Below are 72,089 nucleotides of genomic sequence, written 5' to 3' on the forward strand. Positions count from 1 at the left end.
AAATAGTGATAGTAAGGTCAAGTTCATTAGACGAAGAACGGATGACATTCGAAAACTAACTAATACCGAATGGAACCATGTGAAGTCTGAAGAAAATCCTGCAGATTTATTATCTAGAGGAATTAGTTCTAGCGAACTGACCACCTGTGATTTATGGTGGAAAGGTCCGAAATGGCTATCTGAGCCAAAGCAGCATTGGCCTCGACAGCAATCCAAAGAAGATCTGGTTTTAGTAAATTCTATTCTAAATAACAAAACCGATGACCCCATTTACAAATTGTTAGATAAGTTTTCCAGCATTGAAAAAATTATACGAATAATAGTGTATTTAAATAGATTCATTCGATCAAAAATTAAGAAAGAATCTTTTCCTTCCTTTCTATCGGTAAAGGAGCTGAATCGAGCTGAAAAGATCGTTATTAAAAAACAGCAAGAATATCAATTCAGTCTAGAGATAAAATGCCTGGAAACAAAAAAAGAAATTAAGACAAGTAATAGGATATTGTCGTTGAATCCATTTTTAGATAAGAATGGTATACTTCGAGTGGGAGGGAGACTGCAAAACTCCAATTCAGAATTTGAAGTAAAGCATCCAATTATTTTAAACAAGTGCCATTTAACAAATTTATTGATCCAAAAGGCTCATAAAGAAACTTTGCATGGAGGGATAAACTTAATGCGGAATTATATCCAAAGGAAATATTGGATTTTCGGGCTAAAGAATTCGTATTGAGAGAATGTGTCAAGTGTGCTAGGTACAGACAAAATACTGCTCAACAAATAATGGGCAATCTGCCTAAATACAGAGTTACGATGTCCTACCCATTCTTAAATACTGGAATAGATTACGCAGGTCCTTATTTTGTTAAATGTTCCAAGAATCTTGGGCTAAAAACATATAAGGGGTACATTGCCGTATTTGTGTGTATGGCCATCAAGGCCATTCATCTAGAAATCTATAAATCATCTAGAAATGGTAAGTGATTTAACCTCGGATGCATTTCTAGCAGCCCTCAGAAGATTTGTTGCTAGAAGAGGTAAAGTTGCCAATATCTATTCAGATAACGGAACAAATTTCGTAGGAGCTTCAAGAAAGTTGGATCAAGAGTTAGTTAAAGCAATCAAAGAAAACACAATGATTGCCGCACAGCTTGAAAAAGATAGAATTGATTGGCATTTTATCCCCCGGCAGGACCTCACTTCGAAGGTATTTGGGAATCTGAAGTTAAATCCATGAAGCACCATTTGAAACGGGTAATAGGGGAAAATAGTTTGACATACGAAGAAGATGTCAACACTTTTATGTCAAATGGAAGCATGCCTGAATTCGAGACCATTGTATACTGCTGAGAATGAAATGGATCAACATGAAGTATTAACTCCAGGTCATTTCTTGATTGGTAGACCACCGTTAGAGATTGTTGAACCAATTGAAAATGAGAAAATTGGTAATTTAGATTAAGATTATTTAAGAGACTTCTGGGTTAAATGGAAAGAGGAGTATTTGCATACTCTACAACAGAGAAACAAGTGGAAGAAGGAAAGTCCAAATATAAAGAAAGGACAAATTGTCTTGTTGAAGGATGAAAACAGTCATCCAGCCAGGTGGCCAATGGGAAAGGTGGAAAAAGTCCATAAGGGTAAAGACGGAAAGGTTAGAGTGGTAGAAGTAAAATTACAAGATGGATTTATCACCAGACCAATAAGCAAGATTTGTCCTTTAGACGGAATAAAAAAAGACGTACATCAAAGATCTCAAAACAAAAATATATGAATAATAATAATCTAAGAGCAAGTCTTGAAATAGACTTAATCTTATACTATTATTAACAAATCTACGTTAAAAGGGGCAGAGCGGCAAAAAATGAATTACGCTAAAAATTTGCAAATGTGAAAAATATGAATAATAATAATTTAAGAGTAAGTCTTGAAAAAGACTTAATCTTATCTTGTGCTAAGTAAGATAAAATTAATGATTTTAGGCTTGGCAAAGAGTCGGTAGTAGAAATAATGTGGTATAGTTTATTATAGTCGTTACACAGTACTCTAAACGGTTCATGCATATCAAAGTTAGATCTACAAATATTTAATAAGTTTATAGATAAAAGTTGTGCCAAGCATCGTTCTACGGTTTACTCAGGATGGTAGATTAATTTGGAGAAGTCTACTAGAGTAGGATGGTAAAAAAAGGCTTGCATTCCAGTTAAGGCCCCGTAGAGAAAATAATAAAAAGTTCTTTTGCACAGACTCTATCCGGTCTAAATGTACACCATACTGAGGACTCCAAACTGCAGAACAGTACTCCAGGATTGGACGGACTAGTGAAATGAAGAGAGTCTTTGTAACATAGGTATCATCGAATTCCTTTGACCACCTTTTAATAAATCCAAGTACTCCCCTGGCTTTATTCACCATAGAAGTAATATGGTCACAAAACTTAAGTTTAGGGTCAAGGAGGACGCCAAGGTCATCAACATGCGTAATTCTAGACAACGCGCAACCACCCAGCGTATACGTTGCATATTGTGGGTTCACCCGAAAAAATGTCATTACTTTGCACTTAGCGTTATTTAAATCCAAAAGATTTTCACAACACCATGTTTGTCAACCATTTTGACCACACCATTTTTTCAAAAGAAGTGGGCCAAGGTGGCTTCCTTGTGGGACGCCTGAAGTAACTCGGATCAAATCAGAGATCGAGTTTTTAAAGAGGACTCGTTGAGTCCTACCACTCAGATAACTTGAGATCCATGTTAGAAGATCACATGGAAACCCTAATAAGTCTAGCTTTAATACAAGTAGAGAGTAATTTACTGAATCAAACGCTTTACTAAAGTCAGTGTAAACTACGTCAGTCTGCATGTTCTTTCTAAAGCCATTTATTACAAAAGACGTTAGCTCCAAGAGGTTTGTCGTCGTAGATCTTCGCCTTATAAATCCATGTTGACATGGAGATATAATCGATCTACAAAGATGTTGCAAATGGGGTGTAATAGTGTTTTCGAAAAGCTTTGGGATGGCGGATAATTTGGATATGCCTCTGTAATTACTTGTATTGCATTTATTTCCTTTCTTATGAAGGGGAATGACAAATGACTCCTTCCAAATAAGTGGGAAATGAGATGTTTTTAAAGACAAGGTAAACAATTTGTACAAAGGTCTACACAGAGTTTCAGCACAGTACCTCATCACGCAGCCTGGAACTCCGTCCGGACCCGGTGAATAGACAGGCTTAACTTTATGAAGATCCAAAAGAAGGGAGCTTTCGCTTAACCTCGGACAAAAAATCAAGTTCGACTTGGGTATGGCATTTGAATAAGACGGATTTGGACGGGATGAAACAGAATATGTTGTCTGGAAAAACTGGGCAAATAGATCGGCAATTGCCTGATCAGAATTTGCCGTAGAGTTTTCGAATGATAGTGATGCAGGGTAACAGGCTGATTTACGCTTAGTGTTAACAAAATTATAAAACTGTTTTGGATCTTGTGAAAATTGGACCCTACAACGAGTCAAATAGCTTTTATAACACCGGGCGTTAAGCACGATAAAATTTGACCGAGCCCTTAGGTACCGAGAGAAGGCAGATTGTGAACCGCACATTTTAAATTTATTGAAAAGTCTGGACTTAATATTTTTTAGGTGTGACAACTCTTTATTAAACCATGGAGGTTTATTTGAAATTGACGGATAGTATAACGGAACACACAGATAAAAGAAGGAATTCAATGCATTATAAAAGATATTAACGGCCTTAGCCACGTTAGTGCATGAATAAAATTCGGACCAGTCATAGCCGGATATAAAAGTATTTAAAAGATGAAAGTTTGCCTTACGAAAGCAGCGGATTCGTTTAACCGACTTTTCGGATTTTTTATTCAGCTCTGTTCTTGCGTCTACAGTCAGCTCTAGAGTTGGATTATAAGGATCTTCCGGTTGTGTAAGTGGTGACGTTCTTGATAGGCAAACGCCTTCTGAATTTGAAACAAAACACAAGTCCAGTAAACGTCCTAAGGAGTTCTTAACATGGTTCACTTGGGATAGCGCAATGTCAAGCAAGCCGTCAATAAAGTCATGCTGCGCTAAAGGAAGTAAAATGTTAGAGTTTTCGTCAGGGGACCATGTCGCACTAGGTATATTAAAATCACCTAATACAATTAACTGATTATTGGGTAAATTTTAAGGAAAATGTATTACTTTTAGAAGAGATTCGAATTCCAAGATGGATTAGTTCAAAAAATGGTTCAATAATACAGCTACATGGTAGCTAAACATAGTAGCCAGCAAAAGTAGAATTAATCCAATTAAAAATAGAAAAACTATTCCCAAGCTAGAGTTATGTGCAACTCACTTGCTTAGTGAATTGATCAAGCGAATAATTGAATCCATTGATACCAAGGTAGAAATCTATGCTTGGAGTGATTCCACTATAACTTTAGCATGGATTAAAAATAGTGATAGTAAGGTCAAGTTCATTAGACGAAGAACGGATGACATTCGAAAACTAACTAATACCGAATGGAACCATGTGAAGTCTGAAGAAAATCCTGCAGATTTATTATCTAGAGGAATTAGTTCTAGCGAACTGACCACCTGTGATTTATGGTGGAAAGGTCCGAAATGGCTATCTGAGCCAAAGCAGCATTGGCCTCGACAGCAATCCAAAGAAGATCTGGTTTTAGTAAATTCTATTCTAAATAACAAAACCGATGACCCCATTTACAAATTGTTAGATAAGTTTTCCAGCATTGAAAAAATTATACGAATAATAGTATATTTAAATAGATTCATTCGATCAAAAATTAAGAAAGAATCTTTTCCTTCCTTTCTATCGGTAAAGGAGCTGAATCGAGCTGAAAAGATCGTTATTAAAAAACAGCAAGAATATCAATTCAGTCTAGAGATAAAATGCCTGGAAACAAAAAAAGAAATTAAGACAAGTAATAGGATATTGTCGTTGAATCCATTTTTAGATAAGAATGGTATACTTCGAGTGGTAGGGAGACTGCAAAACTCCAATTCAGAATTTGAAGTAAAGCATCCAATTATTTTAAACAAGTGCCATTTAACAAATTTATTGATCCAAAAGGCTCATAAAGAAACTTTGCATGGAGGGATAAACTTAATGCGGAATTATATCCAAAGGAAATATTGGATTTTCGGGCTAAAGAATTCGTATTGAGAGAATGTGTCAAGTGTGCTAGGTACAGACAAAATACTGCTCAACAAATAATGGGCAATCTGCCTAAATACAGAGTTACGATGTCCTACCCATTCTTAAATACTGGAATAGATTACGCAGGTCCTTATTTTGTTAAATGTTCCAAGAATCTTGGGCTAAAAACATATAAGGGGTACATTGCCGTATTTGTGTGTATGGCCATCAAGGCCATTCATCTAGAAATCTATAAATCATCTAGAAATGGTAAGTGATTTAACCTCGGATGCATTTCTAGCAGCCCTCAGAAGATTTGTTGCTAGAAGAGGTAAAGTTGCCAATATCTATTCAGATAACGGAACAAATTTCGTAGGAGCTAAAAGAAAGTTGGATTAAGAGTTAGTTAAAGCAATCAAAGAAAACACAATGATTGCCGCACCGCTTGAAAAAGATAGAATTGATTGGCATTTTATCCCCCCGGCAGGACCTCACTGCGGAGGTATTTGGGAATCTGGAGTTAAATCCATGAAGCACCATTTGAAACGGGTAATAGGGGAAAATAGTCTGACATACGAAGAGATTTCAACACTTTTATGTCAAATAGAAGCATGCATGCATTCGAGACCATTGCATACTGCTGAGAATGAAATGGATCAACATGAAGTATTAACTCCAGGTCATTTCTTGATTGGTAGACCACCGTTAGAGATTGTTGAACCAATTGAAAATGAGAAAATTGGTAATTTAGATTAAGATTATTTAAGAGACTTCTGGGTTAAATGGAAAGAGGAGTATTTGCATACTCTACAACAGAGAAACAAGTGGAAGAAGGAAAGTCCAAATATAAAGAAAGGACAAATTGTCTTGTTGAAGGATGAAAACAGTCATCCAGCCAGGTGGCCAATGGGAAAGGTGGAAAAAGTCCATAAGGGTAAAGACGGAAAGGTTAGAGTGGTAGAAGTAAAATTACAAGATGGATTTATCACCAGACCAATAAGCAAGATTTGTCCTTTAGACGGAATAAAAAAAGACGTACATCAAAGATCTCAAAACTTGGTTTTGTAATGGCTATGTTATTATTTATATTCTGCCAATTTGCTAACGCATCAGCCAAAGTTGATCAGCCAAGGTATGCAATAGAGAAGATAAATAAGACCTTGGCAATATATTTAGACTCAATGGGGGATGTTATATAATATGGACGTTTACTTCGAAATGCTTAAAAAAGGTAAAGAATTAATACCAAAAATGAGGGTCATTTGCGAACGGCTTCATAGTTTTGAGGATCAATGTCTTTTAGTTCTGAGTAACACAGAAAGGCAGATCTCAGAAATAGAAGAAAATAATAAACTTTTTATGGCTCAGGGAAAATCAAGAAGTAAACGTGCTCCATTTGGTTTTATGGGATCGCTTTATCACATTCTGTTTGGAATAATGGATGAAGACGACAGGATACAAATGGAAGATAAAACAAGAGAGAACGCTATAGTCGAGTGCCTCGACTATTAGATACCCGTTACTCAGCTAAACAACTTAATATAAATATGCCTTCTTGTATGTTTTTCGCCGCTCGAATTAGCTCCCGATTTTTATGTTAAAATCGGTACCCAGGGAACACCACGTGGAGGCCGTTGATTTGCAACGGGGTCTTTCAAACCAAAATAAAATTTGGGGACCTACGAGTCGACTTGAGTTGCCAAATTTTATTCAAGTTTGGCATCTCCATGCTCCCCAAAATTTTGTTTATAACTTTTGTATTTACTACTAATACTACTAATACTTATTTGACTTTACTAATTTTTTTTTTTTTGGGGGTTTTTGCGTTTTTTTTTAATAAAAAAAAAATTTAGTTTAATTTAAGTATATACATACTATAAAAAAATGTTGCATGCAACTATTTAATTTTTTTTTAGGGTTTTTTGTTTTATTTAATTTACTATAAAATTTAATTTAGTTACTATATAAAAAATTTAGCATGCAACTATTTAATTTTTTTTGTTTTTTGATTTTTTGTTTATTTTAAATATATACATACTATAAAAAAAATTGTGCATGCAACTATTTAATTTTTTTGGGTTTTTTGTTTAATTTAAATATATACATACTATAAAAAAAATTGTGCATGCAACTATTTAATTTTTTTGGGTTTTTTGTTTTTTGTGTAATTTAAATATATACATACTATAAATATATAATATATACAATTATCCCTACCTATTCAGCCTCCCTAACGCTAATTAATATACCACTGTGGTAGCTATATGTAGTCTCAAATGTGCGCGCAGTGGCCCTATTATCGAAAATATTTGAAAACGCCCAATCAATATGCGTATTGCAATTTGTTGTCGACGAGTCCAAATCTAGCAACGAACTAAACCCTTTTACATCTGCTAGAAAATCGAAAACTCTCCTACAGCAGCCAGATATGGAGTGAAGGCATAAATTGAAATCTCCTAACACTAAACTATTACTATTTAAAAATGTGTGCCGCTGAAATAACTCCTTAAACTCTGTTTCAAACTTTAACAACGGATAGGTCGGACTTTTATAAATAACTACAATCCCTAAAGACCGGTACCTAAAGATGGCAAACTCGAACACTGGAGAGGCTAAATTTGAGGAATTAGCCAGAAAGCGAACACTTGAACAAAGACTGACATTCTCAAAGAGTTCGTTTCGAACGAATACGAGAATGCCTCTTTTTGGTCGAGCTCCGTTAGCTACTGACTGGCAATCTAGTCGCACTGCTGTGGCGAAGCCAGGAATGTCGTATGCTTCATTTGAGTATGTGGAAGCCTCAACGAAGCACAGAATGGAAGACTTAAGCATTAGCTGATCGGAACACACATCGCTAATGTGGCAGTGCAAGCTTTCCGTATTATGGAAAAAGTCATGAAGGTTCGGACTATTGAGTAAACAATCGAAATGGGTACTCAGTAACTTAGCGGAACGCAGTTCTCGGAGCTCTTCCTCGGAAGGCGATCCCTGGGCGCATCTTGGGGGGACGAAAGGTCCAATAATATAGAGACCTGCTGCACTTGTGGCTCTGCTACAGGCTACGTACAGCGCAGCTCTCTGCATGCTAGGACTAGTGTGAACCACCACTTTGCTGTACGTAGCGCCTTGACTTTTGTGAACAGTTATTGCTTCTGCAGGTACCACTGGAAACTGCTTTCGGTCAATGGTTGTGGCCTGGTTAGAATTAATCTGAAAGCTTTTTATGATCTTAACTACTGGGGTCCATTATGCCTCTTGGCGATGACTGCACTTTGATCGTGCAGCTACTCTTATACTGTCATCTAAAAATTGTACCCAAAGAATGTTTGGAGAGTTGGACGTGTTGAAACCTATCTCCCTAAGGACACCAGTGGCTCCGTTTACGAGACCATCTGATGTGTCTACATTAACCGTCATCATGTATTTAGCAGTGGTTTTTAAAATGAGCGAGGTACACAAACCTTGTGTCTCAGATGTTTTTAATGCCCTAGCTTGTTCCAGACATCTGTTCTTCTGCTCTGAGCTAATCTCTGTGAGCTCGAAAAACCTAAAAGGACTCCAGAGGTGGGATCCAAATATAGCGCTGTATGGATCATGCGACGGCGGCTGGAAAATCCAACGATCACAAACTGGACGCAATTGCCTAAGATCGCCGAACACGATGACCGAAATGCCTCCGAAGGGAGTATCAACGTTGGAGAAAATTGCTTAAGGCGAGAGTCCAGATGGGAAAACATGGTTGCGCCGACCATAGAAATTTCGTCTATTATAAGAACTTTGAGATCAATAAATCTTGAACGCAGGGTATTTAACAGATCAGGGCTTAAACTCCTAAATGCAGACCCAGCCTGATTTAAAGGGAGAGAGAACATGGAATGGAGAGTGGAGCCTCCGATTCCAAAAGCAGCTTTGCCTGTGGGAGCACACAGCAGTATTTTAACAGAAGTTGGGTCGCATCCTACTCTACCATTATACTCCTTGGAAAGGGACTGGAATAAGGTGGAAATAAGACTACTCTTGCCGACACCTGCTCCGCCTCCTACGAACTCATGGAAACTAGCATTTCTCCTTGCATTGTGCAAGACATGCGTAAGGAAAGTTTTTTGCTTTAAATTAAGAGACCTAACTAAGGTGGCTAAATTTTCAGGGGAAATAATTGGCGGGAGCTTTATTATGCGGGCTCTACCACGGGTTTTAGAATACTCGTAGTTTGCAGCAAAATCGGCTAAACATGGGAATCTGGTCTTTGTTCGTATCTGTCCAGCAAACCTTTCTGAAAGATGTCAGTGGAATCCTGAGGCATATTTTGCAGGACGCTTGTAGGTCTAAGCATACGAACTCGTTGTTCTGGAGGGAAGGTGTTTATGAACACGCATTTATTGCTTGTTTCTGACAACGCCAATCCCATACAACAATATACGGCCTCCTGAGCAGAGATCTCAGTGCCCGAAATAAACTTGTGACCGAGATACTGTAGCTTTTGACGAATGCTTGAGTTGCCTCTTCGAATGTCATTAGCTGCTTCGCGCATTAACTTCGAAATACCCCTTTGGGACTTGTTAATGTAATTAATTATGTAGCTACAGCACGCAAAAGGGTCCAAAATTAACTGGATATCCATATTTGCCCTTTGCATTGAAAGAATGTGTTTATTATAGGCGTTAACTTGAATTTCTGCAAATGTTCTCTTCAGAAAAATCTGTGTTTTTTTCAAACTAGGCCTAATAGCATATATATAGTCCTCGTAACTGAGGCTCACCTCATCGTGAAAAAGAAAATTTTCGAATATGCTAAGATGGCGAATCAAATCCTCGGATTGATCGCGAAGTAAAAGACTGGGAATTTTCTGATAGTTTTCGTGATGAAGAGACAAATTGGGAGTTTCTTCGGGAAGTGGCTTCATTATTTCCGTGCGGGGCATTGGGGGTATGGAATACCGCATCGACAAACGGATTCGCGCACCTTTTTAAGGCACGAATGCCCGTGCTTATGCTTTTGGTATTCAATGTACGGAGCCAAATCTGTGTTTGTAACATCCACAGTTACAAACTGATCAATGAAGGCTACTACACTAGCAATAGATTCTTCACTGTTGAAATCCACTTCCGGGGCGTCTTTCAGCCAAAACATGCCGTGAATGTGAGGGGAACCTCTCTGTTGAAACTCAACTCGCCCATAATAGGTAGTAACAAAGTTACTTCCAAAGACTCCCCCCGGCTTCTTCATGAGCTTTAGAACTTCCCTATACCTATAATCGAAATACCTAGCACACGTCACTGGGTCAGTTCTGATCAGCCGCGCCTTTTCTCTAAACTGTAAGTTCAAAGCTTCCTCCTCACTAATGTCAATCCTATCTACATTGCGCTTGAGCAATACTAGCAGCTTTGGCCACCTAGTTTCTGCGGCCGACAGAGTTATGAAGAAAGTTGGCAAACCAAATTGGCGAATTATAGCCATGACTTTCTTCTTCTCATCTTCCCAGTGAGCAGGAGACGTGCGAATGTCCTTAAGAATTCGATATCCGTCATCATGGGTAATTAAGTTTCCCATGAAAGCTTCATCAAGTACGTTGGCGGCAGTTATCGCGCTAGAAGCGCTCCGCTTACGTAGGCAAGTTGAAATATTGTTTCGAATTTTCCCCAATTCCAACTTCTTATAATTGAAGAACAACTTGTCAGTTCTACAACCTCTTCTATCTACGTTCCTGAGCTCTGATCTAACTATGGTTGTATAACTTTCCGAAGATGGTCTCCTGACGCCAGCATAAATGCTTGGGAACGCCAATTCTTCGGAGTCGACATCGAGAATCACGTCGAGAGGCTTTTGGCCCTCACCTGGAGCCATTGTGATTCTCGGAATTCCTACATTGTGTGCCTGGTTATTCTCAAGTAGAGTTTCCTGTCCTCCAGGATTTAGCTCTTCGGCTTCTTCATTCTCTTCGGATTTTCCCGCCTCCAAGTTTACATCCTCCTGCTGGATGGCTAGTTGTCCCTCTACAAAGGCTAAGTATGCTTGAGAAGCTACGAATGGAACCGTTTCGGATGTGAAATCAGAGATCCACTGGTCGTTCACTGACACATTGTGCTTTCTGTAAAGCTCTGTACTAACTAAGTACCTGATGGCGTCAGCAATTTTGGAAGGCCTAATGGTCTCTGCCATGAAATCATGTCCGTACTCTATTCTTCGCTTGAGGTGGAGCTGTACAAGGGACGTCACGATGTTGCTAACCGGAATGGGGACATTTACAACAGCTCCTTTTATTGCACTCTGACGCTCATGACCTATCGACTTAATTATCATAAATGGAAGGCGAGGTGAAATCAGTCGCTCCTCCAAGGGAGTAAGCCCCCTCAAGGAATGAGGAATTTCTGGGAAGTCTAGGCCCTTGGAAATGGCACCTTTGGGCTTTCTTCCGGCTTTTATATTGCCGTGGCATGTGCCACAGAACTTAAAGGATTCCCCAGTGAAAGCAAGCTGGCTTGCATTCTGGTAAATCTCTTCCTTAAACTCGCAATTTTCTTCCAAATAGGCTCTAGAAAGCTTACGTATTTTCTTGGGGAACCACAATCCCTTGCAGCAGAAGCAAATCTGATCGGGGCCAAGTTTTACTAACCTATTGAATTTAACTATGTGAATGGGGACATTTACAACAGCTCCTTTTATTGCACTCTGACGCTCATGACCTATCGACTTAATTATCATAAATGGAAGGCGAGGTGAAATCAGTCGCTCCTCCAAGGGAGTAAGCCCCCTCAAGGAATGAGGAATTTCTGGGAAGTCTAGGCCGTTGGAAATGGCACCTTTGGGCTTTCTTCCGGCTTTTATATTGCCGTGGCATGTGCCACAGAACTTAAAGGATTCCCCAGTGAAAGCAAGCTGGCTTGCATTCTGGTAAATCTCTTCCTTAAACTCGCAATTTTCTTCCAAATAGGCTCTAGAAAGCTTACGTATTTGCTTAGGGAACCACAATCCCTTGCAGCAGAAGCAAATCTGATCGGGGCCAAGTTTTACTAACCTATTGAATTTAACTATGTGAGCATCCAATCCAATAGGTATATTTCTAGGAGTCCTATTTCCCTGGGATAAATCAAGTCGAATCTCCTGACTTCGGTTTGCGTTCCGAAGGTTTTCCGCATCCCTATTGCCACTGAGGCTTCTATATTGACTAACTCTCTGACTAATATTTCGAATGGCATCGATAGTTGCTTGTCGAGCAGCTATACGAGCACTTCGTCGAGCCAGTGTATTTCTCGCCTGCTCGACGGCCCTACGTTCCCTAAAACTCCTAGCCGTAGCTCTCCTAAACCTATCCTGCGCTCTTTGCAATAAGCGATCCTGAGTTGATCTTGCCCGCGCTCGTTGCAGGGTATTTGCTTCTTGCTCACCCGCACGATACGTAGCATCCAACCGCCTCAGAGAACACCGCCGAGCATCGGCTGCTTGTTCACCCGCACGGAAATCAGGATCCAAGCGCCTTTCCGAACGGTCAGCAGTATTTCGGACCTGCTCTGTAGTTCGGACTTGCCTAACTTGTCGCCTTATAGCGCGACGCCGAGTATCGGCTGCCTGCTGACTCGCACGGAAAGCGGGATCCAAGCGCCTTAACCGATGGTCAGCGGTATAACCAACTTGCTCGGTAGATCGGACTTCTCTAACTTGTCGCCTTATAGCGCGACGCCGAGTATCGGCTGCTTGCTGACTCGCACGCAGAACGGGATCCAAGCGCCTTAACCGATGGTCAGCGGTATTACCAATTTGCTCGATAGCTCGGACTTCTCTTAATTGTCGCTTTATAGCGCGATGCCGAGTATCGGCTGCTCGTTCATCCGCACGAAGAACGGGGTTCGAGCGAGTTTCCCTACGTCTTTCAGCATCTGCTTCTTGTTCACCCGCACGAAAAACGGGATCCAAGCGCCTTAACCGATGGTCAGCGGTATTAACAACCTGCTCTGTAGCTCTTTCATCGGTGTTTCTTCGCCTATTAAAGCGACGCCGAGTGTCGGCTGCTTGCTCTCCGGCACGAAGAACGGGATCCAAGCGAATTTCCCTACGTCTTGCAGTATCTGCTCCCTGGTCACCCGCACGAGTGTTCGGATTCAACCGTCTTGACCTACGGGACGCTGTATTTACACCCTGCTCTGAATTCCTGGCGACTGCATTTTCCCTTCTCCTACGCTGAGATTCAGAATTTTCTACCCTCTCCATCTCTGCATACTCTGGATTTTCCCTATTGGCCCTATTTCTCAACAATTGGTTCCTAGCCCGCTGAGATGCAGTGGGTCTATTCAAACGAGGCATTTTTTTAAATCTTAAATTTCCATGACTACTACGATACGCTGATTAGGTATATTAATAGAAATATAAGAATAAAGCTTTAAAAAAGCTAAATTCTTATATTTATTTAATATAAATTTTATAATATAATATAGTTAATATAAATTATATAAATAATAGAATTATAAGTGTAGGTCTTAAAAAAGACTTAGACTTATAGTACTATTACTAAGATAAATACGTAAATGTATAGAAATATAAGCATAAGCCTTAAAAATGGCTGAATTCTTTTATTTATATACGGGTAAAGGGGCAGAGCGATTGAAAATGAATTACGTTAATAATTTGCAAAAGTTAAATATATGAATAATAATAATCTAAGAGCAAGTCTTGAAAAAGACTTAATCTTATATTATTATTAACAAAAATCTACGTTAAAAGGGGTACTTAGCAGCGAGCGCAGGAACCAGCCCAGCAGCAAACAACGGCAGCGACGTCGGCAGCAAATCGGCAGAGGCAGCAACCACTCGCGACCGCGTAACAATTTGCTTACAAAATTTACGTTAGTTTTAAGCACAGAAAAATTAGTTTAATGAGTTTACAAAAATGCAAGTAAAAATGGATAGTTTACGACAAAAATCGCAATCGCAGACGAGAAGAGAGATCACATACGATGGTTAGTCTTAGACTAAAGCGAGAGCAGAATAGTTTGCAGCTCTGCAAAGTTCATAACCGCCAATTTACTTGCACGGTTTCCCGCCCTTTTTGCTAACAGCGAACCGTGCCTTCTAGAACTCTGCTTTCTGCCTAGCACATCTTCCGTCTCTCTCTAGCGCAGGTGAATGCACTTGTGAGAAACGAATAGGAGCAAAAAGAGACAAAATGCGCGCCCCATTTCAAATGATTTAGATTTTGCATAATGTGAATTAGAGTGACCACAGGAAAAAAGGACAAAAAGTTAAAATTATCAATTTGAATTCGGCGATCTCTTAGTACTGGCAGCTTTACAGCACGAGCATCAGCACCAGCGCTGCTTTAGCGCAGGCAGCTGTTGTCCTGCACCAGCAGCTGTGTTTATGTTTATGTTTTTGAGTGCAATAAATTGACTAGAAATATTAAACATACATACTTATATTGGCTAAACACATACATTCTTAAATAGTATTATGTATATTAAAGTCTAAATGTTTGCACAACACGAGTAACGGGTATAGCGAATAGCTTTCTTTGAAAGGAGTTATCTTTGCCGGGCAATATCAACTGTGTACAATGCTATACATACATATAATTAAATGTTTGCACCATAAGTTTTACATAAAAAAAAAACTTTATTTAATTTTTTTTATTTATCAACTAGTACAATGGTTATTTGGAAGAACACCGTCCTAACTGTTTTAAGACTCAAACTGAACTCGTTCTCTAACTCCTACTTCTTCTACGATCAAACCTCGGTTCTGAGCTTTGGAGCTTTCTAATGAGTGGCTTTAGTGTTTATTGAGTGACATTCATAATTGTACTTTGGACCGTTCTTTGTTCTCATCTTGTTTATGACTTCGGTCCCGAAATCTGAGTATCCTGAGTCGTGGGAAAGGGCCGATAGTCAGATCAGCGGCTCATTTAAATTGTTTAGTCTATTGGTCTGGAGTTTTTAATAACATGGAAATTTTCCATGGTTTGTTGACAATTAGGTTTCGATTTTTCTGAGGGTGTCTTAAAGTAATGTGTGGGTGTGTATGTATGTGTGGGTGTGTAGACATGTACATAGAGGTTTGTGGTGCTATGGATATGTCACTCCCCCAACCTTTGAATTTGGCCTGTCCTCAGGACGATAAATTTGGATATAATGAAATATTTTCCTCTATGTTTACAGTAGGTTGTTCGTTTACATTTTCTGGTTTTTTCGGTGTTTCTTCCTTTGGTTTTACATATTTTACAATTAATTTTCTTGGTATACTTTTGAACTTATAGAATAGATACAATAAAATGCTTATAATTGTAATTACAAATGTGGTTGCAGTTATTATTTGGAATACCTTATTATATTTTGTGTGCGTTTCTATAATTTGTTTTGTTTGAATATATGATAGCGGTTCTAATTTAGTTACATTGTTGCTTACATAAATGCTCTGTGTATATTCTAGCATAGTATTTGAAAGTATGAATTCATCTAGTTGTACTGAACAATTAAGAATTTTAGTAAAATTATTACCAAAGATAGAAATTTCTTTATTAATACAATTTTGATTTAAAAGTGTTTTAGGGATATTCCTCGTCAATAATATATTTGGTTCAACGTAATTAATTTGGAAATTTTTATGTGTTTTAGTATATTTGCAACTTGTGGATTCTTGTTTTATTATGCCATTTATACATTCGTCAAATACTACTTTTCCTGTTTCTTTATTAAATACTTTTTCTTCGTGAAGGTAATATTTTTCAAATATGTTTTCTGTCAGAATGGTATTATTATCATCTGGATATGGAATTATTTCAAAAATTGGTGCCTTAATGATATCCGTAGGAATGTGGGAAATTATTAAAATTTCATTTGTGTCTGTCTTAAGCCAAGTGGAAGTTTTAATTATCAACAATTTCTCAGAACTTATTTTAGTTAAATCATCATGTTTTAATAATTTCGGATTAAATATACCAAGTCGTGTCAACTGCATTCCTAGCTCAATATCTTCTATATATTCTGTAAAGTGTTGTAAATTAAATATTACTACACTAGCTTGTTCTTCTCTTTCGTCATCTTCTTTTAACTTATTAATTACTTCGATACCATTATTTATTACATCAATAATCATGTTTAAATCTGTATTTTGTATACTATTTTCTGATAAGTTATCTATTGTAGTATGCGCATATATTGAATATCTACTGTAAACACACTGTAACACTTTGTTGCAGTGCATTCATAAAGGCCCGGTCAAAAAACCCAAGTGGCCGAACACGAGTCGATCGGCGCGCTCACAGAAAGTGCAAGTGTCAGCATTCTGTTACACGCGCCGACCGAACTCAAGTGCATGCATATACCCTCGCGCTCCAGCTTAAGAGAGCATAATTTAATACATATAATATATAGGTACATAGCCGTCTCTCTGCCGCCGCCTGCGAGCAGCGCAGCTACGGGACTTAGCCTTAATTAGACTTAAAGAATATTGTAAAAGAACAGAGACATTTTGATCGTTGGAGCGGCACCTTTGCTGCTCCTACTAAATAAAAAACACAAATTGGAACCAAACAGAATAAACTTATTTCATGGCGACCGTGACAGGACCACAAGGAGCAGCGAATCGGGAAGATTAATAATACAATGAGGATACAAGGAGGATATACACAAAAACACGTCTGAGTGAGTTGAGTGTGCGTGATGGTACGTGGAGGTCAGAAGAATAAAATTAATAAAAGAATAGCCCGCATAAAGTGGCTGCTATTTGCTCAATCAACACCGCCCGCGTGGACGACGGCGCAAAAACTTTATAATGAGCTTGAATTTTTAAAGGAAACCCTCCAAAATAGAGTACCACAAGGCACAACTCACTCAGCAACCCAAATACAAATAATAAATGAAAAACTAATAACGAAACCAAATATTCCCAAGCCACTGCCGAAACGACCACAAGTCTGCCCGACCGACTGCCCCGGACCTCTCAACTCTGCGGCATGCAATTCCGCATGCATGAAGCCGAAGACCAGTGCGAAGACCAGCACCGGTACCGCCTGAGCCCATAGGCCCAGGACAGCAGCAGCAGATATCAAGCGTGGGAGGCACGACCGCCACCTGCGCCTTCGAAGGAGCGTCAGCGTAGCCAAACCGGCGACGACCAGTTGACGTAGAAGGAAGAAAGAGAAATCAACCAAGCTGGAAGCAAAAATTTTTTTCTACCCATGCACTGCGTTGTCATCAACAAGGTAGAATCTAGCAACATCAATCTATATTGGGTACATATACTCTTGATAATCATTGTTGTTATCATGTGCGTCACTCTCTTTTACAAAATTTACAAGCTGCATATTAATTGTATGAAAAAAAGGTATATGAGCCGGGGAAATGACCTGGATAAAATATAAGCAGCAAAATAAATAAATAAAAAAAAAATAAAATAAAATAAAAACAGCACAAACAACAGTGATTACACATAAATATATTTCATAAATGTTAACACCTAAAATATAAGAAAATGGAATACAATAAAAATGAATAAATAAAAATAAAAAATATATATTAAATAAAAATGGCTACACTAATGGCAATTAGAGACACGTATGATAGGGACATTCACTTTAAAGAAAGAATTCTGCAATTAGTTTCAGCAACTTCAGTGAGCATTTATGGTTTAGAAAATTTATATATTGAAACATTTAATTTAGATACTTCTCCACTAATACATTGCACAAGCACCCAAAAGGGAATTGTATTATCCACTATTCCAGGCGTACAAGTTAGATCGGTAGTAGACGAGCACCCAATACTAGGTATAGCAATAGTAATGACAGTTTTCAAGAAATAATTCATATCCATAATATAATGGAATGGAATTATAGACGAATGAATTATACAAGCTAATAAATAACAAAAAAAAAAAAATATAAAAATATAAAAATATATTCTTCTTACAAAGTATGGCTAAACTAAAGGCATGGAATGGAACAAATTGTACGGGGAATTATCAAACATTAAAACTAATTTTGACAGATCATACAAGTCACTAACCCAGAATAGACCTATCCAAAAGAACACGGTTAAGAAGCATGTTGAATTATTAGTAGAGTGCTTTAATGAAGCGCGAATGCTAATACATGATCACAGGGAAAGATTAAATCAAGATCATTGGTCACAGATATCGAAACTTTTGATACGACTACGATCTAATTTAATATTTGTTAAACAAAAGTTCAGTTTAGAAATATCGGTACCAACCGTTTTAAACACTCCAATAGCAGTTGACACTGCACCTGACCCAGAATCAACAGAAACGAACGAATCGGAGTCAGAAGAGCTTCCCGAAGTAAACCTCAAAATAGGAGATGACGATTTGAATAATCTTACTATTCCGGCTATATACACTAATCTGGACAATTCAACAGATTCAGATACTTCGAGTGTAATAGAAAACAAAATAAGTAACTCCATCACAACGGCACAATCAAATATTGATTTTATTAATACAGCATCCAAGCTTATACCAGTTTTTGATGGTAAGGCTGAAAATTTAACAAGCTTCATTGATGCTTTACAAATAATAGAATCAATAAAAGGCGAGCACGAAGAATTAGCTGTTTCCATAATTAAAACAAAGCTAAAAGGTGTCGCCAGAAATCTAATCGGTAATGAAACAACAATTACTGAAGTGATTTCCAGACTAAGAGGCAACGTCAAAGGCGAAACTGTAGAAGTATTATCAGCGAAGCTGATGAACCTACAGCAGCGCAATAAAACTGCTAACCAAATACACACAAGAAATTGAGCAGATGACGAAAGCCTTAGAAGGTGCATATATAACAGATGGTTTACCTTTAGAGCTAGCCAGAAGTTATTCCACGCAACATGCAGTCAAGGCAATGACTAAAAATTGCTCAATTGATAAGGTAAAACTTATCATGCAAGCTGGCACCTTTAGTACTATGAACGATGCCGTTTACAAATTTGTCAATAGTTGCACTGAAGCAACTGGACAGTCAAACACCGTCCTATATTTCAAGAACTATCCACAGCGCGGCTCAAATCGCGGACGTGGAAATTATAGAGGTAATTTTCGTGGTAATCACAATAACTACAACAACAATAACTACAACAACAATAACTACAACAACAATAACTACAACAACAATAACTATAACAACAATTACCAAAATAACAATGGAGGACGAGGCCATTATAGTGGAAACTATAGAGGTGGTAGTAACTCGAACCGAGGCCACAATGGCAATAACCAAAGCAATGTCAGAATAACCCAAAATACTAACCAAAACACATCGGAAAACTCCCAAAGCCCTTTAAATACTCAACAATAAAAGAAGTCAGAGTTCACACCATTAATCGCAGCCAAAATATATTCGTTTCATTTTTCAATGTAGCTACTGGAAAAGAACTTATCTTTTTAATAGACACAGGTGCAGACATTTCCATTTTAAAAGAAACTTCGGATAACTTCCAAAACATCCAAGATGATTACATCATAGACATAAAAGGCATAAGTAAAGAAATAACCAAATCCCAAGGTTTAGTTTCTATGGAGATACAGACAACTAAATACATAATTCCACACGATTTTCATATCGTAAATTCACATTTCCCTATTCCATGCGATGGAATATTAGGCATCGACTTTATAAAAAAATACAACTGTCAATTAGACTTCAAGCCATCTGAAGATTGGCTCATAATTAGACCCAATAATTTAAAATTTCCAATTAATGTACCAATAGCTCATAGTTCTGGCAATAATTCAATACTTCTGCCAGCAAATCCCAAGTTATTCGGAAAATTGAACTTAATTCAAAAGAAGACAGTGTATTAATTCCAAATCAGGAAATTCAGCATGGTATTTACGTTGCAAATACCATAGCAACATCCAATAATGCCTTCATAAGATTAATAAACACAACAAATACCGACCAAGTAGTCAGTACAGATAACCTAACATATGAATCACTTTCGAACTACGATGTAGTCAACACAAATCCAGACAATAGAAAAAAATCCGTACTATCACAACTTTCAAAAAACTTCCCTCCACAGTTCAAGGCACAGCTTTCTAGCTTATGCACCCAGTATAGCGATATATTCGGATTGGAAACCGAATCAGTAACCACAAATAATTTTTATAAACAAAAACTGAGATTAAAAGATGATGAACCAGTCTATATAAAGAACTATCGAAGCCCACATAGTCAGGTGAACGAAATACAAAAGCAAGTAGGAAAATTAATCTCTGACGGGATTGTCGAACCGTCAGTATCCGAATATAATAGCCCATTGTTGCTTGTTCCTAAGAAATCATCCCCCGGCTCAAATGTAAAGAAATGGCGATTAGTAATTGACTACCGCCAGATTAATAAAAAATTACTATCTGATAAATTCCCATTACCTAGAATTGATGATATTTTAGATCAACTAGGTCGAGCAAAATACTTTTCATGTCTTGACTTAATGTCAGGATTCCATCAAATTGAACTAGAAAAAGGTTCAAGAGATATAACGTCTTTTTCAACGAGCAACGGCTCATATCGCTTCACGCGATTACCATTCGGATTAAAAATAGCTCCTAATTCGTTTCAGAGGATGATGACTATTGCGTTCTCTGGTCTAGAACCTTCTCAAGCATTCCTTTATATGGATGACTTAATAGTAATTGGTTGTTCCGAAAAACATATGCTTAAGAACTTAACAGATGTTTTTGAGAAATGTAGGAAATACAACCTAAAGTTACATCCAGAAAAATTTTCATTTATGACTTTTCTAGGTCATAAATGCACTGATAAAGGAATACTTCCAGATGACAAGAAATACGATGTCATTATGAACTACCCAGTTCCGCACGACGCGGACAGTGCTAGACGTTTCATAGCATTCTGTAACTATTATAGACGTTTTATAAAAAATTTCGCCGACTATTCACGGCACATAACAAGATTATGTAAAAAGAATGTTCCTTTTAAATGGACGGATGAGTGTGAATATGCATTTCAATACTTAAAAACAAAACTTATGGAACCTACCTTGCTACAATATCCAGATTTCACTAAAGAATTCTGTATAATAACAGATGCAAGTAAGCAAGCATGTGGAGCGGTTTTAACTCAAAACCATAATGGTCTCCAACTTCCCATTGCATACGCATCAAGAGCATTTACAACAGGTGAAAGTAACAAATGTACTACTGAGCAGGAATTAGCTGCAATTCATTGGGCGATATTACATTTCAGACCATATATATATGGAAAACATTTCTTAATAAAAACAGACCATAGACCTTTAACATACCTTTTCTCAATGATCAACCCCAGTTCTAAACTGACACGTATGAGGCTCGAACTAGAAGAATACGACTTTACAGTCGAATATTTAAAGGGAAAAGATAATTATGTAGCTGATGCGTTATCAAGGATAACCATCAAAGATCTACAAAATATAAGTGGAAATATATTGAAAGTCACTACTAGATATCAAAGTAGACAAAAATTCCGCGCGGAAAATCAAGTACAAGAATTGCCTATGCAATCTCTAAATAAAGCTTCCAAGCCCAACGTATACGACGTCATAAACAATGATGAAGTACGTAAAGTAGTGACCTTGCAGATAAAAAATACGTTATGTTTATTTAAACAAGGCAGAAAAATTACTGCAAGATATGATGTTAGCGATTTATATACTAATGGAGTTATTGACTTAGATCAATTTTTCCAAAGGCTTGAAATGCAAGCCGGTATACATAAAATCAGCCAACTCAAAGTGGCACCGTGGGAAAATATCTTTGAACATACTTCAATAGATAATTTCAAATTAATGGGCAATAAAATCTTGAAAACATTAAGAGTAGCGCTACTCAACCCGGTGACCCAAATAACAAATTTAAAAGAAAAAGAAGCAATTTTGTCTACATTTCATGATGATCCAATTCAAGGAGGTCATACTGGCATATCAAAAACTTTGGCCAAAGTAAAAAGACACTATTACTGGAAAAGTATGTCTAAAGATATAACTGAGTACGTAAGAAAATGTAAAAAATGCCAGAAAGCCAAAATAACTAAACACACAAAGACCCCTTTAACAATTACAGACACACCAATAAATGCTTTCGACAGAGTGATAGTGGACACAATTGGTCCACCACCAAAATCAGAAAATGGCAATGAGTATACAGTCACTTTAATATGTGATTTAACTAAGTATTTAGTTGCCATACCTGTTCCGAATAAAAATGCTAATACTGTCGCTAAAGCAATATTTGAATCTTTTATCCTGAAGTACGGTCCAATGAAGACGTTCATTACGGACATGGGAACAGAATATAAGAATTCAATTATAGACGATTTGTGCAAATATTTAAATATTGAAAATATTACATCCACAGCACACCACCACCAGACAGTTGGAACAATAGAAAGAAGTCATAGAACTTTCAATGAGTACATAAGATCTTACATATCGGTGGATAAAACTGATTGGGACATATGGCTTCAATATTTTGTCTTTTGTGTTGAAACACGACCCCCTCTATGGCACATACTTATTGTCCATATGAGCTAGTATTCGGTAAAACAAGTAATTTACCGAAACATTTTAATAGCATAGACAGTGTAGAAGCACTATATAATATAGATGACTATGCTAAGGAGAGTAAGTATAGATTAGAAGTAGCCTATAAAAGAGCTAGAGTTATGTTAGAAGCAAATAAGAATAGAAATAAACTAATATACGATCATAAAGTAAGGGATATAGATATATCAGTAGGTGACCAAGTTTTATTAAAAAACGAGACAGGTCATAAGTTAGATCCTAAATATACAGGTCCGTATAAAGTAACGGAAATAGGAGAAAGAAATAACATTATAATAATGAATAATAAAAACAAAAAACAAAAAGTTCATAAGGATAGATTAAAAACGTTTATTTCATAATTGCATTTAGCATGGCCATGCATAGAAATACTTCTTTCTTAAATAAGAATACTATTATAAATTCCATTCTCTTTATATCAAAAAAAAAAAATATTAAAAAAAAAAATGTTAATAAAAAAAAATTATTATTATTCCTTTAAGTAAAATATACCAATAAAATAACTTCATAATATATTACGTTATTTTTCAAAAGGAGGGAGATGTAGTATGCGCATATATTGAATATCTACTGTAAACACACTGTAACACTTTGTTGCAGTGCATTCATAAAGGCCCGGTCAAAAAACCCAAGTGGCCGAACACGAGTCGGTCGGCGCGCTCACAGAAAGTGCAAGTGTCAGCATTCTGTTACACGCGCCGGCCGAACTCAAGTGCATGCATATACCCTCGCGCTCCAGCTTAAGAGAGCATAATTTAATACATATAATATATAGGTACATAGCCGTCTCTCTGCCGCCGCCTGCGAGCAGCGCAGCTACGGGACTTAGCCTTAATTTGACTTAATGAATATTGTAAAAGAACAGAGACATTTTGATCGTTGGAGCGGCACCTTTGCTGCTCCTACTAAATAAAAAACACAAATTGGAACCAAACAGAATAAACTTATTTCACTATCTTTTGTTCTAACTCTTCCCTATCATCTTGATCTAATGTTCCAAATAAATATTTGTAAGTTTTGCCAATAATGTTAAATAATCCTCGTTTATTACGTTTGGCCAATTTAATGCCATTTATTTCTCTTTTGAGTTTCTCAGCTAAATACCGAATTTGTATAATGTTATTAAATTCGTCGGCTTCCTTTATAAGACTTTCAAATATTTGTTCTGTTTTTGTTTCGTTTATGCTTAAATAATGATATTCGAAATTTGTTGGAATATCAATAGATCCGGTTTTGAATACGAGGTATCCATTTTGAGCCTTAATCGGGTTTATTTCGATGCTTTGTCCCACTGCCATTTTAGTTATGGTTATTAGTGTAATTGCGAAAATTATGATCTTAAACAGATTGTTGATTCCGTTTAGCTTCCCTGGAATTGTCATATTTGCTTTTATTATTTTTCTTCATCTTCTTAAATTTAGATTTATAATGTGTTATTTTCCTGCCTCTATTTGTTTCCTTAAAATGTTTTTCATCTACCTGTCTCAAATTCCCTGTTTTCTTAAATGGGTTTGTAGTTTTTGATTTTACTAGTGGTGATTGTTTAAATCGTGTGTCTATTTCAAAATCATGTCGTTTCTCATTTAGTCTGTCGATCCTCTTCGCTTTTCTTTCTTGTGTGTTATACTCGGGACTTCCTGCATACAAAAATATGTCAGCTGGTATTCTATTTGTTGTATTATGTTTAGTTTTATGGTTATAAGAATAAAGAATTAATTCAAATTTAGTATACCTATTTTCGATGTGAAACCTTTCTATATCTGATATACCGTTTTTACTTGTAGTAACTTGAATTTGGACGCCTTCTGAATTTAACTAATTATGTAGAGCTACACACATAAATGCCGAATCTTTATCTGCTTTAATTTCTTGTGGTTTTCCCATTTCATTGAATACTTTTATTATGGCCCTTTTAGCTTCTAACCAATCTTTACTTGTAACTTCAACAAGAGTGGCGAACTTTGAGTATATATCAATGCATGACAAGAATTGCTGGTTTCCTACCATATAAAAATCTATGACAAATTTTTCTCTTATATTTTGTATTTCTGGGGTAGTTTCGAAAGATGAATTCGTGTTCCTATGTTCCGTTTTGGCGTTGTTACAGATTTCACATTCGTTAATAATATTTTGTATTAGTTTCTGATAGTCTGGGAAATAATATTCTTCTCTAAACCAATTAATAGTTTTCTCGATTCCTGGATGTAGCAATTCTTTGTGTTTCTTTAATATTTTTTCTTTGAAGTTTGCATACGTGAGGATGTCTTCTAGTCTTTTGGTATATCTCACTACTTTTGTTAAATGATTGGGACTTATTATTTTTAGATAAGCTTGTTGGAATATAAGAAAATCTGAGTCATCATGAAAATATACTGCGCCCTTTTTTGTACACAAATATTCTTTGATGATATCTTTCGCAAAAGTATTTGTCATATCTGTATAAGTAATTTTGATTTTTAATTTATGAAAATAGTGTTGTACGTCTCTGGTTTCTTCATTTCCTTTGATAAATTCTATTTGTCGGGAATAATAATTGATTGGTCGTTCTGTTATTGAAATATAGTTCTGATTGTCTTCATTTGCGCTATGCACCATTGCATCTATACTATTGGCATCTTCTCCTAATAAATTTTCTTCGGGGATGTCTTCGAACATGTTTTCTTCTATTTTAACCCGCGATAGTGCGTCGGCAACATAGTTTTCTTTTCCTGGCAAATATTTTATTTGATAGTCAAATTCATTTAATTTAATTTCCCATCTTTGTAGTTTCATATTTGGTTCTTTGATATTGTTTAGCCAAACTAAAGGTTTATGATCACTTAAGATCTCAAAAGGTCTGCAATAGAGATATGATCTGAAATATTTCGTAGCCCATACAATTGCTAAAAGTTCTTTTTCTATTGTTGAATAATTAATTTCATGTTCATTTAATGTCCGGCTAGCATAGCATATTGGTTTATGGTTTTGTGATAAGATTGCTCCTATAGCTATGTTGCTAGCATCTGTGGTTAAAGAGAATGTTTTATCGAAATCAGGATAAACTAATATAGGGTCGGAAGTAATTAAGACTTTCATTTTTTTCAAATGCATCAATGTATGATCTTTCTTTAATGTTTATCGTGGCGCCTTTTTTCAATTTCATGGTCATAGGTTTAACGACATTTGCAAAGTTTGGTATAAATTTCCTATAAAATCCACATAGTCCTAAAAATGATTTTATCTCCTTTGGAGTTTTTGGTATCGGAAAATTTATAATGGCACTAATCTTTTTTGGGTTTGGTTTTATACCTGTGGTGGTAACTACTTGACCTAGAAATTCTGTTTCTTTTTTCATGAATTCGCATTTATCTAATTGTAATTTTAAATTTGCGTCGCATAGCTTTCCAAATACTTTTCTCAATGATAAAATATGTTCTTCCAATGAAGTGGAAAAAATTATTATATCATCTAAGTAAACTAAACAATCTGTATAAATTAATTCTTCTAATAAATTGTTCATACATCTTTGCAAAGTAGCAGGGGCGTTTTTAAGTCCGAATGGCATACGTGTGTATTCGTAATGACCATTCTTTGTGGAAAATGCGGTTTTGGCAATTGAATTAGGGTCCATTTGAATTTGATGGAATCCTTTAGCTAAATCAATTGTCGTGAAATATTGACATCTTCCCAATTTGTCTAATATTTCATCCATTCTGGGTATTGGAAATTTGTCATTGATGGTTATTTCATTCAAACTTCTGTAGTCTATTACTACCCTGAACTTTGGTTTTCCCGAAGCGTCAGCTTTTTTGGGAACCATCCAGATAGGTGAACAGTAATGAGATTTCGATTTACGAATTATTCCCTGTTCTATCATTTCGTTCATTTGTTTGTTGACTTCCTCATCAAATGATTGAGGGTACTTATAAGGTTTCTTATAAATAGGGTCCTCATGTTTGGTTTGGATAGAATGCTTGATAGTACTTGTGAAAGTCAAATTTTCGCCTTCTTTGTACTGAATATCTTTGTATTCAAATAAAACCCTTTTCAAGCATTCTTTTTCCTCTTCGTTTAAATGTTCTAATCTGAATTCGTTGCATTCACGAATTTCATTTTCGACAGCGAAGTTAAAAGATTGATCCTCAGATGAGGGTGAATTGAGGCATTTTATTGTGGTCTCATCCTCTTCAATCTTTTTCTTTGGTGATTTGGGATTAAGGCTTTTTACGGCGGTCTTATCCTTTTCACTTTCTTTCTTTGGTGATTTGGGATTAAGGCGTTTTACAGCGGTCTTATCCTTTTCACCTTTCTACTCTGATGATATAGGATAAAGGCATTTTACTGCGGTCTTATCCTTTTTATCATCATCACCATACATAATTATAAGTTTATCTTCACCTAAAGTTACCGTTCCATCTTCAAAATTAATTTTAGCTTTGCAGTTTTTAAGATAATCTCTTCCCATTAGAACATCATAATTGTCTGAAAATTTATGTAAATAAAATTTTTGTTCTATTGGGCAAATTTTACTTGGTTTTATCATTTCGCTTTTATTTAATTTTATCGATCCGTTTATAGTATAAACTTTTAAATTTTCGTCATTGACTTCAAAGTTCCCAAAATTTTCTTTCATTATATTAATAGATGAACCCGTGTCAACCATGGCTTTAAGAAGTTTACCTTTAATGATTACTCTGATATATGGGTAGAATTTTCTGGCTCCGAGGCTATTTGCTGAAAATTTACGTCCATCCTATTCTGTGTGCTCTCACTTTCTCTTTGTCTTTTTACAGGAGCATTTGGGGAATTATTTGATGTTGACGCTTGGTAATTTAATGGATTTTGGGATCTGCCTTGAGCTAGAGAATTTCTAAATTCTTGATAATAGCGATTTTGATTCGCTGAGGACTGAGGAACTGTTGAATTATTTAAATTTGGATTTGAATACGAATTTGAATTTGAATGACTGTTAAAGTTATTACTGTGTCTCGGGTAATAATTTGAATTATTCTTTTGATGATAATAATTTTGTTGGGTATTTCCCAAATTCCTGTGGTTATCGTAACGCACCGATCTATAGTTCTCAAAGGGATCCGCATCCCAGTGTCCTAACACCATTGCTGTTTCTTTTAAATTGTACAATCTATGAGGAAGGTTTTTTTCTATGCATTTCGTAATAAGGGGTTTTTTTAATGATGCTGTATAAATGGTTTTTTCTGTTTGGTCAATTTCTAAATCTAACTTATTTCTAATAGTTGATGATTTCTTTCTTAGTTCATCTACAAACTTACTGATGCTTCCTCTATAATTTGTCCTGTAGATGAGTGCTATAAGGTCCTCGTATGGTCTGTGGTCCTTGAACGCTCGGATTAGGGCTGCTTTTGTAGATGGCCAATTCATAGTTATACCCGTTACTCGTAGAGTAAAAGGGTATATTGTATTCGTGCAAAAGTATGTAACAGCTAGAAGGAAGCGTTTCCGACCCTATAAAGTATATATATTCTTGATCAGGGTCACTAGCCGAGTCGATATAGCCATGTCCGTCTGTCTGTCTGTCTGTCTGTCTGTCTGTCCGTATGAACGCTGAGATCTCGGAAACTATAAAAGCTAGAAGATTGTCATTTTGCATGCAGATTCTAGGAGTTCCTACGCAGCGCAAGTTTGTTTCAAAAAGGTGCCGCTTATATACGATTTTAAAAATTTAAATATTTCGGAAAAGTAAAAATGCAGTTTTATTGTGTTTATCAATACCTATCGAAATGTAGAAGAAATTTTTCAAATCGGACCATTCGTTAAAAAGTTATGCGTGATCAAAGTTTCTATCTTCATCTCCCTCGCACTCCCTTTACTTGAGTAACGGGTATCTGATAGTCGGGGCACCCGACTATAGCGTTCTCTCTTGTTTTTTCTTCTGAAATTACGGCTTTGGCGCCGTCTACGATGGTCCTTTCGATGGCTCCATAGATGATATGTGTTTGCCGGGCATCTTGGGTCGGGTATAGTTGTAACAGGTATTCGACACGCCCGATGTAACCACCTAGGTCGGCGGGATTGCCATCAAAATAGGGCAACTCTTTTACTTGACCAATTAATTGATTCAAACGATAATTGGATCGGGGTTGCCATTTTTGGTTTTTTCAAAGTTTCAATATTTCACTTTTAAATTATTTAATTTTTTCGTGGTATTGACCGAATTGGATTTTTTTATGTTTTATGTGTCTCTCAATATTTCACTTTAAATTATTTAATTTTTAGTGGTATTGACCGAATTGGATTTTTCACTGGTCCACGCACGACGATTCGCACATAAGTTCTTTGGCGGATTTCACTTGTGTGTTCGACGATTTATTTTCTTACTAGTCAGGATATACTAGTTGTATAGTACAATCCCTAAGACCAGTTTAAAACCGACGTTTTTAACTTTCACTTGAAATCCTACCGGCTGCGCCAATTAAATGTTTGCACCATAAGTTTTACATAAAAAAAAACTTTATTTAATTTTTTTTATTTATCAACTAGTACAATGGTTATTTGGAAGAACACCGTCCTAACTGTTTTAAGACTCAAACTGAACTCGTTCTCTAACTCCTACTTCTTCCACGATCAAACCTCGGTTCTGAGCTTTGGAGCTTTCTAATGAGTGGCTTTAGTGTTTATTGAGTGACATTCATAATTGTACTTTGGACCGTTCTTTGTTCTCATCTTGTTTATGACTTCGGTCCCGAAATCTGAGTATCCTGAGTCGTGGGAAAGGGCCGATAGTCAGATCAGCGGCTCATTTAAATTGTTTAGTCTATTGGTCTGGAGTTTTTAATAACATGGAAATTTTCCATGGTTTGTTGACAATTAGGTTTCGATTTCTCTGAGGGTGTCTTAAAGTAATGTGTGGGTGTGTATGTATGTGTGGGTGTGTAGACATGTACATAGAGGTTTGTGGTGCTATGGATATGTCACTATATGTATATGCTTACATGCATACACACATACGCCATTGTTTGACTCAGACCTCCAATTTTACTAACTTGATTTGATTTGCATAGTTCTTGGGATATAGTTCGGTATTGACAAATGAAAACCATCGCAATTTCCTTTAATAGAAATCCTTATCGAGAATTAACGTTGAATCTGTTGAGCACCTTGGCCAGCTGTTCCAAAGTCATCCGTTAGATGGCGCCATGAATGGCGGAAATGTAGGCGCTAGCCAGGCTTAAGCGTTTAATGGGTTTTTGGGCGTTAGAGTGGGCGTGGCAAACTTTTATTAGGCCAATCGATAGGTATTGACGAAACGAATTCAAAATTCAAATTTTCATAATAGCATCAAAACTGTGGCCACAGCTTGTGGCTTGTGGGCGTCAGAGGGGGTGTGGCACCATTTTGAAACAAACTTGCGCTGCATAGGAACTCCTAAAATCAACATGCAAAATGCCAATCTTCTAGCTTTTATAGTTTCCGAGATCTCAGCGTTCATACGGACAGACAGACGGACAGACGGACATGGCTAGATCGACTCGGCTAGTGATCCTGAACAAGAATATATATACTTTATAGGGTCGGAAACGCTTCCTTCTACCTGTTACATACTTTTGCACGAATACAATATACCCTTTTACTCTACGAGTAACGGGTATAATGAAAAACTTATTAAGCAATCAGCATAGCCTGAACGAGTTAAGTAGGAAACAGACTTCCTTAGTCGATTCTACGACTAACATTTTAAAGAAAACGACTGATGAAGTTAACTCAAATTTTAAAGGAATGAGCGAAAGATTCAAGAACATGACGGCGGTATTGCAAAAATCTTATTATGTGTACAAAGAGTCTATCAATTTTTTTATGATAACCAAACAGCTAAGTAACATTATAGATGAATGCGACAAAATTCAATATGGTATCATAAGCCTATTAATAGACATAAATCATGGCCGACTTAATACAAACATATTAAGACCTAGTCAGCTAAAGGGTGAAATTTCCAAAATAAAAGACAGTTTGTCTGAAAATCTAGTCTTGCCAGGGAAAAGAACAGGCACAGAATTAAATTAGGTTTACACCTTATTGACGGCTAGAGTTTTATTTGTGGATAAAAATTAATAATTAATGCCAAAATACCATTGTTTGGTAGACATGCTTCAGTACTTTATAAGGTTATCCCAGTTCCGGTTAAATTGGACGACCGCATGAGTACAGTGCATGTAGTATCTCAGTATTTAATTTATAATTTCGAGATCGATGCATATCACCTTATGGCAGAATCTACTATTAATAAATGTCAAAGGTGGCAGTCGAATAAAAGAGTTTGTGGGGAAGTTGGCCTTGGAGTAGTGCTAACGACAATAGTTGTGAGATTAAACCTCTCAAACCAAATAAGGCATCGAACTGCAGGTATAAATCGATTATAGAGAGTAAGTCATATTGGGTTGAGTTGGAAAGGAAAAGTAGTTGGCTTTTTAAGGTTCAAAACAATTCTAAGGCTAGAATTCAGTGTAGAAACTCAAAAATAGAGATAGTAGATTTACCTGAACAAGGAATAATGACTTTGAGGTCAGATTGTACTGCTCGAACTGATGATAAAATATTAGTTGCTCAACACAGTATTCATTTAGAAGATCAGGGAACATTAGCTTTGTCTTACATTGGAGAAGTTAACGAAATACCAACGATTATTTGGAACCCGCTCGACATGCCATTAATTAACCATACGGACGAAATCAATCGTTTATCAAAGCAAATTCAATATTTGAAAACTCACAAGCTAGAATTGAGGGAATTAGACTTTCACCTTTTAACTGGACATGCATCCCTCATTTTAGCAATTGTAATAATAATTATATTAACTGTATATTTTATAAGAAAAATAAAAATACGAAGGCAGTTACAAGCCATCCTATTCTGTGTGCTCTCACTTTCTCTTTGTCTTTTTACAGGAGCATTTGGGGAATTATTTGATGTTGACGCTTGGTAATTTAATGGATTTTGGGATCTGCCTTGAGCTAGAGAATTTCTAAATTCTTGATAATAGCGATTTTGATTCGCTGAGGACTGAGGAACTGTTGAATTATTTAAATTTGGATTTGAATACGAATTTGAATTTGAATGACTGTTAAAGTTATTACTGTGTCTCGGGTAATAATTTGAATTATTCTTTTGATGATAATAATTTTGTTGGGTATTTCCCAAATTCCTGTGGTTATCGTAACGCACCGATCTATAGTTCTCAAAGGGATCCGCATCCCAGTGTCCTAACACCATTGCTGTTTCTTTTAAATTGTACAATCTATGAGGAAGGTTTTTTTCTATGCATTTCGTAATGGTTTTTTTTAATGATGCTGTATAAATGGTTTTTTCTGTTTGGTCAATTTCTAAATCTAACTTATTTCTAATAGTTGATGATTTCTTTCTTAGTTCATCTACAAACTTACTGATGCTTCCTCTATAATTTGTCCTGTAGATGAGTGCTATAAGGTCCTCGTATGGTCTGTGGTCCTTGAACGCTCGGATTAGGGCTGCTTTTGTAGATGGCCAATTCATAGTTATACCCGTTAATCGTAGAGTAAAAGGGTATATTGTATTCGTGCAAAAGTATGTAACAGCTAGAAGGAAGCGTTTCCGACCCTATAAAGTATATATATTCTTGATCAGGGTCACTAGCCGAGTCGATATAGCCATGTCCGTCTGTCCGTCTGTCCGTCTGTCTGTCCGTCTGTCTGTCTGTCTGTCTGTCCGTATGAACGCTGAGATCTCGGAAACTATAAAAGCTAGAAGATTGTCATTTTGCATGCAGATTCTAGGAGTTCCTACGCAGCGCAAGTTTGTTTCAAAAAGGTGCCACGCCCCCTTTAACGCCCACAATCGCTTATATACGATTTTAAAAATTTAAATATTTCGGAAAAGTAAAAATGCAGTTTTATTGTGTTTATCAATACCTATCGAAATGTAGAATTTTTCAAATCGGACCATTCGTTAAAAAGTTATGCGTGATCAAAGTTTCTATCTCCATCTCCCTCGCACTCCCTTTACTTGAGTAACGGGTATCTGATAGTCGGGGCACCCGACTATAGCGTTCTCTCTTGTTTTTTCTTCTGAAATTACGGCTTTGGCGCCGTCTACGATGGTCCTTTCGATGGCTCCATAGATGATATGTGTTTGCCGGGCATCTTGGGTCGGGTATAGTTGTAACAGGTATTCGACACGCCCGATGTAACCACCTAGGTCGGCGGGATTGCCATCAAAATAGGGCAACTCTTTTACTTGACCAATTAATTGATTCAAACGATAATTGGATCGGGGTTGCCATTTTTGGTTTTTTCAAAGTTTCAATATTTCACTTTTAAATTATTTAATTTTTTCGTGGTATTGACCGAATTGGATTTTTTTATGTTTTATGTGTCTCTCAATATTTCACTTTAAATTATTTAATTTTTAGTGGTATTGACCGAATTGGATTTTTCACTGGTCCACGCACGACGATTCGCACATAAGTTCTTTGGCGGATTTCACTTGTGTGTTCGACGATTTATTTTCTTACTAGTCAGGATATACTAGTTGTATAGTACAATCCCTAAGACCAGTTTAAAACCGACGTTTTTAACTTTCACTTGAAATCCTACCGGCTGCGCCAATTAAATGTTTGCACCATAAGTTTTACAAAAAAAAAAACTTTATTTAATTTTTTTTATTTATCAACTAGTACAATGGTTATTTGGAAGAACACCGTCCTAACTGTTTTAAGACTCAAACTGAACTCGTTCTCTAACTCCTACTTCTTCTACGATCAAACCTCGGTTCTGAGCTTTGGAGCTTTCTAATGAGTGGCTTTAGTGTTTATTGAGTGACATTCATAATTGTACTTTGGACCGTTCTTTGTTCTCATCTTGTTTATGACTTCGGTCCCGAAATCTGAGTATCCTGAGTCGTGGGAAAGGGCCGATAGTCAGATCAGCGGCTCATTTAAATTGTTTAGTCTATTGGTCTGGAGTTTTTAATAACATGGAAATTTTCCATGGTTTGTTGACAATTAGGTTTCGATTTCTCTGAGGGTGTCTTAAAGTAATGTGTGGGTGTGTATGTATGTGTGGGTGTGTAGACATGTACATAGAGGTTTGTGGTGCTATGGATATGTCACTATATGTATATGCTTACATGCATACACACATACGCCATTGTTTGACTCAGACCTCCAATTTTACTAACTTGATTTGATTTGCATAGTTCTTGGGATATAGTTCGGTATTGACAAATGAAAACCATCGCAATTTCCTTTAATAGAAATCCTTATCGAGAATTAACGTTGAATCTGTTGAGCACCTTGGCCAGCTGTTCCAAAGTCATCCGTTAGATGGCGCCATGAATGGCGGAAATGTAGGCGCTAGCCAGGCCTAAGCGTTTAATGGGTTTTTGGGCGTTAGAGTGGGCGTGGCAAACTTTTATTAGGCCAATCGATAGGTATTGACGAAACGAATTCAAAATTCAAATTTTCATAATAGCATCAAAACTGTGGCCACAGCTTGTGGCTTGTGGGCGTCAGAGGGGGCGTGGCACCATTTTGAAACAAACTTGCGCTGCATAGGAACTCCTAAAATCAACATGCAAAATGCCAATCTTCTAGCTTTTATAGTTTCCGAGATCTCAGCGTTCATACGGACAGACAGACGGACAGACGGACATGGCTAGATCGACTCGGCTAGTGATCCTGAACAAGAATATATATACTTTATAGGGTCGGAAACGCTTCCTTCTACCTGTTACATACTTTTGCACGAATACAATATACCCTTTTACTCTACGAGTAACGGGTATAATGAAAAACTTATTAAGCAATCAGCATAGCCTGAACGAGTTAAGTAGGAAACAGACTTCCTTAGTCGATTCTACGACTAACATTTTAAAGAAAACGACTGATGAAGTTAACTCAAATTTTAAAGGAATGAGCGAAAGATTCAAGAACATGACGGCGGTATTGCAAAAATCTTATTATGTGTACAAAGAGTCTATCAATTTTTTTATGATAACCAAACAGCTAAGTAACATTATAGATGAATGCGACAAAATTCAATATGGTATCATAAGCCTATTAATAGACATAAATCATGGCCGACTTAATACAAACATATTAAGACCTAGTCAGCTAAAGGGTGAAATTTCCAAAATAAAAGACAGTTTGTCTGAAAATCTAGTCTTGCCAGGGAAAAGAACAGGCACAGAATTAAATTAGGTTTACACCTTATTGACGGCTAGAGTTTTATTTGTGGATAAAAAATTAATAATTAATGCCAAAATACCTTTGTTTGGTAGACATGCTTCAGTACTTTATAAGGTTATCCCAGTTCCGGTTAAATTGGACGACCGCATGAGTACAGTGCATGTAGTATCTCAGTATTTAATTTATAATTTCGAGATCGATGCATATCACCTTATGGCAGAATCTACTATTAATAAATGTCAAAGGTGGCAGTCGAATAAAAGAGTTTGTGAGGGAAGTTGGCCTTGGAGTAGTGCTAACGACAATAGTTGTGAGATTAAACCTCTCAAACCAAATAAGGCATCGAACTGCAGGTATAAATCGATTATAGAGAGTAAGTCATATTGGGTTGAGTTGGAAAGGAAAATTAGTTGGCTTTTTAAGGTTCAAAACAATTCTAAGGCTAGAATTCAGTGTAGAAACTCAAAAATAGAGATAGTAGATTTACCTGAACAAGGAATAATGACTTTGAGGTCAGATTGTACTGCTCGAACTGATGATAAAATATTAGTTGCTCAACACAGTATTCATTTAGAAGATCAGGGAACATTAGCTTTGTCTTACATTGGAGAAGTTAACGAAATACCAACGATTATTTGGAACCCGCTCGACATGCCATTAATTAACCATACGGACGAAATCAATCGTTTATCAAAGCAAATTCAATATTTAAAAACTCACAAGCTAGAATTGAGGGAATTAGACTTTCACCTTTTAACTGGACATGCATCCCTCATTTTAGCAATTGTAATAATAATTATATTAACTGTATATTTTATAAGAAAAATAAAAATACGAAGGCAGTTACAAGCCATAGCATTACCCAGCGGTATGCTTAATATTTAAATTTGCAGATACAATAAATCAATGATATAAAAATGTTTTATGTTAAAAAATAAATAAATTTACTAAAATGTTAAAACACAATAATTGCAAGCCGTGGAAAGGTGTCAAAATTATTATGCAAAATAAAATATATCGAATTAATACAGTCCACTAATTTTGTATTGCAATGTTTTTGAGAATAAATGAAATAAATTGTAATTAACACATACACCTAATCTTGCCGGCCCTTGCCAGAATGTTCAGACGAGCACTAATAAAAATAAAATATAATACTTTATGAGCTCTGTACATGTCATGTGACAATTGTAAATCGACTCAGAGCCCTACAAGGGAGCGGTGTTAGCACTTGTAATCTGTAAGTGCAGGCCACTTGAGCCTAACCGAAGATAATCACTTGAGATGTTTCTCACACTGCACCAAGGGTTCCTGTGCGGGGGTCAAATGATAACTCTCCCGCTCAGGCAGACGCGGCCTCTGGGTAGGCCACAGTTAAGACCAGAATAAAAACTTCATGTTAGTTTCCTAAGCAGGGACTTAGAAAATAAAATTCAGTTTTAATACAGAACTCAACTGAAAAGGTTGTTTTATTTAATTCATCCCTTTCACCGACTGATCCCGCTTCCTGCGCTCGGCCCGCTTATATAGGCCGGCGTATCCCGTTAATTCTCGGCTTCTCCTTTTTCGGTTTTGCGCACGGCACCATACTCGGTCCAAAGTCCGTCGCCTTCTACCGTTACACATTCTCTCCAAACTCTCTTCTTGTTTCACTCCAAACTCTCTCCAGCTGTATTCCCCAAACTCTTACCAACTGTATTCTCCAAACTCCAAATAAGCTGTCAGAAACTTACAAAATGAATTGTTTTTACATTTTGAATTTGGCTTCTAACCTCTTTAGTTTTTCAAAGTTCACATTTTAAAGAAATTGATTTCCATTAAAATTGCGCGTAATAAAAGTGTTTCCGACCCTTTGAAGTGTATATATTCTTAATGAGGATCAATAGCCGAGTTGATAATGTCATATATTTCTTCTTCGAGATCTCGGAAAAGGCAGTATATTTGGGATTAAGCATGCAGATTTCTTCTCTATTGTGGCTCTATACCTAAGGAGAAAGTCGCTACCAAGTAGGCTGGAAATAGAGGCGTCCACCGTGGTTAAGGCGCGTTTTGTGAACTATTGCACTCTACGCGCATTTGATGTTGCCTGCGGGGATGCACATTCAACTGAGGTCATTTTGCCAACTGGAAACCACACTGCTAACTATAGAAATTTCCCTGTCTCTAAAAAGTTAAAAGGTAGCCTATGCCAACGTATAACAGCCGCTCGAAACCCAGTCCCCCGAAAAAAGATGAAATATCGACGAGTCGCGTATATTTCGTTCAGTCGGATTAAGAACTCCTTTTCTGTACCGCTGGAACCTTGGTTGCCAATTAAGGCACTTGCATTTTCGATTTGTTATTTATATTATATACTATTTATACTATAAAACAATTACAAATTGTTCGGTCATAAGCGGTTAAAATACAATGGTGACCATCACAATGCAAATATACAAAAAAATCAAATATTACAATAGTTAATAGTTACTCTCATTAGATACCTATTTAAAACCATTACACTTCCTATGATCTCAAAAACATACATTTTCCACTTTTTATCAACAAAAAATGGTTTATATCCACCTATCTCTCAAGATGTAGCTTCACCACCACAAGGGACTACTGAGTCTACAATGTCTGCTCCACCAAAATCTTTTTCAGTGGTTCCACTAAAAAAACAAATTTTTGTTTCTCGGCTTTCCCCTGATCAAACATCTTCTGATGTATTGTCTTATATACAAGACAAAACTAAATCCGATTGTAATAGTGTAAAGGTGGAAAAGTTTAAGTTTTCTTATGCTAGAGACATTTAATCTTTCGAGATAACTGTCCCCAACGAGTTTTTTTAAGCCATATGCTCAGGCGACGTTTGGCCGGATAATATGGCCCGTGGGAGTAAAACTTCCTAGTCGAGGCCAAACCAGTGTACCAATTTCAAAAAACTAACTTCTAACCTCCTTCTTTCCTATCAGAATGCAAGAGGCTTGCGTAGCTTTGCGTAGCAAGCTCACTAAATTGTATTCTGATAGCTTTTCTTTTGCATCTCATATTATTGTGTTTACAGAAACCTGGTTAAACCGAAGTTTTTCGAGGTAAGTATATAGGTATGACCGTCCCTCTAGACGGGGAGGTGGAGTCTTAATTGGAGTTGATTTAAACCTCGATAGAATTTATTTGTGTAAGGTTATCGCTTCCTGGTAGCTCTATATACATAACTTGCTCATATATTCCGCCGTTGTCTGAACTTCCTGATTATTTAAATCACCTTTCCGTTATTAAGCCTGTTGCAAATAAGCTTTCCGATAGGGATCAGTTGGTAGTTCTAGGTGATTTTAGCATACCTGGAGTTACCTGGTCCACTGAGGATAGATCGAATGTGTTACTACCTATAGCACAGCATGATTTTATTGACGGCCTGCTTGAAATATCCTTATCTAAAGTAAAGCATGTTCGAAATTCACTGCATGCTTAGGTATTGTGCTAAGGCCTTGTGCAAACCTCTTCACAAGTTGTTTACCTTATCTTTAGTAACTTCCCAATTTCCAAATTTTTGGAAGGAATCTTTTGCTATTCCTCTTTTCAAAAAAGGTAACAAGTTAGAAGCCAGTAACTATAGAGGTATTTCTAGGTTGTCAGCTATTTCTAAGCTTTTTAAAAAATCATTACTCCTCATTTGCAGCACCTTTGCAGATCAATCGTTTTTCCGTGTCAACACGGATTTATTAAACGTAGATCCACAACCACAAACCTTCTAGTGCTTACTACATTTGTGATAAAGGGCTTCAAAAATAGTTTTCAAACAGACGTTATTTACACTGACTTTAGTAAAGCATTTGACTCTGTAAATCACTTACTTCTTGTTCAAAAACTTGACCTGTTAGGTTTTCCAGTTGATCTTCTTAGATGGATCTGAATGGCTGGTCACAAAGGGTCCTTTTTAAAAATTTAATTTATAAAATTCTCAGTGTTACCTCCGGTGTCCCACAAAGGAGCCATTTGGGTCCATTATTATTCCTTCAATTATAAGTCATTCTCGCGTACTTATGTACGCAGATTACGTTAAGTTGTGCCTTACAATCCGATCTAGATAATTTTCAAAACTGGTGCCCAGATAATTTACTAAATTTAAACGGTCAATCCGATATACGCGACATACACGTTAAGTGGCAGCTCTTTGGATAGAATAACTCTTGTAAACGATCTTGGCCTTCTCTTGGACCCTAAACTAAAATTTTCTAATCACATTTCGTCCATGGTTAATAAAGCCAGAGGGGTGCTTAGATTTATTATAAGGTGGTCAAAAGAATTCGATGATCCTTATTTAACTAAAACTTTATTTATTTCGCTATTCCGTCCGATTCTGGCGAATGGGCCTTCTGTCTGGAGTCCACAATACGAAATTCATATTGGTCGTATTGAATCAGTACAAAAAAACGTTCTACTTTTTGCTTTACGGCGCCTAAACTGGCCTTCTTATTCTAGTAGACTTCTGTTGATTTATTTACCCTCTTTATCATTAATAACCTTTCACCAGGTGATATTGAGTGCCCCGACTTGGTAAGTCGGCTAAACTTTTCTGTGCCAAGTAGATTAACTAGAAATTATATTCCCCTAATATTAAATCATTGCAGATCTAACTATGCCTTGCATGAGCCTTTCAGATTATTATTTTCTGACTATAATGGACTTTTTCCTATAATGTCAAATCTTTATTGTCTGCCGCTCCTAAAACGAGTAATACTAGCTTCATTGGCGCAAAATTGATCTTACTATTACTTTTTTCCCCTTACTTTTACCTATATTTTCTTATCTCGCGTCAATCTTCTCGCGCATCGTGCCATACGATACACGGCTGCGCCCCACGGTCGGTTGAGCGGATAAGTGGGACGTGGGACTCCGCGCGACAAAAAAAAAGAAGGTGGCCGAGTTCGCTATATTAATGGTAACAAAAGACATGAGAAAAAAGAAGGTGGAAGTAGCAAGTGGTCACATTCTTTGAAGATTCCAAATATTGGAACCTTTTTTTTATGTTTCTCACTTATTGTTGGGGTCATGGTCTGTATAAATAATAAGATGTCCAGTGCAATGCTCTAATTGCGGGCCGTCTGCGTAGGCTGCAGGGTGGGCATCCCAACAAAGAATACCCAAATAGGAAAAAATGTGAAAACTATGAACTATAAGGGCTGTGTAGTCTAGGATGAGCTGAGGAGTCGCATGCCACAAGAGACAGGAATTCGCCTTCAAAATGAACGGAACACATGCACTGCCTTGCAAACAACGCCGGTTTTATTCGCTAAGAGTGGGAGATCCTCATTCGGTTCCGTAAATACCTTAAACGGCATCTCCTATGCTGATGTCCTACGAAACTAAGATGTTTACCCTGCAACATAGCATGATGAAACTAATGTCATTCATGAAAACGACTATACAAACACTGGTTAAAAACTAGAACATGGTTATACAGTCGCTCCTAGCACAACATTTTAAATAATCGGCACTAACTCAAATTAAGACAATTCCTGAAAGTAAATCATATAGACGTTATGCTGCTAGTAGAAACGCACCTCACAGGCAAATACAACTTTTAAATAAGAGGTATATTTTGTCTTAATCAGAGAACGTATCAACCACCACCGGCACCAAAGGTTTGCAACAAACTTCCTGCAGGCCTCATCTATAAAAATCCGATGAAGTAACGGAAACCTTTCAATCTACTGCCCATCTCGCTCTACAATCTCGAAAGGATAATTCATGGATTCCTGCAGCTCCAATGCCAAACATACGCAATGGGGATCAGGTCGTGTGTACAATGCAATTATAAATTTCCTCTGGAAGTGCCAAAGCGCTTTCTGACCTATCTTCAGACCGCTCGCCTGTGCTAATAACACTTCTTCAAAACCTCAGGCTGACGTCGCACAGATCTAACTGCCTTAAATAAAAAAAGTATTAGAAGCCCAGGAAGACGTACTCGGTGTAGCATCCAAAATCTCCACACCACAAGGGAAGGAAGAACAAGCAAACAAATACTATAAGTTCCATCAGCAATCGAACAGCTGGTGCGGAAAAAGAGGCGTATGTGACGTGCTTGGCAGACCAGCAGATCGCCATATTCGTTCTCTCGACCATGCTCTCAGCAAACAAACAGGTACGGTACATCGAGAAACTCTCGCCAACCAGTAGAAAGAATCCCCTATGGAGGGCTCGCCCAAATTTAAGCGCTCCACTCAAAACGATTACCCCGATAAGAAACTCTTCTGAGATAGAGCTGAAACATTTGCTTCACATCTTCAAAGTGTTTTCCAGAAAAATCTTGCTAAAAATTTAAAAACTACAACTAAAAACTAAAACCACAAAAGGTGACTTACCAACCCCAAAAATGCAAATCGAACATCCACACTGTGCTATGGACCTCCGTTCGTAAACTCTTCAATTGATCATTAATATCGGCTACTTCCCAAAGTGGAACAAATCTATTATCATAATGATACCGAAGCCCACACAATTCCGTCATTGTGCATTTATTTAATAAAAAAAAAGTTAAATACATAAAAAAAAATCCAAACTTTCCTATTTTTTTTCGACAAAAAAGGTATATACCCCCTTTTAACTTAAAACCAGCGGACACCACTCGATTTTAAACGCTCGATCACCTCTATCCCTGAACTACAAGATCCTGCTCTACAACTTAACTCTTAGATCCATGTAGACATATGCCTCCCAGCGCGCGCAGCAGCAACATAAGATCATATCAAAAATCTTGAGAACTATCACTGGGGTAGCATGGTATGTTTACAACGATAAAATCCACAGAGACCTTGGCATCCTCGCAGTAGACGACGAAGAGTATTTTCAGTGAGATGAAGCTGGAGTTTCACAAGGAAGCGCACTTGGGCCTACCCCATTTACTGCTGACATCCCTACGAACGAGATACGAACAACGTCCAATCTGAGCAACAAGCCAACTGATCATCTAGCTTTATCAAACTAAACGAGCTGAAGTGTAAACACTTTACGTTAACTCTTAATAGACAAACATGGCCTCCGCTTTCTTTGAACGGTACGCAGATCCCCCAAGCCAACGAAGTAAACTTACCTCGGCTTTCACCTCAACAGGCGATTAGCCTGGCACATCGAATGGCTTTGGTTTCCAGCAGAACCCGCCTCAGTTATCTATTTGCTCTAATTGTGGTATTTCCCGTGGTAGTTTTTAAGTTTCTTCATAATTTGTTAATCTCATATAAATAAACCTTCTCTTTTGGCAGTCAAAAGTTGCCGGTCATCATCCAGATACGAGTTGGCATGGTAAGGTTTAGGCGGTGGTACCGGTACAGTAACACCTTCCATGGAGAATGTAGCGATGGCCACATATGTGGTATTTCCAGAGCAGAAAATAATAACAATATTCCATATATTGCAAAAATTTGACGTTCTTGATTTCTTTGAATACCAATAACATTCTTGATGTGTCTTTTATTTTCAAAGTGTCGTAGAGTAACGTCGTCGCATGCAGACGTGTATTTATTGTGCTCCGGGAAAAAGTATTCAATTAATAATAAATAAATCTACTATAACGCGAAAAGACGCTTTCTGCGATGAAATCACGAGGTTTATATTGATTGGTCATTTAATTAATATAAAACTTAACACTTAAAACTCTAATTAACTTTACCACGAATACAATGAGTCTGAACGACGTTCGCACACAACGTCAACGTGAGCAAGACGAGAGACGGCTCTCAGTACAAAGAAATAACGCGTACTTCTCTTTTAAAGCAACGGAAAATAATGCAAGCTCTGATCAAGCGCGGGCAATTACCCCCAACTTGACCGAGTTCTTAAACGTAGCGAGCGAGAGAGCACGCTCTTGCTCCCCCTCGCTACCATCGACGTCTCTGCAGCCAAAGAGCGCTGAAAGAGCTCCAATGCAGGTATGCAATAACCTAAGCTCATCAGTAGTAACTAGCACCGCAATTTCTTTAACAACGTCAACTGTATCTACAACAACAACTGCAACCGTATCGACTGCGCGTTTAATGACATCATCAGCTAGCAGCGCAAATATTAATACGTCTGCCGCTGCGCTGCCCCAAAAACAGAACAAAACCAATGAATGTGCTAAGCCGGCTGTGCAGACTGGTATGAATCGCTACATCCAAATCAAAAGGAAGCTGAGCCCTCTAACTTCTCAACGCAAAATAACCCGTAACAATGCCAGCCTAGCTGGAATAGAAACGCCCACGAACTCAAACCGATTTAAAATCTTGGAAGACGCCTATGACGTTGAGGCGGCCGAACCCACTGAAGTCGAGAAAAGAAAGCCAAAACCTCCGCCTATTTAAAAAAAAAAAAGTTCCAATGTTCTTGTCAACAAAATTATCGAGCTTATTGGAAAGGATAACTTCCACATAATATCTCTAGTAAAGGGCAACATCCAGGAAACAAAGGTTCAAATGAAGTCTGAAGATAATTACAGAGTATTATCGAAATATCTTTCCGAAAATAAAAAGAACTTTTACACGTATCAGCTAAAAAGTAGCAAGGGCCTGCAAGTCGTACTTAAGGGCATAGAGTCCGACGTAACGCCTGCAGAGATAACAAAGGCGCTTCAAGAGAAGGGATTTAACGCTAAGACAGTCTTCAACATCCTTAACAGGGATAGAAAGCCGCAGCCACTCTTTCAGGTTGAGCTCGAACCAGAAAATAAGCCCCAAAAGAAATACGAAGTGCACCCCATTTACAATCTTCAGTTCCTGCTGCACCGCAGAATTACAGTTGAGGAACCGCACACACGCAATGGACCGGTACAATGTGCGAACTGCCAAGAATATGGCCATACAAGGTCATACTGTAAACTGCGCCCGGTGTGTGTAGTTTGTGGAGATCTTCATGACTCCGCACACTGCCCAGCGAGCAAAGATGACTGCAACTCGAAAAAGTGCGGCAACTGCGGTGGCAATCACACTGCTAACTACAGAGGCTGCCCTGTTTATAAGGAGCTGAAAAGTCGCATCCACCAGAGAGGAACTGCCGCCCGCACCCAAAATAAACAGATGACAGCTTCCAGATCAAACCCTGAAGTCTTCTTCTCGACTGCAGCCAGATCCTCACTAGGACCCTTAAACTCTGATAAAAATGTGACTTACGCAAGCGCTTTAAAATCAGGACTGGCTAACGCTGTCTCAAAAAATTCATTTTTGCAATCAGCATACCAAGAACCGAACACGGCTCAGCAGCAACAACTGCCGGAGCAGTCAAAAAGCAACTTTGAAGATATGATATACAGCCTGCAGCAAAGCCTTACGGAGTTTATGTCGTTTGCGCGCACAACTATGCAAGATTTAATGCGAAACCAAAATCTATTGATTCAAATGCTGGTTTCACAACAATTTAAATAATGACTTCCCTAAGGATATCTACGTGGAACGCTAACGGCGTCTCACAGCATAAACTTGAGTTAGCTCAATTCCTACTCGACAACCATATCGACGTAATGCTGCTTTCAGAAACACACCTTACAAACAATTACAATTTTCAACTACGGGGTTATTCATTCTACGGAACAAATCATCCAGATGGTAAAGCACATGGTGGGACTGGAATTCTAATCAGAAGCCGTATTAAGCACCACTATCATAACAAATTTGCTAAAAACCACCATTCACCATTGCTGAAGATGAGTTTATGCAGTTTTTCAACTCACTAGGAGACCACTTCATAGCAGCAGGGGACTACAACGCCAAGCACACACACTGGGGATCACGTCTCGTGACTCCAAAAGGAAAACAGCTCTATAATGCAGTTATAAAAGCTAAGAACAAGCTGGACTATGTTTCTCCAGGCGCATTGGAGCAATCGTTTAAATTGACATCTCAGAAAACCAATTGGGTTAAGTACAAGAAATACATTAGCTCACACATTGAGCTAAGTCCTCATCTCAACGATGAAGCCAACGTAGACAGATCTGTTAATACACTAGAGTCTGTACTCGTCTCTGCAGCTCGAGTTTCAACACCCCAAACTACAAGTACACAAAGCAACCAAAAGAAGACAAATCTACAAATAGAACAGCTCGTCCTCGAAAAGCGACGCTTACGTCGAGAGTGGCAACTCCACAGATCACCATCTGCTAGGCAAAGCTTAAAATATGCCTCACGTCAACTCACAAAAGCTTTACAGCAAGAAGAAGCACAGGTCCACCGACGCTACATAGAGCAATTGTCAACATCTAGTACAAAACACTCACTATGGAGAGCTCACCCTACTCTAAGCTCACCGAAAGTAACCGTGATGCCTATTAGAAATCCCACAGGCGGCTGGGCGCGCAGCGATGCAGACAGAGCCAGCACGTTTGCCAACCACCTTAAAAATGTCTTCCAACCAAATCCTGCCACTAGTGCGTTCACCTTGCCGACTTTACCACATGAGCCTCAGCTTCAACATGAACCAATTGAGTTTCGCCCAAACGAAATCGTTGGCATCATCAAAAATCAGCTGAATCCGAAAAAATCCCCGGGCTGCGACCTCATAACTCCCAAAATGATTATTGAGCTCCCATATTGCGCCGTTTGCACTATCACCCAGCTTTTTAATGCCATCGCAAAACTTGGCCACTTTCCAGTGAGATGGAAAAAGTCGATTATAATAATGATAGCAAAGCCAGGAAAAGACCACACAATTCCCACGTCGTATAGACCTATAAGCCTACTCTCATGCTTATCTAAACTCTTTGAAAAATGCGTACTGACTCGGATAAACACATACCTAAGAATCCAGGAAGGAATTCCGTCACATCAATTTGGGTTTCGTGAAAAGCACGGAACAATTGAGCAGGTAAACCGGATAACATCAGAAATTCGGAACGCGTTCGAAAAACGAGAGTACTGTACTGCCATATTTTTAGACGTCTCTCAAGCATTTGATAGAGTTTGGCTAGAAGGTCTAATGTACAAGATCAAGACAATGCTCCCCTACAACACCCATAAGCTTTTAGAGTCTTACCTCTACGACAGAAAATTTGCTGTTCGATGCAACACTGCTATAACTGACGATTTCACTATTGGAGCTGGAGTTCCTCAAGGAAGCGTGCTCGGGCCAACATTATATGTCCTCTACACAGCAGACATCCCAACAAGCACACGACTAACAACATCTACGTTTGCTGATGATACAGCCATTCTCAGCCGCTCAAAATGCCCGATGCAAGCAACTGCGCAGCTCGCTCTTCATCTAGTCGATGTAGAAAAGTGGCTTTCAGATTGGCGAATTAAAGTGAACGAACAAAAATGCAAGCACGTTACGTTCACCCTGAACAGGCAAAACTGCCCGCCGCTCATGTTAAACCATACTCTACTCCCGCAAGCAAACGAAGTGACATATCTAGGAGTACACCTCGACAGAAGACTCACATGGCGCCGGCACATTGAAGCCAAAAGAACACACCTAAAGCTAAAAGCCAGTAGCCTTCATTGGCTTATCAACGCTCGGTCTCCCCTTAGTCTTGAATATAAAGTCCTGCTGTATAACTCGGTACTAAAACCTATATGGATGTACGGCTCTCAGTTATGGGAGAATGCCAGCAATAGCAATATTGACATAGTCCAGCGAGCTCAGTCGAAGATCTTGAGAACAATCACCGGGGCACCGTGGTACGTTCGCAACGAAAACATACATCGCGACTTAAACATTCTACCAGTCAAAGAAGTGATCGCAGAACAGAAGGAAAAGTACTTTACCAAGCTATCGTTGCACCCTAACCACCTGGCGAGAGGTCTTACAAGGTTGATCAACCAATCACGCCTTCGTCGCAATGACTTACCCACCCAGCGACCGACTTGAGGCACGCGCAACCAGAATGCAGTCTTATTATACTGTTAGTTAAATTTTAATGTTAAGATTCGTAAACTTATTGTTAGTCTCAAAATTAAGAGAAGATTCAATAAATAAAAGCAAAGTTAAATAAAAAAAAAAAAAAAAGTGTCTCTAGGTTCAGGTCCACTTTGGTACTGTTAATGGTTACCTATTTTGCCATGGTTGTTGTTAATTTTACCCTCTCTTCCTTCTGTTCCACCATTTGATCGCTGTAAGTCACTCCATCTACTTTTACGGAACCATTCATGTAGTCCACAGAAACAGATCCATAAATTGTCCGCAGGTGTTGTTAATCGTCGTATTCTTTGCGTTTAAAATAAATATGTGGCGGTCCTGCGAAATGTAGGGGATACGTTTTTCAATATTTTGAGTAGACATACTTCTTTGGTCTCTCAGATAAACATTTCTCAAAATCTAACATATTACAGTGCTTATTGAATAAACGTATTTTATTAGTGCATATCGCTACAAAATTACGAATAATAAATACAATTTTTTTATTTATGGGTACCGTCACGGCATTCAGTTGATTCAAACACCGGAAATCTTATACGAAATATTATTATATTAAATCATTAATCTGTGTCTACATTGTTAAAAGCTCATTTATATGTTCGATAGATATCATTTCAAGATTTTGGTCGGTTACGAATTTCTCAATTCTATTTACTCATATTTCTAATAAAATAAATTTCGGAATAATTTGAAAGTTTGCTAGTAAAAGTGACTGCTATGTTATTTAAATATTCAGCATGCGAATTTCGTTATCTTGAGTAAATTCTTTAAATACATTATTCATATAATTTTTTATGAATAAAAATCATCTTGCTCTCTATTTATGTGCTTTGTTATATTGTGAATCTGCTTAGAGTCTCTTGACAAAAGTTTCTTCTACTGCTTCCTCCGTAAGAAACATTGTGTCATTTCTATGCGCGTTTATTTTGTTCTCTACACGTAAAACGTGTCCTGACACTCATAATCCTTAAGATTAATGATATGATTAAATACCATTGACCCTACAATGACTCTCGCTCTTAATAATTTCAACTTTGCGATTGCTTCTCCTCTTTCTAATCTTCGAAAATCCAAAGTCTGTCCGTGGGTCGAAAAGCACCTATAGTTTTATGTAATTAGTTATTGGACTTGTGTATTTTTGCTTCCTCTTTGTCCTACACGTAACGCCCATGTCTTGTTCGATTATCTGTGTTGTAAGCCTACGCGTTATTCCTTCTTTTTCCCTTTCTATAAACTACGTCTCCTTCCTGCAACTCCCTCTCTTTTGACCGTTCTATTTTATTTTGCCTTATCTAGCTGCTCTTTAACTTTTTTATAAATTTTCTCTCGATATCCAAAGCTTTTTCAAGTATTCTTGTTCCGCTTCGAAGGTCATTTCTCTCTCAAAAATATGCGTTCTTTCCGAGAGTACAAATGGTTTTAATTTAGTAGCTTCATGAATATAATCGTTATACGTAAGAAAGACCTCGTCCAAAATTTCCTCATGGTCACATTCCAATTGTTAAACCTTTCTAATCTTCATAACTATTCTGTAAATTTCTTTAAGTGTAGAATGTAATCTTTCTACCGTTGAGTTACTAGACGATTGCTGAAAAAGCGTCAACTCATTTCCATACTGTTTGCAAAAATCCTTAAATTAACTTGATGCTTACTCAGCCCCTTGGCCACAAATTATTTTCTTAGGTATACCATTGTGGCTTGAGATTTTTTCATTGATTTTACAATATTTATGCCATCCCTAGTTGGTATTGTGTACATCGGTCATAACGTGGTTTTTGTTAATTGTATTCAGTATGTAATGGGTTTAATGGGAGTCTCTGCCTTCTGAAATACTATTTTTGGTAGGCTACATTCATATCAAGCGTAAGATTAGCCCACAAAATAATCCAGCGGGCAACAAAAAAAACATAAATCTCGTCCAAAAAATCAATGAAGAACCAGAAAATCCAATAACAACAGATTTGCTCTCTTGGCGTAGGCTGGGGAAAACAAACCTGCGCAAGATACTTTATAGAAACCCAAGCCCCTCCTCAAAGCCTCCCTGCCTGCTCAACAAATTTTTTTCACTGATCAGGAATGCCAACTTCCATGTTGTTCCGCTCACTAAAAGGAATATTCATGAAACAAAGGTGCAAACAAAATATGAAGAACCCTTCAAAGCCTTGTCGAAATACCTAGACAAGGCAAGAAAAATTATTACACTTATTAACTGACGTTGCCAGCACAGAAATTAGAAATGCCCTGATAGAAAAGGGTTCTACCGTCAAGAATGTTATTAACATTCTCAAGCAAAACAAAAAGCACCCGATCTACAACCTGCAATATCTATTGCACCGTATAATAACAGTGGAGGAGCCGCATAAACGTAATGGTAATGGAGTATAAACACACGAGGACATACTGCACACTTCGGGCGGTCTGCGTAGAATGCGTGGACGCCCACAATTCTGTACACTGCCTGCCAACAAAGAACAGATTATGAAAAAATGTGGAAACTGCTGAAGAAATTATACGGAGAACTATATGGACTGTGTTGTCTACAAAGAGCTAGAGAATCGCATGCGACAAGTGACAGCTGTGACATACACTGCATCGCGGAAAACAGTCTTCTTCGCTGAAGTTGCGACATCCTCATTCAGTCCACTAAATACCTTAAACGGCATCTCCTATGCTGATTTGCCAAATGGCAAGATTGAAATTATAATGTTTACCCAGCAACAAAGCATGATGGAACTAATGTCATTCATGAAAACGACTATGCAAACACTTGTTCAAAACCAGAACATGGTGATACAGTTGTTTGTAGCACAACAGTCTAAACAATCGATGCATGATCTACAAATATCAATGTGGAACGCCAATGGTATCTCACGGCACAAATTGAATTAACACAATTCCTTTAGACGTCACACAAAATCATATAGACGTTATGCTGATGGTAGAAACGCACCTCACAAGCAAATACAACTTTTAAACAAGAGGTTATCATTTTACAGCACAGATCATCCGGATGGAAAAGCCCACGGCGGAACCAAAGTCTTAATCAGAGAACGCATGAAACATTACCTTCACCAAATTTTTGCAACAAGCTACTTGCAGGCCACATCTATAAAAATGCAATTAAGTAACCGAAACCTTTCAATTACTGCTGTCTACTGCCCGCCTCGCTTTACCTAGTCGCAGGAGACTACAATGCCAAACATAGGCAATGGGGATCACGTTTTGTGACTTCCAAAGGAAGTCAATTGTACAATGCAATTATCATCTTAAGAAACAAATTGGACTATGTTTCGCCCAGAAGCCCCACATACTGGCCAGCAGACCCCCGATAGCTCCCAGATATTATTGATATTGCGGTGAAAAACATATCTCGCAATCTAATAAGTGCCAAAGCGCTCTCTGAACTATCTTCAGACCGCTCTCCTGTGCTAAGACCACTTGTTCAAAGCCCTCAAATAATCGAATCGATTTCAGGCTGACGTCGCACAGAACTAACTGGCTTAAATAAAAGCCCTGGAAGACGTACTCGGTTTAGCATCCAAAATCTCCACACCACAAGGGAAGGAACAAAAAGCAAACAAATACTATAAGTTCCATCAGCAATCGAACAGCTGGTGCGGAAAAAGAGGCGTATTTGACGTGCTTGGGAGACCAGCAGATCGCCATATTCGTTCTCTCGACCATGCTCTAAGCAAACAGAGCTGAAACATTTGCTTCACATCTTCAAAGTATTTTCCAGACAAAACCTGCTAAAAATTCAAAAACTAAAACTAAAAACTAAAACCACAAAAGGCTCCCAGTGGTGACTTACCAACCCAAAAATGCAAATCGAACTACCAAACTAAGCTATGGACCTCCGTTTGTAAACTCTTCAATTCATCATTAATCTCGGCTACTTCCCAAAGTGGAACCAATCTATCATCATAATAATACCGAAGCCCACACAATTCCGTCATCGTGCAGACCGATAAGCCAAATCTACTGTCTTGTTTGTCTAAATTATTTGAAAAAAGCTTACAATGTCATCCCGGCACACCAGTTTGGCTTCCGAGGAAACCATTGAACCATCTAGCAAGTTAACAGAATACCATCAGAAATTGTTTGATTGACAGAATATTGTAGCGCTATGTTCCACAAGCTTTCGACCGAGTCTGGTCTCATGCAAAAAATCAAAATGCATTTACCGATCTACACCCCATGTGGATCCCCGAGTCTTATCTCTTCAATAAAGTATTTTCAGTGAGATGCAGAACAGCAACATCGGACGAATACATGATTGAAGCTGGAGTTCTCAATGAAGCGCACTTGACCCTACCCTGTTTGTCCTATATACTACGAATATCCCTACGAAGGAGATCCTAATCCCGTTTGCCGACGATATTGCGATCCTGAGTCGCTCCAGATGCCAAATCAGAGCATGGTGGCTACCTCGGCATCCACCTCGACAGGCGATTAACCTGACGTAGATACACCGAATGCAAGAAGTTACACTTAAGGGGTATATTTTCATTTTCAAAAAATCGAAAATTTTTTTTGCTTTATCTTAAAAACAATTTCTTGAGAACATTTCCCCAAATTTTCCTAGAGATTTGAGCAATAAAAAAAGTTACAGCGCTCCAAGTCGCGCGCCTCTTCCCCGCCCAATCCCAAACCTGAAACTTTAATCGCGAATATCTCGAAATGGTGTTTTTTGAAAAATGACTTTGCGGTGAAAAACTAATGAACTGATTTTCTTAAAATTTATTTTTAAATGTTCGTAATGAATTTTATTTGTACTTGAACGATCGTTTTTTCAATTACAAATTTTTATTTCGCCAAAATAGATAGTTTTGTAAGAATTTTAACGTCCAGAAACGTAATTTTTTATTAAACGTTCCCGTATGCACAAAAAAAAAATTTTAAAAACGTTCGTTAAAGTACAGTACTTTAAACTAATGAAATATTTCTATTTTTCGGTTTCGGTTGACCCGTTCGTCCTGAGGAATTATCACAGCAAGGCTCTTAAAAAAGGCGTTTAAGGAAAACAGCCACACCTAAAAAATTATTAAATATTTTTTCAAAAATTTTTGCATAAACATTGTCAACAATCTAAACTTTTAGGAAATAAAATCATTTATTTAATAAAAACAATAGTTAAATACATAAAAAAAAATCCAAACTTTCCTATTTTTTTCGACAAAAAAGGTATATACCCCCTTTTAACTTAAAACCAGCGGACACCACTCGATTTTAAATGCTCGATCACCTCTATCCCTGAACTACAAGATCCTGCTCTACAACTTAACTCTTAGACCCATGTGGACATATGCGTCCCAGCGCGAGCAGCAGCAACATAAAGATCATACAGCACAATCAAAAATCTTGAGAACTATCATTGGGGTAGCTTGGTTTGTTTACAACGATAAAATCCACAGAGACCTTGGCATCCTCGCAGTAAACGACGAAGAGTATTTTCAGTGAGATGAAGCTGGAGTTTCACAAGGAAGCGCACTTGGGCCTACCCCATTTAACCTATGTACTGCTAACATCCCTACGAACGAGATACGAACAACGTCCAATCTCAGCAACAAGCCAACTGATCATCTAGCTTTATCAAACTAAACGAGCTGAAGTGTAAACACTTTACGTTTACTTTTAATAGACAAACATGGCCTCCGATTTCTTTGAACGGTACGCAGATCCCCCAAGCCAACGAAGTAAACGTACCTCGGCTTTCACCTCAACAGGCGATTAGCCTGGCACATCGAATGGCGTTGGTTTCCAGCAGAACCCGCCTCAGTTATCTATTTGCTCTAATTGTGGTATTTCCCGTGGTAGTTTTTATGTTTCTTCTTAAATTGTTAATCTCAAATAAATAAACCTTCTCTTTTGGCAGTCAAAAGTTGCCGGTCATCATCCAGATACGAGTTAGCATGGTAAGGTTTAGGCGGTGGTACCGGTACAGTAACACCTTCCATGGAGAATGTAGCGATGGCCACATATGTGGTATTTCCAGAGCAGAAAATAATAACAATATTCCATATATTGCAAAAAGTTGACGTTCTTGATTTCTTTGGATACCAATAACATTCTTGATGTGTCTTATATTTTCAATGTGTCTCTAGGTTCAGGTCCACTTTGGTACTGTTAATGGTTACCTATTTTGCCATGGTTGTTGTTAATTTTACCCTCTCTTCCTACTGTTCCACCATTTGACCGCTGTAATTCATTCCATCTACTTTCACGGAACCATACATGTAGTTCACAGCAACAGATCCATAAATTATTACAGGTTGTCCGCAAGTGTTGTTAATCGTCGTATTCTTTGCGTTTAAAATAAATATGTGGCGGTCCTGTGAAATGTAGGGGATACGTTTTTTAATATTTTGAATAGACATGCTTCTTTGGTCTCACAGATAAACATTTCTCAAAATCTAACATATTATGATTTTTTTGAATTTTTTTTCCGATTGTTTCTAGGCGAGCTATATGATATAGTCGCCCAATCCGGCTCGTTCCGGCATATGTATAACTACCTGTAGTAGAAAGACAACTTTTGGGAAACAACTTTTAAAATGGCTAGATCGACTATCCTGGTGATGCTGGTCAAGAATATATAATATATACTTTATAGGGTCGGAAATGTCTCCTTCACTGCGTTGCTAACTTTTGACTGAAATTATAATACCCTCTGCAAGGGTATAAAAATATTATAAATGAATAAATATGTTTAATTATATAGAAGAACTAATACCATTTTATTGATGATCAACATAAATGCGACATATATGTTGGATATTGAACTCATCTTAAAATTTTTGTAATTATATAAAAACAAATAGTAAATATATAATATATAAAATACATTTTGTGTACTTATAAAAAAAACGAGGACGGAAGCTAACTTCGGCAAGCCGAAGTTCTATTACCCTTGCAGACTTTGCCGAAATTGCTAATATTGAAAAAGTAGCGAAAAGAATAAGTTATACATAAATAAATTAGATTTGCGTAGTTTCATGTCAATAGCGTTTATATTGTAAAAATGTCAAAAAAATAAAAAAAAATCTATTTTCGCAGCCTTTAACAATTTTTCTTACGGAAGCTATTAGATATAGATGTTCGATTGGCAATCGTTTTTCCCTGATCAAGGTATGCCTAAATAGGTAAGACTTGGAAAAATGTATGTCAATAGCTTATACACTGCGCGAAATATTCAGAAAAACATCAAATTTGGACCGATTTCACCCTATTGTTCCTATGGGAGCTATAGGATATTGACGCGAAATAACATCAATTCATGCAAGGTATATCCGATAGTTCCTATGGGAGCTATAGGATATAGACGTCCGATCGGCACGCGCTTTTACCCTGATCAAGGTATGCATAAAAAAATACGATTTGGAAAGATTCATGTTAGCTTATACATGTAGCTTATACACTGCGTGAAATATTATCATATCTTGCTATATATATTCGATTGTTCCTATGGGAGCTATAGGATATAGACGTCCGATCGGGGCGATTTTCAACCTTGATCTGCGTACATAAACTGTGATAGTTTCCGATCGCTAGCTTTTAAACTGAGCTCGCAAACGATATTGAAACCGACGGACAGACGGACATGGGCTATATCGACTCTCCTATTGATCCCGATCACTGCGTTACAAACTTCTGACCAAAATTATAATACCCTCTGCAAGGGTATGGGAGCTATAGGATATAGACGTCCGATCGGGGCGATTTTCAAACTTGATCTGCGTACATAAACTGTGATAGTTTCCGATCGCTAGCTTTTAAACTGAGCTCGCAAACGATATTGAAACCGACGGACAGACGGACATGGGCTATATCGACTCTCCTATTGATCCCGATCACTGCGTTACAAACTTCTGACCAAAATTATAATACCCTCTGCAAGGGTAAATTAAATTTTGTGAAATTATATATACAACAAGAAAGGAAAGCTAACTTTGGGCAGAGCCGAAGTTGATATACTCTTACAGAATATTCTGTAAATTATATTCTCCAAAATTATTCATATGATGCTTTCTTAATACTCATAAAAAATCCCAACTTCCTAACATTAAAAAAACACCAAAGTTATGCCATTTCCAATCGTTTAGTTATATGGCATCTATATGATATAGTCGGTCGATCCTTATGAAATTTGGTAGGTCCGATTAATTGGCGAAAAATAAAACCCATACTTCCCAACTTCCTTACTTTACAGACACTAGAGTTATGGCATTTCCGATCAATCAGTTATATGGCGGCTATAGGATATAGTCGGCCGATGCCGGCCGTTCGACTTATTTACTGCGTGCAAATGAACGAAGGGTGTATGCAAAGTTTCAATTCGATATCTTTAAAACTGAGAGACTAGTTCGGGTAGAAACAGACAGACGGACAGACGGACATGCTTATATCAACTCAGGAAGAGAATATATATACTTTATAGGGTCGGAAAAGTCTCCTTCACTGCGTTGCACACTTTTGACCAAAATTATGATACCCTCTGCAAGGGTATAAAAAAGATCAATTTCATTCTTAAATAGCAGTTGTAGTATATATTTTTCTGATTGGCAAGAACTTTTACAATAATCAATAGCTTTTATACTGAAAAAATGTCATATGAAAATAGAAAACAAGAAAAAAACTAGCTTTTAACTTTTTTTTTCTACGGAAGCTATAAGATATAGACGTCACATCGGCAAGCGCTTATCAAGCCCTGATAAATATATGCATGAAAAAATAAGATTTGGAAAGATTTGCGCAAAATATCTTCAATTCTTGCAAGGTATATCCGATTGTTCCTATGGGAGCTATAGGATATAAACGTCCGATCGGGAACACATGTTTTAAGACGACATTCGGAAAATGGATTTAATATATTAATACTACTTGAGTGCTGTATATACTATAAGAATTATTGAAAATTTAACACTGTTTTGTATTAACCAAAAAAGAAACGCGAACTTAGATTTGTAATAGCGATTTACCTACCGAAATAGTGACGACGAAAGGGAGTGCGGTGATAATCAGCTTCGATTTAACACTTTTTAATTTCACATTACTTCTCTTAGACGTATGCTTAGCCATTGGCGATAGACGGGGCGAATTCCCAAGAGCGAATGAAAGCTTTATTGGCTCCCGCTCTCGTTTTACAACTAGAAAATTAAAATTAACGCGCCAAATACGCAAATACCGCCCCTCCTTGTGCCACTTTGTCCTCTGCTGCAGGCTTAAGATGTACTCCCGGGACCATCGCAGCCAAAACCTGTGCGTGAGCGAGAAGACACCTCTCCATCGACGCAAGCAGGTCAGGTTGATGAGTTCCGGCGCTGCTTCCGATGGAGGGGCCAACAGGGGCCCGCCGATGAGCAGATGTCCGGGGGTCAGGGCTTCGCCATCGATTGGGTCACTGCTGAGGCTTCCTAGAGGCCTGTAGTTCAGCACGGCCTCCACGCTGGTGAGGAGAGTTCCGAGCTGCTCCGCGGTCAAGAGGTCTTGGCCTACCGTCCGAAGGAACAGGTGCTTTGTAGACTTCACACCGGTGCTCTGGGCGGTATGAACGCAAACTCGAATACTTTTTTTGATGCGTATGTTTGTATTCCGATCCCTGCTCCTTCAGACTGCTCGGAACTCCCTCATGTGTCGGACGGCGAGGACGAAGTTGGTGGCGTTGTCGCACCACACCTTCTCTGGTATCCCGCGACGACTCGAGAAGCGAACTGTTCGTCGGCAGACTTCTTGAGCATTGACTAGCCATATTTTCTCACGCAGACGACTTACAAGAGCTCGAGGGCCAGCGTGAAAATTCGTAACGTGAAGGTGTGACACTTAGGATCAAAATTGATGAAAAGTGCAAACATCTAACGTTTACTGTTAACAGGCAATCGCTAACTCTCAATAGTGTGAAGATCCCCCAAGACAGCGATGTAACATATTCCGACGTCCACCTCGACAGCGCCTAACCTGGCCGAGGCACATTGAATGCAGGAAAGTACATCTCAAACTTAAAGGCAGCAGCTTACACTGGATTATAAATTCTTGATCACTCCTGTGTCTGGACTTCAAAGTTCTGCTCTACAATTCCACCCAGCTTTGGGAGAACGTGAGCAACAGCAACGTTGAGATTATACAGCGGTCACAATCAAATTTCTTGCTAACAATCACTGGGGCACCATGGTATGTTCGGAACAAAATCATCTACAGGGATCTTGGCATACCACCGGTTAAAGATGAGGCTTTTACTCTAACTTCTCATCCCGGGAGAGCGAAGTAGAATAATCGTCGTTAAAGAGCAACTCGGGTCTACGGACCGTTTATAGCCAAAGGCACGGTGTGAAAGATCAAAGGCGGCCCCGGCCATACAGACCGGTTTGGATCGCTACATTCATATCAAGCGTAAGATTAGCCCACAAAATAATCCAGCGGGCAAAAAATAAAAATAAATCTCGACCAGAAAATCAATGAAGAACCAGAAAAATCCAATAACAACAGATTTGCTCTCTTTGCGTAGGCTGGGGAAAACAAACCTGCCCAAGATACTTTATAGAAACCCAAGCCCCTCAAAGCCTCCCTGCCTGCTCAACATATGTTGTTCTCTGATCAGGAATGCCAACTTCCATGTTGTTCCGCTCACTAAAAGGAATATTCATGAAACAAAGGTGCAAACAAAATATGAAGAACACTTCAAAGCCGTGTCGAAATACCTGGACGAGGCAAGAAAAATTATTACACTTATCACTGCGTTGCTAACTTTTGACTGAAATTATAATACCCTCTGCAATTATAAATGAATAAATATGTTTAATTATATAGAAGAACTAATACCATTTTATTGATGATCAACATAAATGCGACATATATGTTGGATATTGAACTCATCTTAAAATTTTTGTAATTATATAAAAACAAATACTAAATATATAATATATAAAATACATTTTGTGTACTTATAAAAAAAAACGAGGACGGAAGCTAACTTCGGCAAGCCGAAGTTGTATTACCCTTGCAGACTTTGCCGAAATTGCTAATATTGAAAAAGTAGCGAAAAGAATAAGTTATACATAAATAAATTAGATTTGCGTAGTTTCATGTCAATAGCGTTTATATTGTAAAAATGTCAAAAAAATAAAAAAAAATCTATTTTCGCAGCCTTTAACAATTTTTCTTACGGAAGCTATTAGATATAGATGTTCGATTGGCAATCGTTTTTCCCTGATCAAGGTATGCCTAAATAGGTAAGACTTGGAAAAATGTATGTCAATAGCTTATACACTGCGCGAAATATTCAGAAAAACATCAAATTTGGACCGATTTCACCCTATTGTTCCTATGGGAGCTATAGGATATTGACGTCGGATCGGCGCTTTTACCCTGATTAAGGTATGCATAAGAAAATACGATTTGTAAAGATTCATGTTAATAGCTTTTACACTGCGCGAAATAACATCAATTCATGCAAGGTATATCCTATAGTTCCTATGGGAGCTATAGGATATAGACGTCCGATCGGCACGCGCTTTTACCCTGATCAAGGTATGCATAAAAAAATACGATTTGGAAAGATTCATGTTAGCTTATACATGTAGCTTATACACTGCGCGAAATATTATCATATCTTGCTATATATATTCGATTGTTCCTATGGGAGCTATAGGATATAGACGACCGATCGGGGCGATTTTCAACCTTGATCTGCGTACATAAACTGTGATAGTTTTCCGATCGCTAGCTTTTAAACTGAGCTCGCAAACGATATTGAAACCGACGGACAGACGGACATGGGCTATATCGACTTTCCTATTGATCCCGATCACTGCGTTACAAACTTCTGACCAAAATTATAATACCCTCTGCAAGGGTATGGGAGCTATAGGATATAGACGTCCGATCGGGGCGATTTTCAACCTTGATCTGCGTACATAAACTGTGATAGTTTCCGATCGCTAGCTTTTAAGCTGAGCTCGCAAACGATATTGAAACCGACGGACAGACGGACATGGGCTATATCGACTCTCCTATTGATCCCGATCACTGCGTTACAAACTTCTGACCAAAATTATAATACCCTCTGCAAGGGTAAATTAAATTTTGTGAAATTATATATACAACAAGAAAGGAAAGCTAACTTTGGGCAGAGCCGAAGTTGATATACTCTTACAGAATATTCTTTAAATTATATTCTCCAAAATTATTCATATGATGCTTTCTTAATACTCATAAAAAATCCCAACTTCCTAACATTAAAAAAACACCAAAGTTATGCCATTTCCAATCGTTTAGTTATATGGCATCTATATGATATAGTCGGTCGATCCTTATGAAATTTGGTAGGTCCGATTAATTGGCGAAAAATAAAACCCATACTTCCCAACTTCCTTACTTTACAGACACTAGAGTTATGGCATTTCCGATCAATCAGTTATATGGCGGCTATAGGATATAGTCGGCCGATGCCGGCCGTTCGACTTATTTACTGCGTGCAAATGAACGAAGGGTGTATGCAAAGTTTCAATTCGATATCTTTAAAACTGAGAGACTAGTTCGGGTAGAAACAGACAGACGGACAGACGGACATGCTTATATCAACTCAGGAAGAGAATATATATACTTTATAGGGTCGGAAAAGTCTCCTTCACTGCGTTGCACACTTCTGACCAAAATTATGATACCCTCTGCAAGGGTATAAAAAAGATCAATTTCATTCTTAAATAGCAGTTGTAGTATATATTTTTCTGATTGGCAAGAACTTTTACAATAATCAATAGCTTTTATACTGAAAAAATGTCATATGAAAATAGAAAACAAGAAAAAAACTAGCTTTTAACTTTTTTTTTCTACGGAAGCTATAAGATATAGACGTCACATCGGCAAGCGCTTATCAAGCCCTGATAAAGGTATGCATAAAAAAATAAGATTTGGAAAGATTTGCGCAAAATATCTTCAATTCTTGCAAGGTATATCCGATTGTTTCTATGGGAGCTATAGGATATAAACGTCCGATCGGGAACACATGTTTTAAGACGACATTCGGAAAATGGATTTAATATATTTCTACTACTTGAGTGCTGTATATACTATAAGAATTATTGAAAATTTAACACTGTTTTGTATTAACCAAAAAAGAAACGCGAACTTAGATTTGTAATAGCGATTTACCTACCGAAATAGTGACGACGAAAGGGAGTGCGGTGATAATCAGCTTCTATTTAACACTTTTTAATTTCACATTACTTCTCTTAGACGTATGCTTAGCCATTGGCGATAGACGGGGCGAATTCCCAAGAGCGAATGAAAGCTTTATTGGCTCCCGCTCTCGTTTTACAACTAGAAAATTAAAATTAACGCGCCAAATACGCAAATACCGCCCCTCCTTGTGCCACTTTGTCCTCTGCTGCAGGCTTAAGATGTACTCCCGGGACCATCGCAGCCAAAACCTGTGCGTGAGCGAGAAGACACCTCTCCATCGACGCAAGCAGGTCAGGTTGATGAGTTCCGGCGCTGCTTCCGATGGAGGGGCAAACAGGGGCCCGCCGATGAGCAGATGTCCGGGGGTCAGGGCTTCGCCATCGATTGGGTCACTGCTGAGGGTTCCTAGAGGCCTGTAGTTCAGCACGGCCTCCACGCTGGTGAGGAGAGTTCCGAGCTGCTCCGCGGTCAAGAGGTCTTGGCCTACCGTCCGAAGGAACAGGTGCTTTGTAGACTTCACACCGGTGCTCTGGGCGGTATGAACGCAAACTCGAATACTTTTTTTGATGCGTATGTTTGTATTCCGATCCCTGCTCCTTCAGACTGCTCGGAACTCCCTCATGTGTCGGACGGCGAGGACGAAGTTGGTGGCGTTGTCGCACCACACCTTCTCTGGTATCCCGCGACGACTCGAGAAGCGAACTGTTCGTCGGCAGACTTCTTGAGCATTGACTAGCCATATTTTCTCACGCAGACGACTTACAAGAGCTCGAGGGCCAGCGTGAAAATTCGTAACGTGAAGGTGTGACACTTAGGATCAAAATTGATGAAAAGTGCAAACATCTAACGTTTACTGTTAACAGGCAATCGCTAACTCTCAATAGTGTGAAGATCCCCCAAGACAGCGATGTAACATATTCCGACGTCCACCTCGACAGCGCCTAACCTGGCCGAGGCACATTGAATGCAGGAAAGTACATCTCAAACTTAAAGGCAGCAGCTTACACTGGATTATAAATTCTTGATCACTCCTGTGTCTGGACTTCAAAGTTCTGCTCTACAATTCCACCCAGCTTTGGGAGAATGTGAGCAACAGCAACGTTGACATTATACAGCGCTCACAATCAAATTTCTTGCTAACAATCACTGGGGCACCATGGTATGTTCGGAACAAAATCATCTACAGGGATCTTGGCATACCACCGGTTAAAGATGAGGCTTTTACTCTTACTTCTCATCCCGGGAGAGCGAAGTAGAATAATCGTCGTTAAAGAGCAACTCGGCTCTACGGACCGTTTATAGCCAAAGGCACGGTCCTGCTCATGAAGTTGGCAGTGTAAAACTCCCCCTCCAAAGACGTCGACGAATTTCGCACCAACAACCGCAGCACATCCAACAGCAACAACTACAGCTGCAGCAAATATGTCGATGTCAACGACTTCAGCGACTGCAATTAAAACAAAGTGTGAAAGATCAAAGGCGGCCCCGGCCATACAGACCGGTTTGGATCGCTACATTCATATCAAGCGTAAGATTAGCCCACAAAATAATCCAGCGGGCAAAAAATAAAAATAAATCTCGACCAGAAAATCAATGAAGAACCAGAAAAATCCAATAACAACAGATTTGCTCTCTTTGCGTAGGCTGGGGAAAACAAACCTGCCCAAGATACTTTATAGAAACCCAAGCCCCTCAAAGCCTCCCTGCCTGCTTAACATATTTTGTTCTCTGATCAGGAATGCCAACTTCCATGTTGTTCCGCTCACTAAAAGGAATATTCATGAAACAAAGGTGCAAACAAAATATGAAGAACACTTCAAAGCCGTGTCGAAATACCTGGACGAGGCAAGAAAAATTATTACACTTATCAACTGAAAAGCAGCAAGGGTCTGCAAGTGGTAACAATTGGAATCGATCCTGACGTTCCCAGCACCGAAATAAGAAATGCCCTGATAGAAAAGGGTTCTACCGCCAAAAATGTATCGCGGAAAACAGTCTTCTTCGCTGAAGTTGCGACCTCCTCATTCAGTCCACTAAATACCTTAAACGGCATCTCCAATGCTGATTTGCCAAATGACAAGATGGAAATTATGTCATTCATGAAAACGACTATGCAAACACTTGTCCAGAACATGGTGTTACAGTTGTTCGTAGCACAACAGTCTAACTAATCAATGCATGATCTACAATGTGGAACGCCAATGGTATCTCACGGCACAAACTTGAATTAACACAATTCCTATAGACGTCACGCAAAATCATATAGACGTTATGCTGATGGTAGAAACACAACTCACAAGCAAATACAACTTTTAAATAAGAGCTTATCATTTTACAGCACAGATCATCCGGATGGAAAAGCCCACGGCGGAACCGAAGTCTTAATCAGAGAACGCATCAAACATTACCTTCACCAAATGTTTGCAAAAAACTACTTGCAGGCCACATCTATGAAAATGAAATCAAGTAACGGAAACCTATCAATTACTGCCGTCTACTGCCCGCCTCGCTTTGCCTAGTCGCAGAAGACTACAATGCCAAACATAGGCAATGGGGATCACGTCTTGTGACTTCCAAAGGAAGTCAATTGTACAATGCAATTATCATCTTAAGAAACAAATTGGACTATGTTTCGCCCAGAAGCCCCACATACTGGCCAGCAGACCCCCGATAGCTCCCAGATATTATTGATATTGCGGTGAAAAACATATCTCGCATTCTAATAAGTGCCAAAGCGCTCTCTGAACTATCTTCAGACCGCTCTCCTGTGCTAATAACACTTGTTCAAAGCCCTCAAATAATCGAATCGATTTCAGGCTGATGTCGCACAGAACTAACTGGCTTAAATAAAAGCCCTGGAAGACGTACTCGGTTTAGCATCCAAAATCTCCACACCACAAGGGAAGGAAGAAAAAGCAAACAAATACTATAAGTTCCATCAGCAATCGAACAGCTGGTGCGGAAAAAGAGGCGTATTTGACGTGCTTGGGAGACCAGCAGATCGCCATATTCGTTCTCTCGACCATGCTCTAAGCAAACAGACAGCTGCGGTACATCGAGAAACTCTCGCCAACCAGTAAAAACAATCCCCTATGGAGAGCTCGCCCAAATTTAAGCGCTCCAATCGAAACGATTACCCCGATAAGAAACTCTACAGGATGCTGGGCCCGAAGCGACTGAGATAGAGCTGAAACATTTGCTTCACATCTTCAAAGTATTTTCCAGACAAATCCTGCTTAAAATTCAAAAACTAAAACTAAAAACTAAAACCACAAAAGGCTCCCAGTGGTGACTTACCAACCCAAAAATGCAAATCGAACTTCCAAACTAAGCTATGGACCTCCGTTTGTAAACTCTTCAATTCATCATTAATCTCGGCTACTTCCCAAAGTGGAACCAATCTATCATCATAATAATACCGAAGCCCACACAATTCCGTCATCGTGCAGACCAATAAGCCAAATCTACTGTCTTGTTTGTCTAAATTATTTGAAAAATTTTTTCTAACGCGGATTATGATATTTCTGGAAGTATACAATGTCATCCCGGCACACCAGTTTGGCTTCCGAGGAAACCATTGAACCATAGCAAGTTAACAGAATACCATCAGAAATTGTTTGATTGACAGAATATTGTAGCGCTATGTTCCACAAGCTTTCGACCGAGTCTGGTCTCATGCAAAAAATCAAAATGCATTTACCGATCTACACCCCATGTGGATCCCCGAGTCTTATCTCTTCAATAAAGTATTTTCAGTGAGATGCAGAACAGCAACATCGGACGAATACATGATTGAAGCTGGAGTTCTCAATGAAGCGAACACCCTGTTTGTCCTATATACTACGAATATCCCTACGAAGGAGATCCTAACAACGTCCACGTTTGCCGACGATATTGCGATCTTGAGTCGCTCCAGATGCCAAATCAGAGCATGGTGGCTACCTCGGCATCCACCTCGACAGGCGATTAACCTGACGTAGATACACCGAATGCAAGAAGTTGCACTTAAGGGGGTATATTTTCATTTTCAAAAAATCGAAAATTTTTTTTGCTTTATCTTAAAAACAATTTCTTGAGAACATTTCCCCACATTTTCATAGAGATTTGAGCAATAAAAAAAAAGTTACAGCGCTCCAAGTCGCGCGCCTCGTCCCCGCCCAATCCCAAACCTGAAACTTTAATCGCGAATATCTCGAAATGGTGTTTTTTGAAAACTGACTTTCTTAAAATTTATTTTTAAATGTTCGTAATGAATTTTATTTGTACTTGAACGATCGTTTTTTCATGTACAAATTTTTATTTCGCCGAAATAGATAGTTTTGTAAGAATTTTAGCGTCCAGAAACGTAATTTTTTATTAAGCGTTCCCGTATGCACAAAAAAAAAATTTTAAAAACGTTCGTTAAAGTACAGTACTTTAAACTAATGAAATATTTTTATTTTTTCGGTTTCGGTTGACCCGTTCGTCCTGAGGAATTATCACCGCAAGGCTCTTAAAAAAGGCGTTTAAGGAAAACAGCCACACCTTAAAAAATATTAAATATTTTTTCAAAAATTTTTGCATAAACATTGTCAACAATCTAAACTTTTAGGAAATAAAATCATTTATTTAATAAAAATAATAGTTAAATACATAAAAAAAAATCCAAACTTTCCTATTTTTTTCGACAAAAAAGGTATATACCCCCTTTTAACTTAAAACCAGCGGACACCACTCGATTTTAAACGCTCGATCACCTCTATCCCTGAACTACAAGATCCTGCTCTACAACTTAACTCTTAGACCCATGTGGACATATGCGTCCCAGCGCGAGCAGCAGCAACATAAAGATCATACAGCACAATCAAAAATCTTGAGAACTATCATTGGGGTAGCTTGGTTTGTTTACAACGATAAAATCCACAGAGACCTTGGCATCCTCGCAGTAAACGACGAAGAGTATTTTCAGTGAGATGAAGCTGGAGTTTCACAAGGAAGCGCACTTGGGCCTACCCCATTTAACCTATGTACTGCTAACATCCCTACGAACGAGATACGAACAACGTCCAATCTCAGCAACAAGCCAACTGATCATCTAGCTTTATCAAACTAAACGAGCTGAAGTGTAAACACTTTACGTTTACTTTTAATAGACAAACATGGCCTCCGATTTCTTTGAACGGTACGCAGATCCCCCAAGCCAACGAAGTAAACGTACCTCGGCTTTCACCTCAACAGGCGATTAGCCTGGCACATCGAATGGCGTTGGTTTCCAGCAGAACCCGCCTCAGTTATCTATTTGCTCTAATTGTGGTATTTCCCGTGGTAGTTTTTAAGTTTCTTCTTAAATTGTTAATCTCAAATAAATAAACCTTCTCTTTTGGCAGTCAAAAGTTGCCGGTCATCATCCAGATACGAGTTAGCATGGTAAGGTTTAGGCGGTGGTACCGGTACAGTAACACCTTCCATGGAGAATGTAGCGATGGCCACATATGTGGTATTTCCAGAGCAGAAAATAATAACAATATTCCATATATTGCAAAAAGTTGACGTTCTTGATTTCTTTGAATACCAATAACATTCTTGATGTGTCTTATATTTTCAATGTGTCTCTAGGTTCAGGTCCACTTTGGTACTGTTAATGGTTACCTATTTTGCCATGGTTGTTGTTAATTTTACCCTCTCTTCCTTCTGTTCCACCATTTGATCGCTGTAATTCATTCCATCTACTTTCACGGAACCATACATGTAGTTCTCAGCAACAGATCCATAAATTATTACAGGTTGTCCGAAAGTGTTGTTAATCGTCGTATTCTTTGCGTTTAAAATAAATATGTGGCGGTCCTGTGAAATGTAGGGGATACGTTTTTTAATATTTTGAATAGACATGCTTCTTTGGTCTCACAGATAAACATTTCTCAAAATCTAACATATTATGATTTTTTTGAATTTTTTTTCCGATTGTTTCTAGGCGAGCTATATGATATAGTCGCCCAATCCGGCTCGTTCCGGCATATGTATAACTACCTGTAGTAGAAAGACAACTTTTGGGAAACAACTTTTAAAATGGCTAGATCGACTATCCTGGTGATGCTGGTCAAGAATATATAATATATACTTTATAGGGTCGGAAATGTCTCCTTCACTGCGTTGCTAACTTTTGACTGAAATTATAATACCCTCTGCAAGGGTATAAAAATATTATAAATGAATAAATATGTTTAATTATATAGAAGAACTAATACCATTTTATTGATGATCAACATAAATGCGACATATATGTTGGATATTGAACTCATCTTAAAATTTTTGTAATTATATAAAAACAAATACTAAATATATAATATATAAAATACATTTTGTGTACTTATAAAATAAAACGAGGACGGAAGCTAACTTCGGCAAGCCGAAGTTCTATTACCCTTGCAGACTTTGCTGAAATTGCTAATATTGAAAAAGTAGCGAAAAGAATAAGTTATACATAAATAAATTAGATTTGCGTAGTTTCATGTCAATAGCGTTTATATTGTAAAAATGTCAAAAAAATAAAAAAAAATCTATTTTCGCAGCCTTTAACAATTTTTCTTACGGAAGCTATTAGATATAGATGTTCGATTGGCAATCGTTTTTCCCTGATCAAGGTATGCCTAAATAGGTAAGACTTGGAAAAATGTATGTCAATAGCTTATACACTGCGCGAAATATTCAGAAAAACATCAAATTTGGACCGATTTCACCCTATTGTTCCTATGGGAGCTATAGGATATTGACGCGAAATAACATCAATTCATGCAAGGTATATCCGATAGTTCCTATGGGAGCTATAGGATATAGACGTCCGATCGGCACGCGCTTTTACCCTGATCAAGGTATGCATAAAAAAATACGATTTGGAAAGATTCATGTTAGCTTATACATGTAGCTTATACACTGCGCGAAATATTATCATATCTTGCTATATATATTCGATTGTTCCTATGGGAGCTATAGGATATAGACGTCCGATCGGGGCGATTTTCAACCTTGATCTGCGTACATAAACTGTGATAGTTTCCGATCGCTAGCTTTTAAACTGAGCTCGCAAACGATATTGAAACCGACGGACAGACGGACATGGGCTATATCGACTCTCCTATTGATCCCGATCACTGCGTTACAAACTTCTGACCAAAATTATAATACCCTCTGCAAGGGTATGGGAGCTATAGGATATAGACGTCCGATCGGGGCGATTTTCAAACTTGATCTGCGTACATAAACTGTGATAGTTTCCGATCGCTAGCTTTTAAACTGAGCTCGCAAACGATATTGAAACCGACGGACAGACGGACATGGGCTATATCGACTCTCCTATTGATCCCGATCACTGCGTTACAAACTTCTGACCAAAATTATAATACCCTCTGCAAGGGTAAATTAAATTTTGTGAAATTATATATACAACAAGAAAGGAAAGCTAACTTTGGGCAGAGCCGAAGTTGATATACTCTTACAGAATATTCTGTAAATTATATTCTCCAAAATTATTCATATGATGCTTTCTTAATACTCATAAAAAATCCCAACTTCCTAACATTAAAAAAACACCAAAGTTATGCCATTTCCAATCGTTTAGTTATATGGCATCTATATGATATAGTCGGTCGATCCTTATGAAATTTGGTAGGTCGGATTAATTGGCGAAAAATAAAACCCATATAAGATCCCAACTTCCTTACTTTACAGACACTAAAGTTATGGCATTTCCGATCAATCAGTTATATGGCGGCTATAGGACTTATTTACTGCGTGCAAATGAACGAAGGGTGTATGCAAAGTTTCAATTCGATATCTTTAAAACTGAGAGACTAGTTCGGGTAGAAACAGACAGACGGACAGACGGACATGCTTATATCAACTCAGGAAGAGAATATATATACTTTATAGGGTCGGAAAAGTCTCCTTCACTGCGTTGCACACTTTTGACCAAAATTATGATACCCTCTGCAAGGGTATAAAAAAGATCAATTTCATTCTTAAATAGCAGTTGTAGTATATATTTTTCTGATTGGCAAGAACTTTTACAATAATCAATAGCTTTTATACTGAAAAAATGTCATATGAAAATAGAAAACAAGAAAAAAACTAGCTTTTAACTTTTTTTTCTACGGAAGCTATAAGATATAGACGTCACATCGGCAAGCGCTTATCAAGCCCTGATAAAGGTATGCATAAAAAAATAAGATTTGGAAAGATTTGCGCAAAATATCTTCAATTCTTGCAAGGTATATCCGATTGTTCCTATGGGAGCTATAGGATATAAACGTCCGATCGGGAACACATGTTTTAAGACGACATTCGGAAAATGGATTTAATATATTAATACTACTTGAGTGCTGTATATACTATAAGAATTATTGAAAATTTAACACTGTTTTGTATTAACCAAAAAAGAAACGCGAACTTAGATTTGTAATAGCGATTTACCTACCGAAATAGTGACGACGAAAGGGAGTGCGGTGATAATCAGCTTCTATTTAACACTTTTTAATTTCACATTACTTCTCTTAGACGTATGCTTAGCCATTGGCGATAGACGGGGCGAATTCCCAAGAGCGAATGAAAGCTTTATTGGCTCCCGCTCTCGTTTTACAACTAGAAAATTAAAATTAACGCGCCAAATACGCAAATACCGCCCCTCCTTGTGCCACTTTGTCCTCTGCTGCAGGCTTAAGATGTACTCCCGGGACCATCGCAGCCAAAACCTGTGCGTGAGCGAGAAGACACCTCTCCATCGACGCAAGCAGGTCAGGTTGATGAGTTCCGGCGCTGCTTCCGATGGAGGGGCCAACAGGGGCCCGCCGATGAGCAGATGTCCGGGGGTCAGGGCTTCGCCATCGATTGGGTCACTGCTGAGGCTTCCTAGAGGCCTGTAGTTCAGCACGGCCTCCACGCTGGTGAGGAGAGTTCCGAGCTGCTCCGCGGTCAAGAGGTCTTGGCCTACCGTCCGAAGGAACAGGTGCTTTGTAGACTTCACACCGGTGCTCTGGGCGGTATGAACGCAAACTCGAATACTTTTTTGATGCGTATGTTTGTATTCCGATCCCTGCTCCTTCAGACTGCTCGGAACTCCCTCATGTGTCGGACGGCGAGGACGAAGTTGGTGGCGTTGTCGCACCACACCTTCTCTGGTATCCCGCGACGACTCGAGAAGCGAACTGTTCGTCGGCAGACTTCTTGAGCATTGACTAGCCATATTTTCTCACGCAGACGACTTACAAGAGCTCGAGGGCCAGCGTGAAAATTCGTAACGTGAAGGTGTGACACTTAGGATCAAAATTGATGAAAAGTGCAAACATCTAACGTTTACTGTTAACAGGCAATCGCTAACTCTCAATAGTGTGAAGATCCCCCAAGACAGCGATGTAACATATTCCGACGTCCACCTCGACAGCGCCTAACCTGGCCGAGGCACATTGAATGCAGGAAAGTACATCTCAAACTTAAAGGCAGCAGCTTACACTGGATTATAAATTCTTGATCACTCCTGTGTCTGGACTTCAAAGTTCTGCTCTACAATTCCACCCAGCTTTGGGAGAACGTGAGCAACAGCAACGTTGAGATTATACAGCGGTCACAATCAAATTTCTTGCTAACAATCACTGGGGCACCATGGTATGTTCGGAACAAAATCATCTACAGGGATCTTGGCATACCACCGGTTAAAGATGAGGCTTTTACTCTAACTTCTCATCCCGGGAGAGCGAAGTAGAATAATCGTCGTTAAAGAGCAACTCGGGTCTACAGACCGTTTATAGCCAAAGGCACGGCCTGGGTTGGGTAAAACTCCAAAGACGTCACAATTGGCACGGTGTGCAAATTGATCAACGGCGCTGATTAAAAAAGGTGAAAGGGCCCCGGCCATACAGACCGGTTTGGATCGCTACATTCATATCAAGCGTAAGATTAGCCCACAAAATAATCCAGCGGGCAAAAAATAAAAATAAATCTCGACCAGAAAATCAATGAAGAACCAGAAAAATCCAATAACAACAGATTTGCTCTCTTTGCGTAGGCTGGGGAAAACAAACCTGCCCAAGATACTTTATAGAAACCCAAGCCCCTCAAAGCATCCCTGCCTGCTCAACATATGTTGTTCTCTGATCAGGAATGCCAACTTCCATGTTGTTCCGCTCACTAAAAGGAATATTCATGAAACAAAGGTGCAAACAAAATATGAAGAACACTTCAAAGCCGTGTCGAAATACCTGGACGAGGCAAGAAAAATTATTACACTTATCAACTGAAAAGCAGCAAGGGTCTGCAAGTGGTAACAATTGGAATCGATCCTGACGTTCCCAGCACCGAAATAAGAAATGCCCTGATAGAAAAGGGTTCTACCGCCAAAAATGTATCGCGGAAAACAGTCTTCTTCGCTGAAGTTGCGACCTCCTCATTCAGTCCACTAAATACCTTAAACGGCATCTCCAATGCTGATTTGCCAAATGACAAGATGGAAATTATGTCATTCATGAAAACGACTATGCAAACACTTGTCCAGAACATGGTGTTACAGTTGTTCGTAGCACAACAGTCTAACTAATCAATGCATGATCTACAATGTGGAACGCCAATGGTATCTCACGGCACAAACTTGAATTAACACAATTCCTATAGACGTCACGCAAAATCATATAGACGTTATGCTGATGGTAGAAACACAACTCACAAGCAAATACAACTTTTAAATAAGAGCTTATCATTTTACAGCACAGATCATCCGGATGGAAAAGCCCACGGCGGAACCGAAGTCTTAATCAGAGAACGCATCAAACATTACCTTCACCAAATGTTTGCAAAAAACTACTTGCAGGCCACATCTATGAAAATGAAATCAAGTAACGGAAACCTATCAATTACTGCCGTCTACTGCCCGCCTCGCTTTGCCTAGTCGCAGAAGACTACAATGCCAAACATAGGCAATGGGGATCACGTCTTGTGACTTCCAAAGGAAGTCAATTGTACAATGCAATTATCATCTTAAGAAACAAATTGGACTATGTTTCGCCCAGAAGCCCCACATACTGGCCAGCAGACCCCCGATAGCTCCCAGATATTATTGATATTGCGGTGAAAAACATATCTCGCATTCTAATAAGTGCCAAAGCGTTCTCTGAACTATCTTCAGACCGCTCTCCTGTGCTAATAACACTTGTTCAAAGCCCTCAAATAATCGAATCGATTTCAGGCTGATGTCGCACAGAACTAACTGGCTTAAATAAAAGCCCTGGAAGACGTACTCGGTTTAGCATCCAAAATCTCCACACCACAAGGGAAGGAAGAAAAAGCAAACAAATACTATAAGTTCCATCAGCAATCGAACAGCTGGTGCGGAAAAAGAGGCGTATTTGACGTGCTTGGGAGACCAGCAGATCGCCATATTCGTTCTCTCGACCATGCTCTAAGCAAACAGACAGCTGCGGTACATCGAGAAACTCTCGCCAACCAGTAAAAACAATCCCCTATGGAGAGCTCGCCCAAATTTAAGCGCTCCAATCGAAACGATTACCCCGATAAGAAACTCTACAGGATGCTGGGCCCGAAGCGACTGAGATAGAGCTGAAACATTTGCTTCACATCTTCAAAGTATTTTCCAGACAAATCCTGCTTAAAATTCAAAAACTAAAACTAAAAACTAAAACCACAAAAGGCTCCCAGTGGTGACTTACCAACCCAAAAATGCAAATCGAACTTCCAAACTAAGCTATGGACCTCCGTTTGTAAACTCTTCAATTCATCATTAATCTCGGCTACTTCCCAAAGTGGAACCAATCTATCATCATAATAATACCGAAGCCCACACAATTCCGTCATCGTGCAGACCAATAAGCCAAATCTACTGTCTTGTTTGTCTAAATTATTTGAAAAATTTTTTCTAACGCGGATTATGATATTTCTGGAAGTATACAATGTCATCCCGGCACACCAGTTTGGCTTCCGAGGAAACCATTGAACCATCTAGCAAGTTAACAGAATACCATCAGAAATTGTTTGATTGACAGAATATTGTAGCGCTATGTTCCACAAGCTTTCGACCGAGTCTGGTCTCATGCAAAAAATCAAAATGCATTTACCGATCTACACCCCATGTGGATCCCCGAGTCTTATCTCTTCAATAAAGTATTTTCAGTGAGATG

The sequence above is a fragment of the Drosophila rhopaloa genome, unplaced genomic scaffold, assembly GCF_018152115.1.
Source record: "Drosophila rhopaloa isolate 14029-0021.01 unplaced genomic scaffold, ASM1815211v1 contig_133, whole genome shotgun sequence".
In the NCBI taxonomy this organism is placed as follows: Eukaryota; Metazoa; Arthropoda; class Insecta; order Diptera; family Drosophilidae; genus Drosophila; species Drosophila rhopaloa.